The sequence below is a fragment of the Durio zibethinus genome, chromosome 7 (genome assembly GCF_047325235.1).
Source record: "Durio zibethinus cultivar Kanyao isolate XHJ-2024 chromosome 7, ASM4732523v1, whole genome shotgun sequence".
NCBI lineage: Eukaryota > Viridiplantae > Streptophyta > Magnoliopsida > Malvales > Malvaceae > Durio > Durio zibethinus.
The window spans coordinates 12,804,635-12,876,723 of NC_143168.1; the positions used below are offsets into that span (position 1 = coordinate 12,804,635).

Consider the following 72,089-nt stretch of genomic DNA (forward strand, 5'->3'; position numbering starts at 1 on the left):
AAAAAATTTTATTTCGTTAAATTTTTTATACGATTCCTTAACCTGAAATAATAATAAGATTAAACAAAAGAGTAAAAAAATCACTAAAAATAGGATTTTAAATACAAATAATTGCATCTAAACTCTACCTAAATAATGGGGAGTCAAGGTGGTCTCTTTATACTTAAAGACTTGATGTCAAATTGCATTTCATCATCATGCATAGCTTTCATTGGCATACAAGCATCTATTTATTATTGTTTGCACTCGTTTCGCATGTTTATGCCTTGAACTATTGTTTGCTAGCTAACAGTACCATCATTGGTTTTTTTGCATAAAATGGTTTTAAAAAATGTGGGATTTTAAAATAAAACTAAAATAATATTATGAGAGAAATAATTTTTAGTACTATGCTTAGATGTTGGAAAGACAACAACAATTATCATCTGTAAGAAAATGATATTTTCATTTTCAATGAATGTCGTGATGAATCTTTTATAAAAAAGAGTAATATTTAAAATTCTGCCTAGATATTGAAGAATTTTAAGGTAAATTTTTAACTTAAATATTTTCATAATATTCCTAAACAAATACTTTTGACAAAATTGATCTTCTTTTTCAAAAAAATATAAATGAAAAGAATTATCATTAAATTTTAAATTAAAATTGTTTTTATCCAATTCCAAGAGATGACAGATTATTAATTGATGTCATTTTTAAACAGGCACTATGGGGTGCTAATCCTTTATCACACATAACTATACTTTCGAACATAACTTTATTTTTGTAAATAAAAAATTATCTTTTTAATAAAATTTAAACTCATTTTTATTGTTTTATTAAAAAGATAAATTTTTTAGATGGCCATTCATACCTGATAAAAAGATTAGTGATGAGCCCCTCATTTTTCCTGATTTTAAAATTTTTTCATATAATGGTCCCAAAACCATTATGATAACCATCTTTAATAATATAAAGATTGATCCAATAAGGAGAAACTGTAAATTAGGAGGTATGTTTGTGGTGGATGCACAGGGTACAAGCGGAGGTTTAGCTATGTTATGGAAAGAGGGCGTGACAATGAATTTATAGAGTTATTTGAAATATCATATTTGGGAATGAAAGACACAAATGGGAGAACATGGAGGATAACGGGGTTCTATGGTGAACTAGCAACTAGAGAAAAGAAAGCAATATGGGATATGCTATGGCGTTTAGAAAAAATTAGTCAGCAAGCATGGCTTTGTCTTGGGGACTTTAATGAAATATTATGGGAGTGTGAAAATGAGAGAGGTGGTATGAGATCGGGGTGCTAGATAGAAGATTTTCAAACAACATTAGAAGATTTAGAACTTCGTGATCTGGTTTTGTAGAACCCAAATTTACGTAGGGGAGAGGAAGAACAATGGCAACCAGAATTCATGAAAGATTGGATAAAGCTGCCGCCAATAAAGCGTGGATGGATGAGTTCCCAAACTATTTTGTTCAGCATTCAACATGTTTTGTCTCGGACAATAACCCAATTGTGGTCAATATGGAAGGAAGTCAAAGAAGATTCTGTGGCTTATTGAAGAAGAGAAAAAAGAGATTTGAAGCTATGTGGGTTGTTAAAAATGTAAGCAATAATATAATGACAGATTACTCGAAGGGAAGCATGAATAAGGACATGAAAGGGAAGTTGCATGCAAGACATGAAAAACTTAGGGAATAGGGTAGGAAGAAATTTATGGGATTAAATGGTGAGATAGAAAGGCAAAAGATGATCTTCGGGTAATGCAACAAATGGCAAATAGTGAAAAGGGGTTAGTAAAAGAAATGGAACACAAATTGAGGTTGAACATGTTACTGGAGCAAGAAAAAAATGTTTTGGCAACAAAGGGCTCGAGTGAGTTAGGTAAAGAATAGGGATAGCAACAATCGTTCCTTTCATGTGTAGGTATGCCAAAAGAGACGAGTTAATAGGATACAGGGGGTGGAGGACGAAAATGGGATTTGGCAATAAGGGGAGCTGAAAGTAGCCGAACAAGCAATTAATTATTTTACTAGCCTATTTAAATCTCAAAAATCATCCGACCTAGCTCAAATTTAGACACAATAACCCCTTACATCACAAACAAGATAATTAATTCACTTCTAACAGAGTTCACACTAGAGGAGATCTATACAGCAGTCAAACAAATACATTTTGATAAAGCTTCTAGATCAAACGGTATGTCTGCATTTTTGTATCAGAAATATTGGCAAACTATGCTAGATGATATTCTTGATTTTTATCTGTAAGTGCTTAATGGAAATTGTAGACTAGATGGTATAAATGAAACACATATTGTTCTTATCCCCAAAATTAGTAATCCTAGGAGAATGACACATTTTAGACCCATTAGTCTGCATAATGTTCTTTACAAGATAATTGCCAAAACACTTGCCAATAGATTGAAACAATTACTGCCTGCATTTAATGTTGAAAATCAAAGTGTTTTCATCCCAGGTCGCTTAATTTCCGATAATGTCATTATTGCATATGATTTGTTACATAGTATGAATCGGAAAATAAGAGGTAAAAAGGGATGTGTAACTCTTAAGTTAAACATGAGCAAAGCTTATGATAAAGTAAAATGGAACTGTATCAATGCTATCATAGTGAAACTAGGTTTCAATGACCAATGGGTCTCACTTTTGATGAAATGTATCACTTTCTTATAAGGTGGTCATTAATGGACATGTGACTAAAATGATTATGCCAGAAAGAGGTCTTTGCCAAGGAGACCCTTTTTCACCTTCCTTGTTTTTGATGTGCACAGAGGGACTATCGGTACTATTATCTAAGCATCAAATGGAGGGCATGTTACAAGGTGTGCGTGAAAGTAATAAAGGCCAAAAATCACTCACCTGTTTTTTGCAAATGACAGTTTGTTTTTCTTCAAAGCAAACCAAAAGAAATACAAGTATATGAGGGACCTATTAAAGCTTTATAAAGAAGGCTGGGGGCAGCAGATTTTCTACGATAAGTTAGGGCTATTTTTAGCAAGAATACAAGGGTTAATATTGTAGAAGCAACAAAAGCCACCTTTGGAATACAAACCACGTCTAGTCCAGAAAAATACCTGGGTTTGCCAATGTTCACAGGCAAGGGGAAGAAAAGGGCCTTCAAAGATATGGTGGAGAAGATAGACAGGAGAATTAAATAGTGGAGTAACCGATGGTTTTCACAATGAGGGCAAAAGGTATTTATAAAATCGATACTACAGTCCATTTCATCTTATGCTATGTTGTACTTTATGTTTCCCAAAAGCTTATGTCATGAGATAGATATGACCATAAGCAAATTTTGATGGCGACAATTGATGGAGAAGAAAGGGGATTCGGTGATTGGCATGGAAGAGAATGTGTCAAACAAATAGGGATGACGGGATAGGTTTTCGTGATATGGAGCTATTCCACAAAGCCTTGATGGTGAAGCAAGTGTGAAGACTCATACAAAATACCAACTCTCTTGTGTATAAAGTTCTTAGTGCCAAATACTTCCCCAATAATAATTTTTTAATGGATAACTTAGGGAAGGCACTATCCTACATCCGGAGGAGCATCTGGTTGGGTCAAGAGGTGCTTGATCAAGGTCTTGGGAGGCAAGTTGGTAATGATGAACAAATAAGGGTATGGCAGGACAATTGGGTAGCAGGGGGCAATAGTTTCACTCCATCTCCAAAGACAAATTTTCACTTGGAGAAGAAAGAGTCAGTGAGCTCATTGATTGGGACAGCATACACTGGAATGAGGATAAAATCAATGTGATATTTTCGGATGAGTGAACTATAGAGATAAGATCTATACCGATATGTAGACGCAGACAAAGGGATGTACTGGTGTGGCACTATACAAAAGATGGAGAATATAGTATAAGGAGTGGGTATCATTTAATGGTTTCAAGAGAGAGTGGTGAAACATAGGGAATTGGCGCCTCTGGATCCAGAGCCAACAGTGATACCATTATATGGAATCAAATATGGAAGCTCCCATTACTAAGGAAAGTGAGTGTTTTTGCATGGAGATTATGTCACGATTTTTTACCAGCATATGATATACTGAGGCAAAGAAGAATCAAAGAACAGACAATGTGTCCAAAATGCAACATGCAAAACGAAACAATCATCCATGCAATCAGGGACTGCTCATATGTGAAGGAGGTCTACGACCTTGTACAGCAACTAGAGAGTGGCAGAATATGCATACACCAAACACAAAAGAGTGGTTGGCTAGTATGGCAAATAGTATGAACGTGGAGAGTTTTGGGAAGATGGTCCTCACTTGCTAGGCAATCTGGGGAAATAGGAATAAGGCAGTTAAGAACAATGTGAATAGGACAGGACATGCACTATAGAGTTTGTCAACTATTATCTGAGAGAGTGCCAACAAGCGCAGGAAAGACAAACAGTTGACAGAACGAGGAGAACGTTGAAATGGCAGGCACCTGAGGGAGCAGTGGTAAAGATAAATTTTGATGGGGCTATGACAAGAAAAGGAAAGTAGCTGGTATAGGGATCATTGCCAGAGATAGCAGAGGAGAGGTCCCGGGATCAATGTGTCATTTTATAAAAAGCTTATATGACCCATAGATGATAGAAGGAACGGTTGCAGCAGGAGAAGTGGACTATACAAGAATGATGGGTTTTCACAGAGTTATAATGGAAGGGGATGCTCTCCAGGTGGTGAAACAAATCACCACTCATAATGAAAGAAACTTGTTTGCTATTGGAAATCTGGTGGAGGAAAGAAGGACGGACTTAATATAGATTGCAGAATTGAAAGCATCTCATGTTCATAGAGAAGCTAACGTTGCAGCACATAAATTAGCAAGACTAGCTGTTGAACGCATGAGTTCATGTTCTTGGATAGGTGGATACCCAAATGAAATCAATGATTTTGTAATGCAAGAAAAACTGGCTTTTAATTACTGAAAGTAGTGATTTCATTTAAAAAAAAAAAAAACTTGTCACTTTATATATCTTCATATAGAAAAAATATTGTATCTAAACATATAAACTTATGTAAACAATTACTTTAATGAATCTTCATAAAAAGAAAGAAGATAATTTATCTCATCACTCAAATCCTCAATATAGTTTCCTTTTGAACCTAAGTTACAATCATAGAAAAAAGACATTACGAAGAAAAGTACTTGATGAATGGGAAATGAAAGAAATAGAAAATTGAAAGTACAAAAATCAATTCAAGACAATATAAGGTTGGAAGACCGGATTACCTGAGACAAATTAGGGTGGATTAATTACTGCACTCATGAAAAAGTTTAAGAAGTCACCTGTTTTTGGCAAATATTAGATTTAAATTGCAAGCCTTTCCACATGATTTACTGAGAAAATATACATTAAAAAAAAGTGAATGGTAATATTATAAATCACATATAATTAATGAAGGAAAATAGTTAAAGATCACAATTTTGATTTTGTTAACAGGTGTTATATAGCATCCATGATTAAAAACATCATAAAAATCCACCAATCTAATATGCAAAATCTTTTTCAAAACCCCCTTACGCCTCAAAGGAAATGTAAAAGGAATCGACAATGAAAAATGATTAAATTAATATGAAAAAAAAAAAAAAGGAATAGATCTTAAAACCATAAAATTCATATGTTTTAAAGAACAAAAAAGAAGAAAAGCAATCAAAGTATGCCATTAAGTTAAAAGTTCACCAACCAGTATAAAATCACAGTGGCTATAAGAAGTTATACATAAATAATTAATTAATCAATTAAATTACAAAAAAAAATCACCAAATAATATTAATATAAATATATCCTCACATTTATAACTACTAAAGATACGTCTAACATAATTTGCTATGTTAATTTATCATAAGAAAATTTATGAATGTATGAATATTTGCGTTGAGATCTTTAAATTTAAATAGAGATAATATCAACTTCGCTAATCAAATCTAAATAAAAATAAATAAACTCTTTAGATTTCAAATTTGTATTAGTATTTAATTTGTAATAGCTAATTGGGGCAAGAAAAGAACATTAACTTCTGAACTAAAAAATAAATTATTTTTATATATTATTTAGACATTTAAAAAATATTAAGATAATTTTTGGATGACAATTAAATTGTATAAATAATTTTTTAATTGAATTTAAAAAATAATAATAAGTGATAAGGGAGAAATTAAATTTCTTGTAAATGCGGTATATATTTGAAGTATGAATTTGATAATTTAGATAAAACGGTTGAAAAATTGAATTAATTTTTAAAATTAAATAATAAATTAAAGAAGATTATTTGATAAAATTAAAATTAAATCATTATTTTATGTGTTAAAAATATAAATTATCCATATAAGCTTTCACATAATATATCTTATTAAGTATAGATATATATTATAATATAATATATATCATGCGGAATTAGTCCAACTCAAGTTAAGTTTTGAATAGATTTTTTTAATTTTAGTCCCAACCTATTTTGATCTGGTACATTATTTTTATTAATAAAATTTTTTATTTAGTTTAACTTTAAAATATACTTAAAATTATTAAAATGTTATATTTTTTAATATTTTAATATTATTTTTAATATAAACAGCCTAAATGGGCAAGTGGGCTCTGAGTTTAGCTTTTAAAGATGCCAACTAAGCTGAGTTTGACTTAACTCAATCCCTTTTAACTCATAAACACTTTATCTTTTACTAATATGTTAATCTTTAAAAATTAAAATATATTATTTATTAAAAAAATTTTAATTAATCGGATCAGACAAGGCTTGAACCTAAAAATCTATACCCTAGATTGGCTTGATTTGGGTTGAACCCGCTAGCCTCGGCCGAGTAGCTCAGTGTTTAGATACCTAGTTTTCCTTTTTTTTCCTCCATTAATTCTTCATTCTTATTCTCACCTGTTACTTGTTTTACATTACTATAAATAAAATTATTACAACTAATTTTTTAATATAAAAGGCATTAATAATTTGTAATTTTCATTTGCGATTTTTAAAATTAAATTTTTGGATTCATGGCTTTTTTAAAATCACTTATTCCATTAAGCATCCTTAAAAAATCAACTAAATATACCACTTCAACCCCATAAAAATGCCCACTTTTTTTAGCAATGTAAACATTTAAGTCTCCGTATTCAACTAACTTTTATCACATGAACATCCAAATAAATATTCATATCATGTCAAGGTGATGCAAGTCCCACCCCATGCTAATGATGATTGATAAAAAGTTGAGACAGACGGGAAAAAAAAAAAGAAAGAGAAATTTGTCAAAATATATATCTTTTAATTAAAATTTGTCATTCTTTCTCATATAATGGAAGGTTACATCTTAAAGTTAATTATTACAAACCCAAATCGTTGATAATTCAACAATAGTTTAAATGTAAATTATTTAAGCTTAATTATTCAATGTCTTATGAAAACGATAGACCATCTTCACATCTCTAACTCGTAGTCGTAAAAGATTGGAACATCTATCAGATCACGTTCATCAAATCCGATAGCATCTGGTTTTGTGGTTTGGCAAACTTCCATCTTTTCCTTTGGTGCAACCCCTGATGAATGAAAAATCGAAAATAAATCAAAATTATAATTAAGGAAACATGAGTGAATATGCTTAAAAAGCGAATAATAGAAAAGAAAAAAATTTTAAATGAAATTTTTTAAGTAAAATTCATAAAGTTTTTTAACATAAATGATTCAATTAAAATTTTAATCCAATAGATTGATTAAGATTAGTAATATGATCAATAATATATAAAAAATTATTAAAAATATTTTTTATAATTAAAATTTGATTAACACTTAGTCAATAATAAAAATTTTATCAAAATTTTTATTAAAAATGACTATCTAAGAAAAATCAAAATTTAGTATTTTTAATCTACATAACAAAATCTTTTAACCTATTAATCTTGTTTTTAATAAAAATTTTCACTATTCATCTAAATATTTTTCGATAGAAAATACCTGGAACAATTTTTGGAGATTTGTTGCTATCAACATTTTCAAAGTTCTCTAAATTTGTTTTCTCGTTCATTGGAGCTTGTTCTATGTAGTATTGATTAGTTTCTTTAGAAGTCGATGACTGCAAAATTTGAAACACCATTATAATCAGGAAAAGGCAACAAACTTTCATTTCACAAAATCAACATAAATAAACATAAAAATAGCACTTACTTCCGAGCATAATGCAGGTAAGCCTTCTTGCACTTTGTTTTCCTTTGGTTTCCTTGCACGTGAGGGGCGAAGCCCATACAGTTCATAATTTCTTACCTCAACAAGTGATCGACACATGAAACACAACTTTTTATGGCAGTAGAACTGCAATAATCAGATAATATCGATAACTGATTAGTGTTACTATGTTTCCAATGGATTCTAAGGGTGGTAAAAGTCATTTAAGGATCATTACCTTATCAAGCCTTCCGTTTATGCGTCGCCTTTCAACAATAAACCAATTTTTAATGTATTCAGGCTGGGGCTTTGACTGATACGAACCACCCAAGAACACCGTGAAATTAGCACAAATGAGAGAAAAACAAACATATTGGCAGTAACTAGCTAGAGTTATTAGTTTCTCTAGTCCGGTCAGTGATAGGTCCAAGAATTTTTTATTTTAGAGTATCAACTTAATATATATATATATATATATATCAACTACCGGCGGATTAATCAAATTTATGAACAAAAAAATCTCTAAAAGCAAATTTTGTGGGCATTTAGTGAAAAAAAAATTTCAATTTTTTTTTTGTTTTTCAATATTCGAGTTGTCCAAGAACATCTAACCTAACAACATAGATCCATCTCTTCATATGGTTACTCTTGAAATTAGGGTTCGAGAATAAAGAAAAATGCAAAATAATTTGTTCTAAGGGGAAAGAACTCAATGAAAAGTTCCAATTGATGGTATTTGATGACATGCATTTATATCTTAATAACACTTCATTATTGTTATGAATCCATGGCTACCTATGAACCTTTATCTCTTACCCGCCTGTGTCTTTTCCTGGGAGTAATGCCTTCACTTCCAGGAAGCTTGACGGAGATAGGAGTTGCATCAATTACACAAATAGCTCTTTCTGTGGTTCTTTCTTCCACCTTTGAAGGATTTGGCATATTCTGTCAGAAATAGAAACATCATTTTATTCTATTCAATAAATAGTAAAATAATGCTACCTACTAACAACATTAGACCTTTGGAAATGTAAGAACTAAGTTCTACTAGCATATAAGCATTTGGCCCTATACTTGTAATTGCAAGATTCTCTTGCTTAAAAGTTCAAAAAATCTTAATCGAATTATTTTTTCGCACCATTAAAGCAAAAATCCTACAAAAATTATATGCATATCTATCCTTTACTTTCAAAAGAATTAAAAAAAAAAAAAAATAATGTGCAAAGTTGGAACTTTCATTTTGGTCAACATTAATGGCATGCAAAATAGATGTCTAAACATTTAACATACCTTATCTTCCACGGTCATGATTGCACTGGTTACATAGATTGTTTCCTCTGTAAAATAATAATAATAATAATTTAGTTGGTTGAAGATTATGTTATATATATGCAAAAACAAATAAATATTGTTATTGTTGGAAAATATAGTATAGAGAAATAATGATACAATGAAACCTCTTGTGAAAAACTAGAAATGGTTCTCTTTATAATTAGACTAATTGAAAGAGAAAAGTCCTTAATTTATATACTTGGTTTTCACATGTCTTCTCGTAAACAACACTATGTGAACAAGTGTACCTTTTTACCAACACACAAACAATTTTTTTGTTTTCTCCCAATTTTTCACTAACGTAATTTTCCACCAATAAACGAATTAACTTTTTACTCGGTGACAATTCTCAACTTTTTGTTTAGTGAACAAATATAACTTAAATTTTTTAATTAAAAATCAAGTTATTTTGATTATGAAAACTAAAATTATTTCTCACCATTATCATCAAATTAATCATGTATGTACTTTATAGTGATAGACGCCACAAATCAAGTCCTTGATCCAATAAGACATATATACTTCAAAAGTGTATTTGAATGAAAATTTAAAAAAAAAAAAAAAAAAAAACGTGGAACAAATATTCTAAAAACTCTTCTAGCATTCTAAATTACCAACTGTTAGGAAATAATTTAATTAAATAATTTTCATTCTATAAAATAACATGACAAATAATACATTATATAAGTTAAAATACTAAATAAACCCTTAATTATTTTAATATTTTCAAAAAATTCCTCTTTTTCATCGTACTAAATATGTTTCTGTTTTATATTTTATTCGTACTAAATATCTGATCTCTGTTAGGCTTATGGCGAGCTATCATCCTGCAACACTAATCATAAATGATGTGACCTTTTTAACATAACAATATTAATTGATTGAAATGACAATATCTTGAGCGAAAAACTATATTCTTCTCAACTTATTGTGTCACATCAAAAGAGTTATGTTAGTGTTCATATATGCAAAATATGATAGTTGATTCTAGCCTAACCATGCAGGATCATTTAGATGACATAACACACGTGACATTTTCTCATTCACCCATTTGAATACAATCATGAGATTTTGGAATAAAAAATTTAAAAAAAATAGAGACTTATTAAGGAAATGTGAAAAAATTCATGAGCTTATAAATACTTAGCCTAGATTTTAACATAAATATGAAATCATAGTTTTCAAAATAAAATTTTTACCATTCGCTAAAAGAAATTAGTCTTATAAGCCCTAAAGTGTTATTTTCAAGCATATAGTGATATCTTTCTTTTGGTACAAGGTATTAAGTCATAGTCATTAACACACAAAACTAAAAAGGTTGGCAATGACCTTATATTGAAATTATTAAAAACAATTCTTAAAAGGTGACCACAAACTTTTGACTAGAAATAAATATCAAATTCTATAAAAAAAAATGAAAGAGAAAAAAAGTATATAAATTGTTATATTGAAGTATTGAAACCATCATATCTTTTTAATATCTAATTATAGGCTATATTAGGCTCTATATATTGGAATTTTCTAATTATATATTATATTACATTGGATTATATTGGGAGTTTATTCTAGTAAATACCATTAAGTAGTGTTAGATAATGTCATTACATTTCTATAAATGCTACTATCTAACTCCACTTAATGGCATTTATTTTAGCAAACATTATTAAGTAGTATTGGATAGCCACGTTTGAATGGCTTATTAAGACATCATGAAACGTTATTAAATACAATGGTGTTTCTCTAGAAACGTTATTAAATTTACTAACATTTCAATAATCAAAATTTTCTATAATGAGAAAATTCTTTATTTTGTAATAAACTATTAAGGAAGACCCATGTAATGGAAGGGTCTTACTCGTAAAGAGTCATGCAACATGTCATGCAACCATTCACTTAATCACAATACAAAGAGCCATGCAACCATCCACTTAGTCACAAGGCAAAAAGTCATGCAAATCAAGTCAACTCACTTTGCATTGTGCATAGCATTCATTGCACGGTTGCATGATGCTATTGTGTGACTCCTTAATACTTACTCCATTCAAGGTTGAGAGTTCTTGTTAGCTTGCTTTGAAAGCAAAATTTACTATCAGTGATGAGACATATATGAGAAATTGCTTACTTAATGTGAAGAATGTGTGCTTTTGGTGTAAGTAAGAAAATTATGAATCAGTCAGTCATGTAATAGGAAAAAATCTTGAATCAATCTCATCTATGAATCAATTTTGTAAATATTTACTTTAGGAGTTAATATTTTTTTTCCTTTTAAAAGCCTCTTACCTTTTCATAAATGTGTATGCTTTTTATCAATATAATTAGCCCTTTTTTTTTCATACAGCTTTATTACTGCTTTATGATATAAGAGCCATCATTAGCTCTCATGAGTTTTTCATTCATGATCCTTAGCCTATTCTTTCTTATTCAATTTTTTCTTCTTATTACAATTCAATCACGATTGAAGAAAACATAGCTACTTTATCCCCTTATTCTTTCTTAGTTAATTTTTTTCTTCTTATTACAATTCAATCATAGTTGAAGAAAACATAACTTCTTCCTCTTCAGTTAAACCATCACTAATATTGAAAAATTAAGTCCTTCAAAATACTACCACTGGAAAACCCAATTTGATACTCTTCTATTTTGGTATGATATACTTCATTTTATTGATGGAACCAAATCTTGTCCTCTTACAAAAATTATAGTTGATGATAAGAATATCTCAAACCCAGAATTTACACTATGAATGAGACAAATAAGAATTTTCATTTTGGAATTATAGGACCATTAACCGTAAAGGTAATTCTGGTGGTTCAATCTTGTAAAACGTCTGCTATGGCTTGGAATCGTGTCATAAAACTTTATGCAAAACTTAACCTCATTGGTTGAGGGGCACAACTTGTCGTTGATTATCTTGCAACGATTCGTGATATTATAGATGAATTGGCTCATGTTGGAGAACCAATTCCAAATCAGTATCTTATTACTTATACCATTAACGGCTTAAGGTTAGAGTTCAAAGAACTTTTTGCTATTGTTCAAGCTCAAGACAAAATAATTAGTTTTCATGAGTTTTATGATAAACTGGTAGAATATAAAGCTTTTCTCAAAGGCGAGGAACTTTTATTACAAATGATGTTTGGTTTTCTAAGAATGAAAACCAAGACAATAATGGTAAAAAAAATTTTTAGAACTATAAAAGATTTTAAGGACATCCACCAAATGCCAACAACCGTCAAATAAACAATTACAACTCTACCTATTTTAGAAACAACAAATTGAACAAGATTTCTATTGTGGTTTGTCAATTTTGTGAGAAAAAAAGTTACATTGCCAGACAATGCTACTCTATAAAAAAATCTATATTTTTTTCGAAGGCATAAACTATTGTAAATTCAACCGTAACAACTAACAATGCTTCCTTAACTTGGCTTTTGGATTCTAGCACCTTCAATATGTTACCTTAGATTTAAAAAAGGTATCACTTCATTAGTCTTATACATGTTTGCATATAACATATATAAGCAACTTTATTATTTCAACTCCCTCTCATTTTTTTTCTCTCAAATGTATTGCATGTTCCTTCTTTTTGTGTGAAAAATCTCTTTATGAGGGCACATCTTGCTCAGGGACAAAGCAAGAATAACGTCTAAAAGGTTGAATATGGGAGTTCCTAAAATTTTGAAGTGTGCTTTTATGATATTTGGTATTATAACTTCTTACTCTACATTATCAAGCTTCCTTACCTCTTGTTTTTTGGCCTTTTGCATTCAAAGTGGCAGTTTTTCTCATTAATAGGCTCCCTACACATGTCATTGATAAAAAAAAAATCACCATTTGAATAACTTTTTCACACTAAACCTAATTATTCTAAACTTTAAAATTTGGGGTGTTTGTGTTATTTTGGTTATGTTCCTATACAAAACATAAATTAAAAAAAAAAAAAAAAAAAAACACTTAAAGGCGTGCCTTTTACTTGGATATTCTAATGTTCGCAATTCATATATTTGCTTTGAGCCCAACGATCACAAGTTTTATGTTTCTCGATACGTCGAATTTGTTGAAATTGGCATTTCCATCTTTGTTTACATTTAATGAATAGACAAAATTAATTCTCACACTTTAAACACATGGTAAGCTTGCTCTTCCTTTCTTAAAATTCTCAATTTCCAATCAAATTCCTCGACAAACACATGGCTAGAAAAATCAGAACCTTCCATATCAACCAAATGATATTTTCCTTCCAAATCTAGCTCTATCACAAAAATCAACCTAGTTTCTATAGCATTCAATTTCTTTTATTAATTCTCAATCACCTTCCTTCATTCTTGGTCCAATTTCCACAAATTTTCCATCCAAAGTGGAACTTTTTTATTTTGAGTAAATTACTTCCCAAATCCCTAAATTTTAAAGTGAATATCATTTTAGTCCATAAACTTTTAAAAAATAACAGATCGGTCCCTATGTTTTGATGATTGTAACGAAATGGTTCTTCCTCAGCAAAACTATTAATTGAGTGTTATAAAAAAGAAAATTACAAAGTAAGATAATAGATTAATAATATTATAATTTTAAAATTAAAAGATAAAAAAATGATTATAAAGAAAATAAAAGTTTTATAAATTTTATTTTCTTAATTTATTTTTTAGGGATATTAATTCTTGTATATTTTTATTATTATTTTTGTAATGCTAATTTTTAAATCAATTAATATTTTTTATTTTTCAAGATAAGATTTGTTAAGTTGTCATTTTCTATTAATAAGTGATGGTGTGAAATTTATAATATTTCATTGAAAATTTTATACTAGTATTTTATAACTAAGAAAATTTGGCTTTTGAAGAAATATTTTATAAATATGAAATATTATAAATAAATGATAAATACACGACAAAGTATATGATAATATATAGTCTAATTGTATATTTAAGCAAAGAAAAAACAAATTTTAAGAAAAATAGGTAATTTTCATTTTCAAGATATTGACTTCTTTTTGCTATCCTAGAACTGAACCCAAAAAGTATTTACTAACAGAATTTAAGGTAAAAAAGTAATTTTATTTTTTATATAATTATCAAAATTATTTTATTTTATTTTTAGTAAATATTTATTATTATAACTATAATAAGTAAAAAAGTTTTGTCATTATCCTCATTTGTAATTCGATCTTTGAAATTGTTTTAACGGCAGCATTATCAGATTCTTTCTAACGAAAGGACTATTTTGTTATGATCATAAAAATATAAGAACCACTATATTATTTTTTAAAGTTTGAAACCTCAAAATTTAAAAACTGTGAAAGTAATTTACTCTTCTATTTCAAACTTCACCCAAAAGATATTACCTGGCTCTTCTTCCGGCAACATGCCTACTTTTGGTGGCTTTTCGTCAGTCGACATTACCTCTCTCTCTCTCTCTCTCTCTCTCTCTCTCTCTCTCTCTCTCTCTCTTTGCTAGCTATTGATTAAATATGTGATTTTAGTAAAATAAGGGTTGGCTGGTAGGTGGTATAAGGCTAATTGGTTTTAATGGTCTACAAGTTGTTTCTTACATAAATGATTTTCTTTCCAATATTGCCGAAATTTCTTTTGCCAAAAATTAATTATTAAAAATGCTTTCCTCAAAAAAAAAAAAAAAAGAGGTGTTAATTAAGCCTTGTCAACAGTACCTATTGATTGAGTCGCTAAATGGAAGAGATGTGGTATATTGTAAGGATTGGGTTCGAGTACAAAAAATACCAACCCTCAACCCCAACATAAAAAAATGTATTAAGATTTCATTCTTCTTCTATTTTCAAGGAATGTTGTTGGAAAAACGAGTGTAATCAAGTTGAGTTAGTTAAAACAGTGAGAAATTTGAACTCAAATTTAATTTGAAATTTTTTGTTTGAAATTCAGCTCCAATTTGATGAAATTTTAATTTTTAAATATGAACTCAACTCAAAATAAAAATTGAATTATTCGAGTTTGTTTGATTAAATTTATTTAATAAAATGAATTTGATTTTCATACTTGATTTCAAACTTGAATTGATATTTATATATATATATATATATAAGGTTAAAATAATAATTTTGAATTAAAATAATTAAAATATATTAAAATTAAAAAATTTGATTAGGCTAAAAGTTACACGAGTCAAACATTAAGATGATTGAATTCAACTCATTTGATAAGTTGAATTATTTAAATTCAAATTTAACTTAATAATGATCGAATTAAATTCAAATTTTATTTGAGTCAAATTTAAATAATTTGTAAGTATTGATGTGTTATTTATATTCTTAGACGAAGATTCTAATCTTGATGAACTATTAAGCTACTAGCCATCAAGTAGTTCTCTATCGTTTTATTTATTTGTTTGTTTATTTACGGGACTAACAGAGTTGACTCATTGAGTTTTTTTGGTATTTAAGTCTATAGAAATTTAAATTTGATTATCAAAACTAATAATTCAACATTCCACCGATAAATCACACGTGGCATTCAAAGCTTTCTATTTCTTGATTCTTAAGTTATTCTTCCAAGAAGAGAAATATGCTAATATTTTTAATAATATTTGTAACATTTTGAGCGTGTTCATCAACAGGCATGTCGAGTCATCTCAGGATTCTCTTGCTAAATAAAGGTATAATGATACTAAATTTAAAAAGGCGTAAAGATTTTCTTGCTAATCAAAAGGCATGTCTCCTTCACGCATTGGCCATGAGCCAAGAAGGAAATTTTCACCCAAAATAGGAAAAGAAAAAGGAAGGAATTCATAACAATTAATAAAGCTTCCCACCTACATTTTCCTAATGTTAAAATAATAAGGGTAGGAAATTTATATTATTATTGATTTTTATTATTGATTTTATTTTTTCATTCTATATGTATAATTAATTGATTATGCTCTCCTAAATATTATTATTAATTAAAATAGAAATGTAGTTCAAATATATATTTATATATATATATATGCAGTGTTGAGAGACTCTTCAATCTTCATTAATATATGTATAAATTTTGTTGAAAATTGTTAACAACCGTATGACCTATTGATAAAGTATTAGATTTTTAATTTTAATGATTATGATTAAATTCTGACAGTCTCAAATACTAAGAACAAAAAATTTGTTGACAATACATTTAACCCTTTCTTATCAACCTATCAAACAGACTCTAGTACAAACTTAAAAAATTCACTTGAAAACTTCTCAACTATCATAAAATGGAAGATTTTGTGTAGAGATATAATAATAATAATAATAATAATAATAATAATAAAGAAATTAAAACCAAATAAATGAATTGAAATTGAAGGCTAAAATGTGGGGGGGGGGGGGGAGGGGAAAGAAAGGAATAAGCAAGGAATTTTATCCAAATAGTTTCCCCTTCCCCTTCTGTGACACATCTACGAGATAAAAATTAATGGTTTTAGCACAATCCATATTTCTTTGGCTCCATATCCAAAATTGTTCTATGCTTTCACTTTCACTAGCAATTCCATTTTGAAATTCGATTGAGAAAGAAACATAGATAAATACCAAGAAAATGATATACATGCATCTTGAATCAATATATTTAATCTAGGGTTTGGACAATCTAATTAAATGCTAAATTTTACAAAATATAAAAGATTTAAAGAAAAAAAAAATTCAAGATAGAGATAAAGAATCACCTGAATCACTGTGATTTTCCACACATGCAGAGAGGGTCAAACTCGAATCCATTTGCATGTCATGTTCCATCTTATCACTTACCACAAGTAAATTTGACCAGGAGATTTTCCAGAATATCAAAATAGAAAAGAGCAAAAGATGTAAAAAAAAAAAAAAAATTCAAATAGCTTTTCTTTAAATTAATATATTTGTCATTTATTCATTATATCCATTTTAGGTAAGTGAAAGTTGACTAATTATTACTCTATTTGCATTGTTGAAATATTAATATCTGAGTTGTCATAAAAGAGTCAGAAAATCCGAAATGGTAAGTAAATTCAATTTAATTTTTGAGAAAAGATGGTAAGTATCTAACTATACATAGTATAAAATTTAATGCTTTTTTATCTTATTTGGAAGTTTTACATAAGCTTTTTTGGCTAGAATTGGAAGGTAATTGCTGGTATCTATTGGAGATTTTCTTACTTATTTCAATGGATATTTCCTTTACTTTTTTTTTTTTCAAAATATATGAACAAGAACTTTTACTTTAGGCGCTACCTCTTTGATAAACTAAAATGAAAAATCAACAATAAAAAAATAAAAGGTTGAATTGTAAATACCGAATATATATTACAAAGTTTGATAAATACTTTGTTCAAAATTAAACATTAAATAATGCTCTTTCGCTTTCATATTTTTTTATTAATTTTTAAAAGTTTTTGTATCGTATTTAAAATTTTTAAATATAATATATTGCAAAATATATGTTTATAATTTTATGAAGTTTTACGTAATAAAGCATAAAATATTACATAGGTATATCTTATGGTTAAACATAGGGATGACGAGTCAAATGATACAAAATTTTAATAAAACGTTATTACATATGAGAATTTAGTTAAAAATATCTAACACATTTTTAGTAAAATTATTCAATTGAGCTTATTCCAAAATGAGCAATATCAAACGGATTAAAAAAAAAGTAGAGTTTAAATTATATAGAATGACTAAATTTTAAAGCATTGTTAGGGACAACCATTTCCATGATCTAACTAGCTAAATGAGATGCCGTGCATCGCAAAGGAGTGTTTTTTTTTTTTTTTAAATCAAAATCATGCTCGAACAAGATAAATGATTAATGAGTTTGAACGGAGATTCAAGTCAAGCCTAAGAAGCAGGAGCAAAAAAATTGAAAATCGATTTGAAATTTTAATATTCGGCTTGGATCAGATTAATTTTTTTTATTCGTTTCAGATTAAGTTTAAGTATTGAATATATATATATATATATATATATATTAGATTTGAAATGAATTTCGGATCGAAAAGTGAAAAACCTAAAAAAAAATGAATCAAATCAAATTATATATTGTTGTTAGCTTTTATATATTTTTTAAATTTTTATAAAATAAAATTAATTATTTTATACCTAAATCTATATAAATATATTAAAAATCATATTAAAATAATATATAAAAACAAAAAAGTTAAAATCTAAAAAATGATAAATCAAATTGAATTAAACTGATAGAATTCGATTCAGATCAAATCGAATGAAAATTCAACTCAGATTCAGATTAAATTTGAAATTTTCATAATTATATATATTATTTAAAAAAATTAAATTAAATATGATCTAATTCAAACTGTTATCACTCCTACTACGAAGATGGTTAAAACCATCTCGAAACTATTATATCTCCAAAAGCGGTCCTAATTCTTTTATTAAAAAAAATCTAGCCAAAATGAAAAAAAAAAAAAAAAAGCTAATATATCTCCAAATGGAAGAAGTTTCGTTGAAGAGAAATGAAAACCTAATGTTGATAAACAAAAGGAATTATTAAACATTATACCTACAATTGAGATGACAAGTCAAGCTGTGAACAATAAATTTTTCATTGGATGGTAATTGACAAAAATGTTATAGACTTGGCACAAGGGTTTTCTTATAGAAGCGATTAAGTAACATCAACTGGATAATAAAGCCAAGCTAAACATTTTTTTCCTTTTTAGTCTGATTTTAAAATTCTTTGTCTTATTGACTGCTTATAAAGTTTGGTATTTTACAAGTACGTTAAAAGGTTAATTTTATGAACAACCCTTAAATTATAATAAAATATTTAATTTAATATATTAATTTAAAAAATTTATAATATAATATTTAAATTATAAATTTGATAATTAATATGATATTCATATTTAGCATGGTCAATTTCAAATAATGATATTTAACAAACAATCAATTTTTAAGTATTACAATAATTAATAAATTTATAATTTAGATATCATATAAAAAATTTTAAAATACAAATTTCATATTAATATTTTATTATAATTCAAAATCATTTATGATGTTATCTCTATAATAAATTAGGTTATCAAGTGTTGCACCTGAAGCAATAATCACAACAATACAGAAGCAATAGATAACAATCAATAATCAAAGATACAAGAAAAATAAAGCACACCAAGATTTACGTGAAAAACCCTCTAGTGTAGAGGAAAAAAATCACAGACCACTAAAAAAATTTTCACTATCAAATAATAGGTATACAAAGTACTTCTCTAGCTAAAACTAGAGCTAAACAACAACTAGAGAAAACAATTGGAGAAATCTCACCAAATAAGTGACTCAATAAATACACCATGGATTTGTTCCTAGAGAGCTTCAAACCTGATCGTCACCGTTCAGAATGTAGAACTCTGAACCATAAACCTTTTGACAAGGTTTCAACTCAATCGGATCACAGATCGACTTCCGTTCAACCAACTCTCTCTTTTTTTTTTCTCTCTGCTTTTTCTGGCTTTTCTTCTTTTCTCTACTTGGTTTTTGACACACACTTAAAACAACCCCACCTCTTTTTTATTAAATAGCTAGGGCTCTGTGTAAAATGAAAGATCAAGGCCCATGGCCTTTACTTGGTCCAAAACCACTTACATGGGGCTGGACCCCATTTTCCTAATAATATCCCCTTTCAACCCCATTAGGGGGAGATTTATCACCATAATAGTTTCATTTGGAACTTACCTTGGCCAGGGAACTCATTCCGGCCAAGTTACTGCAAAGCTCAAGCGTTTCCCTGAGAAGTATCTTAGTCAACATATCTGCTACATTCTTATCAGTATGGACTTTCTTTAATAATATTTGATGTTCTTCAATCACTGAACGTAACCAATGATATCTAACATCAATGTGCTTTGTTCTAGCATGGTACATGGTATTCTTACTCAAATTTAAAGCACTTTGGCTATCACAAAATACCACATACTCTTTCTAATTCAACCCCAATTCAAAAAAAAAAACATTTCATCCAAAGCATTTCTTTACATGCTTCAGTTGCTGCAATATATTCAACCTCTTTAGTTGACAAAGCAACACACTTCTGCAACTTAGATTGCCAAGATACAGCTTCTTCTACAAAAGTGAACAAATACCCTGAAGTAGATTTTCTACCATCAAGATCGCCTGCCATGTCAGCATTCGTAAACCCTTCTAGAACTAGTTGTGAAACTCCATAAGTCAAGCACATTTTTTAGGTACCTCTCAAATATCTAAAAATTCATTTCACTGTTTCCCAGTGAACCTTTTCCGGATTAGAAAGAAATCTGCTCACTACACCAACTGCATGAGCAATATCAGGCTTTGTACAAACCATAAGATACATTAAATAATCGACTACAGAAGAATAAAGAATACTAGACATAGCTAGTTGCTCTTCCTTAGACATTGGACAAGATTTCTTACTTAGATGAAAATGGTTGGCAAGTGAACTGCTAACTGATTTAGCATGTTACATGTTGAATCTACCAAGCACTTATTTAACATACTTTTCCTGTAACAACCACAGTTTTTCAGCTCTTTTATCTCGGATAATGTTCATACCAAGAATCTGCTTTACTGGACCTAAATCTTTCATATCAAAGAACTTAGACAATTATTCTTTCAACCTGTAAACCATACTAGCATCTTGTCCTACAATCAACATATCATCAACATATAATAATAGGATAATGAAGTTACCATTAGAGAATTGTTTAACATACACACAAGAATCCGTTACTGTTCTTTTATAGCTATGACTCACCGTAAAAGAATCAAACTTCTTGTATCACCGTCGCGGAGCTTGTTTCAAGCCATACAAGCTTTTCTTCAATTTGCAAACTAAGTGCTATTTCTCTTTCACTTCAAAACCCTCAGGCTGATTCATATAAATGTCTTCCTGTAAATCACCATGCAAAAATGTAATTTTAACATCAAGTTGCTTAAGCTCAAGATTCAAACTAGCTGCTAATCCCAGTACCACTCGAATAGAACTCATCTTTACAACTAGAGTAAAGATCTCATCAAAATTGATGCCTGGTTTCTGAGAAAAACCTTTTACAATCAATCGAGCTTTGTACCTCACTAGTTTGTCACTATCTTTTTTCAACTTGAACACATATTTATTCTTTAATGGCCTCTTCTTTGTTGAAAGTTTAACAAGATCATAAGTATCATTCTTTCGTAATGACTCCATCTCTTCTTTCATTACTTTTAACCAATGCTCTCTATTCGAAGTAGCCTGCATATCTTGAAAGTATTCTGACTCCCCTTCACTGGTAACTAAAATAAAATCTGAACTTGGATACCCGGTAGATGGCTTGCATTTTCTAGTAGATCTCTTGGGTTGAGACTCTACATCACTTGATGTAGAAGGTAGCTCTCCTTGCTCAACACTCTCAGGTAGAGAGAATTGCTTTTTCTGTTCAAAACTAATAGCATCTGGCTCATCACCAACTGTACTGGCTCATTCATATCCTCAAGTTCTGTTTTTTGCTCATTTTCACCATCTGTGGCTCTTTCCTGTGAAATCTCTGTCGGTGTTGAAACATCACAATAGTAACCCGTGTAGTCTTTTCATTTTTCTCAAAGTCTGCTATGGTTTCTTTTTCATGAAAGACCACATCCCTGCTTCTGACTGTCTTTCTCTTTACTTGATCTTATACCCTGTAGTCAAATTTTTCATCACCATATCCTACAAACACATATTGTGTAGCTTTACTATCAAGCTTTGATCTCTGCTCTTTTGACGCATGCATGAATGCTTTACACCCAAAAACTTTCAAGTGAGAGTATGAAGTATCTTTCCCTGTCCACACTCTTTCTGGAATGTCAAAGCCTAAAGTAACTGATGGTGACCTATTAAGTAAATAACAAGCTATGTTGACTGCTTCACCCCAAAATGACTTTGGTAATTTTGTCATCCTCAACATACATCTAACTTTTTTTACAATGGTACGATTCGTTCTTTCAACTATACCATTATGCTACGGTGTTTCAGGTTCTGTCATCTCATGCCTGATCTCATGCTTTGAGCAATACTCTTCAAAGCCTTTAGATGTGTATTCCTCATCATTATCAGTTCGAATACACTTCAAGGGTAACCCTATCATCCTTTCAACCATGGCATAAAATTTTTAAAAATACTGTAGTACCTGACTTTTGTATTTCAACATATACACCCAAGTCTTACATGAAGCATCATCAATAAAAGTAACAAAATATCTGTTACCATCTAATGACTCAACCTCAATGGGACCACATACGTCAAAATAAATTAAGTCCAATCTATTTTCTTTTCTCTGAGAACTTTTACAAAAAGAAAGTCTATGATGCTTACCAAACAAACAATAATCACATGAATCGAGAGACATACATTTGGTCAACGAAATGAGAGACTGTCTTGGTAAAACCTGTAACTTTTTTTCACTCATGTGTGTCAGCCTTCTGTGCTACAAGTTTGCTGAAGCATCATTTTCAACGATATTTATCTGGTTACCGTTCAATTGCATTCATGTCTTATACATTGTGTAGCATAGTTTTCCCATTGCAACTACCATAGATCCTTTGAGAAGCTTTCATTGTCCATTTTTTTATCAGCTTTCATATCCCTCCTTATCAAATACATTAATAGCAAGCAAGTTCATTCTCATATCTGAAATGTATCTAACATCCCTCAAAGTCAACATGCAACATGTACTAGTTTGTATAATAATATCACTAATCCCAACAATCTACGACACATTCTTGTTTTTCATCTTGGTACAACCAAAGTCTCTTGCTTTGTAAGTTGTAAATAACTCTCTCTTAGGAACACAATGATATGCTGCTCATGTGTCAACTATCCACTCAATGCCAGGATCACTAACATGATTACAATCATCATGTGTACAAATCAAAGTAACTGAATCACTATCTGAATTTACTGTTGCAATATTGCCATCATCTGAACTTTTACCTTTCTTATCTTTTCGCTCTTGCTTCAAGATTTTACAGTTTCATTTTCTATGACCCGCCTTACCACAATAGAAACACTTCACTTTACCTCTAGACTTGGATCTATGTTTAGACTTACCACGACCTTTTGAGTCCTAACCTCTGTCGATGTTTCTACCCCTGTTCTCTGTGACCAGAGCTTGATTCTTAGAGTCTATATCTTTTCGCCTTGCTTTTTCATTAAGCATACTGTCCTTTACCATCTCCAATATCACCTTATAATCAGGAGCTGAATTAAGAACAGTCACAACTAGAGTATTCCAGCTATCTGGCAATGAACCCAAAAAAAATAACGCCTTCATTTCATCATCCGTCTTAAGCTCCATAGTAGTCATCCAATTAAATATATCTTAAAAATCACTCAAGTGCTCTGTAACAGATCGTCCATCCCTGTACTGTAAAGTTGTAAGCTTTTTAACAAGCATAACTTTATTCATACATGTTTTTCTCTCATACAATGCTATTAATTTTTCTCAAACAATGTGAGCATCTGATTCCTGCATTACATGATGGAACATGCTGATATCAACTCATTTTTTAATTATAGTCAGCGTCTTTTTACCTAGCTTCTTCTAGCTTTTATCTTTCATATATGTTGATTTAGCTGAATCACCAAATACTGACCCATACAAATCTTTACAGTATAGATGATCCTCCATCATAGGCTTTCAAATTGAATAATTCGATGCTGTCAATTTTATCATGAAACTTGTATCACCCTCCATGATCTTAAATAGAATTTACTTTTATCTTGGGTTGCTTCTGTTTTGATGTCTCAAAATAACCCTCGCTCTGATATCACTTGTTGCGCCTGAAACAATAATCACAACAATACAGAAGCAATAGACAACAATCAATAATCAAAGATGCAGAAAAAATAAAGCACACCAAGATTTACGTGAAAAATCTTTCAGTGTAGAGGGAAAAAATCACGGACCACCAGAAAAATCTTCACTATCAAATAATAGGTATACAAAGTTCTTCTCTAGCTAAAACTAGAGCTAAACAACAACTAGAGAAAACAATTGGAGAAATCTCACCAAATAAGTGACTCAACAAATACACCCTGGATTTGTTCCTAGATAGCTTCAAACCTGATCGTCACCGTTCAGAATATAGAACTCTGAACCATAAACCTTCTGACAAGGTTTCAACTCAATCGGACCACAGATCGACTTCCGTTTAACCAACTCTTCCTTCTCTTTTTTCTCTTTGCTTTTTCTGGCTTTTCTTTTTTTCTCTACTTGGTTTTTGACACACACTTAAAACAACCCCACCTCTTTTTTATTAAGTAGCTAGGGCTCTGTGTAAAATAAAATATCAAGGCCCATAACCTTTACTTGGTCCAAAACCACTTACATGGGGCTGGACCCCATTTTTCTAACATCAATAACAATATATAAAAGTAGTCCCTTATTTCTAAATTTAATGCCAAATCATTTTTGTCTTAAAAAAAAATTTAAGGATAATTTTAGAATTAAAAAAATTGATGAAAAATAAAGAAAGCCTAGACTACAGTGAAAATGAAATAGAAGAAAAGTGAGAGAACAGGAGATCAAACAGGAAAAAGAAAGAATTTCTTCAATTGTTTGTTGATGGCATTAAAGGGTTTTTGTAGCCTTGATATTCAGCGTCAAGTTCTTCTCAAAGACCACAAAATCTCTTGAAAATTCAACCAATGCCAATGTCTCTCTAATCTTTCTCTATCATAGTTAGGATTTTTTCTCCTTTTTCCAAGTTCTCCTTTTTAACCTTAATTTTTCCTGTCCCGAAATTGTCTACTCAATAACCCACTTTGTCACCTTCCCCAAGATAAATGATTAATGAGCTTGAACGTAGATTCAAGTTAAGCCTTACGGGTGAGAAAAAAATTGAAAAAACAAAAAATTAATTAAAAATTGTAGTGTTTAATTTGGTTTAATTTTTTTTTTAATTTAATGTGAATTAAATTTGGATAATGAATATATATTATACTATAAGAATAAAGTCTTTTAGTGAGAGATAACTCTTACTAAAATTCATATAATTCTCATTCATTCTTTTAGTGAGAATCAATATGATTTTTATAGATTCTCGTTGTAAGTATTTTCATTAATTATATATGATGTGAGGTAAAATACGACTTTCACTATATTTATCATTTAGTGAAGGTTAAAAAACCCTCACTAAATATAAATAATTAGTGAATGTTAATTTGAGTTATCACTAAATATAAAACTTATAGTGAATATCAATTTTGACTCTCATTATATTTTTTGTATTTAATGAAGACTTTTATTGATTTTCGCTCGTAGTTTTTACTTTTAATAAAGTTTTGTATTGATTCTCATTTAAAATTACTTTTATTGAAAATTATAATTTTCATTATGATACTTTATATCATTTAGTAAAAAGATTTAAGATTTTCACAAAAATACTTTTTTATGTTTTTTTATTTAATTTGTTAATGGATATATATTTTTTTATAGGATTTATATTTGATGCACGATTAGTATATAGATTTTATATACTATTAATGAATAAGATAATCTTATCTCATTAATGAAGTGAATCAAATGATGCCATCTCATTAATGAGTAAGTTTTTTTTTTTAAAAAATAATTTTTGTATATTTATTTTATGGCTAATATTTACTTATTAATTAAGTAATATTATCTAATTTATTGATAATATATAGAATTTATATACTAATAGTGTATCAAATATAAATTTTTTTTTTATATTTATAATTCTTCCTCCAAACAAAACATAAATAAATAATATTTGTCTAAAAAATTATTGCATTAAACCAAATAAGCATCCAAATATACAAATTTCGAACAATATATAAATATCTCTCGAACATATCAATTCTTTTTAAGTATTCTACAGTTTGTTATTCAAAAATTTTAGATAGATTAACAAGACAACAAGCAATAAACAACCAAAACCAACGGGAATCCCTTTCTCATATCGTTTTCGTCTATAACCATTTCTCAACTTACACTCAACTCATTTGAAGCCATTGTTAGGTATTAAGCAAGATTCTAATAAGGTTCACCTGCTGGCAGTGCTTTCTTGTATGAAATCCTGCAATTGCAAATAACTAGCCAGGAATAAACCAACTTTTATTTACAAAATTTAAAAAAGTTCCGAGCATCATCATTTAATACTCTAACTGCAATTGCAAATAACTTAGCTTTCAAGTTTAAGTATGGTTTCAGAGGAAGCCGGAAAAGATTGGGTTTGTCTATCATCAAGAGATTTCTCTTCATCAGGACCACCCTTTGATTCGGCATCAAATTACTTTCTAAGGCATGGGATTCCCGATATATTTGCAACACATCTGCTATTCCAGTTAAAGGAATTGTAGAGAACATTGCCTTCTGATCAATAAGGAAAGAAGTTTCAAGGAATAAATGATATGCCATGACAACAGCACACTGAGCAACACACTTAATCTTTCTTAGTTCTTCGGGATGACTTCCTTTTAGCAAAATCTGCAATATTATGATATTGAGTTAATGAGGAAGTACATACACAGGAATATGCCATAGATATCTGGCCAGAAAAGAAATAAGGAAGGAGGGAACTTGTTATCAGGCAGAAAGCATCAAGTCAAACATCTTAAGTCCAGATATTAAACATGAATTATTTTTGAGAAACAAGAGGAAACAAAATGAATGATGCAAAAGAAACTCAAGCAGAATCACAGACAACCTCTAAAGTTTAAACAGCCTCAACAGAAGAAAAGACTACCCCAGAACAACACTCTCCATAAACAACTACAAATTGGTAAAATGTGAATTAACTAATGGCTTAAAAGAAGAAGAGCAGTATTTTGCTTAATACAGGAAGACCATATGCAATTAAAAGTAGAGTATTTCTAGGGAAAGGAATAAAGACTATAGCAAGCTGCTTTTTCTGGTCATTGCAACACAAGAAGCTCATGTTTTAATATATTATTGCATTTCAAACTTACAACACAAAAAAAAAAAAAAAAAAAAAAAAACTTAGCCAAAAGAGCCTAAGAAATAATAAACGTAATTAGTTAATTTAATATATCTTATACTTGAATATTTTAATAGCTTTGGTTCACGAGGTTTGAAGTTCAAGGTGTTGTCGAACTTTATTAATCTCAGAGCAACTGGAAAAAATAAAGGCAGAACAAAGTTTTGTTGCGTTCCTATCAAGAAGTTTTAGAACAAGAATTACGGGTTAAGCTGTCAAAGGAATGAATTTTTTTATTAAAACTGCTTATTTATATTTTTTCGAATGTCCGCTACTCAGACCATATTACCAGTGCCCACATCCAACATCTAACTTTATCTTGCTTCCCATGCACAAGTACATGTGTTGCATGTACTCGAGAACATGCCAGTGCTTCTTGACTACTAGGAAAAAACAATTAACTAAAGAAAGAATAAGTCATCAACTTGCAGTGCAACCAAAACGTTTAGGACAGCCCTCAAGGAACATCAATGTTTTACTTGGCAGTTTTCCCCCCTTCACCAAAGCAAGCATGTTCCTCAACAAACTTTTCTATATGAAAGGAATCACACTGCTTAAAGGATTCATTTTCTTAAACGTTAGATTCATCAAAGTATCAGATGGTATGATTGGCGAGCCAGTATAACGTGCAAATCTCTCTAGACGATGTAGCTTCATGTCAAACACCAGTGTGATTCCTTTGGCGAGGATACACTCTTGAACATCGCGGGAAACAGTTTTCTCCACCGAAATCACATTGGGATGGCACATATCTGTCATCTCAATTAGAGATTTCAGAAGACCTTTTTCCTGTTTATGGGTCAACGATCAGAAAAATACAGTTGCATACTTCCGTATTACAAAAGCAGAGTTCAGTTTTGCCAAGTACCTCATCTAGTGAACTGAATGAAGACAACCCACTAGAGGACTGACCAAGTACTCCCTGAATTAATAACAGCCTTTGATTCTTGTACTTAGTTTGCATGTGCTTATGAGCATGTCCTTGATTAATTGGCTGCAGACAAACATTAATTTACTGGGTTGAAGAGACAAAAATCCTATAATAGCAATAGCTTTGCTAACCTAAAAAAATGTGTTTTCAAATAAAGCATGCTAAATGTTGACTTTCATGTGTGCTCTAATATGTTCATTCAACAAAACTATATGTATATTTTTTTGATACGAAAAATTAGATAATTTTTTTTAATTTTTAAATCAAGATAAGATATGTATAATAATTTAAAACAGATTATTATAAATCATATATCTGATATAATCCAAATAATTGATTATCGTATAACTTCAGCTCAAAATTTTTTTTAAAAAAATTTTAATTAATTGAGTCAACACAAATTTAAGAAGTTGACGGATAATAGCTTTGAACTTCCCATTCGTCACCTCTTCCATTGCCCTTTGTTTTTCCTCTTTAAACCTGTAGCTTCCATTGCTTTCATCTTTAATAGGACTAAGGAATTTGGCTTTCCCCATTTTGGGCCATCTCCACATTCTTCATCATCATCATCATCATCATCATCATCATCAGCCACAGCACCCTCCAAGTCGTCCTCTCGATCGTCAGATTCTGGAGCTTCCCAAATTTGAGTATCGATTTCACCATTAATAAACTGACAAGCTCCACATTCATTGTCAAAGGATCTAGGAGAATTTTCAATAGTTTTTTTTTTTTTTTTTGCATCTTGATCATTACTAGCTTCTGTTATCTCAGTATCTTTCACTATGTCCATATCATTCCTATTTTTCTTATCCCTCAAGTTGTTTTCTGTCATCGTATTTGACCTATCAATTCTCTTCTTAGGGCCTTCTGATCTCAGGTGCTGCAATTGGCCATTTGGCAGACAATTGAGCTTCCCATGACTATTTTTTGAACCATTTGCCCTATCAATTCTCTTCTTAGGGCCTTCTGATCTCAGGTGCTGCAATTGGCCATTTGGCAGACAATTGAGCTCCCCATGACTATTTTTTTAACCAACCTCTTGGTCATACTCACCCCTGAAAAATATAAAATATAAATAAATACACAAATATATGTATATACTCACACATATATAATAACAAGACTCCAGTTCATAATGATTAGTAATATAACAACACCACAATTGAAAAGAATGACACTTAACGATCATATGAGTTTATATCAACCAAAAAATCACCTGATGGAACAGAATACAAAAATGTAAAACACTTAGCTTGATATGAAATGGAAACAAATTAAGTAATAAAAAAGAGATAGATACATACTGCAGCTAGAATATGGGTCATCACTGCTAGACAATGAAGTAGTTGGGCTGATCATTGATGTTGCATACATATTAATACTATTCTGTTTTACAAATTCTCTTCCTTGCCTCTCCGAGCATAATTTACAAGACCAAATATCATTTGTGTTGCATACATATTAATCCTGTTTCCTCTTGTCCTCATTGGACTTTGTAAGTTCGGCACCACAATAATGACAAATGCTACATTTATGATGCATTAATAATTAGGTTTGGATTGGATTTTGTATTAGGAAGTGAAAAATTAAAAAGAAAAATCGAATCGAATTATATATTTTTATTAGTTTTTATATATATTTAAATTTTTATAAAATAAAAATAATTATTTTATACCTAATTTTATTTAAATATATTAAAAATTATATAAAAATAATATATAAAAAAAATTAATTTTAAAAATTGATGAATCCAACTAAAATAGTAAAATTTGATTCGGATTAGATCAAATGAAAATTCGGTTTGGATTAGATCAAATTTTAAAAATTTATAATTATATACATTATAAAAAAAAATCAAATCGAATTCAATCTAATCCAAACCGTTATCACTCTTATTATGAAAACAGTTAAAATTGTCTCTAAATTATTACTCCCTCTATCCCATTTTCCTTGTCCATCTCTTTTTTTTGGGGTGGGGGGGATATTTCAAAATTATATCCTATTTCTTTTTTTGAACATAAAAAATGCTTATTTTTTATATTTTAAAATTATTTTTTATGATTTTTTTTTATTTTTTGACATTAAAAATCATGAAACTTTAATTTGATGAAAAAATTTTTAAATTTAATATTAAATACATTAAAGTCAAAACTTTTTTCTTAATCCTCATGAAAATTAATGCATGACAAATATTTTGAGATGAAAGGATTATATCTCCAACAAAGTCCTAAATCTTAATGAACAAAAAGGAAAAAGAAAAACTAGCCAAAATGAAAGAAAATAAAAAAACACAAATGGAAGAAATTTTGTTGAAGAGAAACATAAACAAAAGAAATATTGAACATTATACCTATAATTGAGATGACAAGTCAAGATTTTATTGAACAGTAAATTTTACATTGGATTGTTATTGACTAAAATGTTATAGACTTAACAGAATGGTTTTCTTATAAAAACGATTTAGTAATATTGGCGGGATAATAAAGCCAAGCTAAGCATTTTTTTTTTCCTTTATGGTCTGATTGTAAAATACTTTTTCTTATTGACTGCTTATAAAGTTTGGTATTATACAAGAATGTTAAAAGGTTAATATTATTAATAATTGTTAAATTATAATGAAATATTTAATTTGATATATTAATTTTAAAAATCTTTAATATAATACTTAAATTATAAATTTGATAATTAATATGATATTTATTTCTATCGTGATTAATTTCAAATGATGATACCTAACAAACAATTAATCTTTCAATTATTAGAGTAATTAAAAAATTAATAATCTATATATCATATAAAAATATTTAAAATAAAAATATTATATTAAATATTTTATTAGAATTTAAGATCATTTATAATATTATCTTCATATTATATTATGTCATAGAAAATAAAAACAAAAGGTCGGGAAGAATAAAATCATCATTTAATTGACTACGATTCTCTTTGATTTTGACATATCAAAGGGATCTTAAGAAATATTGAATTACAAGGACAAATATTTTGTTTTTTTGAATGGAAAATAATGAAAACGAATGGAAACCATCACACACACACATGTAGATATTCAATTCTTTTTTCTTTATTTGATATCAATTTTTTTTTTAAAATTTTTTTCTTCTATAATCTATATGTTTTAGATAAGCTTAAAGTTTCTTTTTTTTTTTTCTCAAAAGTTGACATTTTATTTTTCTTTTCTTTACTTTTTATCTTTTTTTTCCCTTTTGCTTATTTTTCTCTTTTTTTCTTCTTTGTTAGTACTAAGAATGCAATCAAGCAGAGTAGTATTAAACTAATATGTAAGAAGTTCGAGTTTATTGTTGGAAATTTCATTCGATCTCAATAGAGTGTAAATTTTTAAGTTTGAATTTGATTCAAAATAAAAATCTAACAATTTGATTTCAAAAAATTAATTTTGTTTATCAAAGAAAAAATAAGCTCAAGTATCATGTTTAACTTTAAATTCGATTATTTTTATTTGAATTCGAGCTTAAATTAAAATATTTAAAGATAAAATAATAAATTTTTAATTAAAATAAAAATATATATATTAAAATATAAAAATCTAATTATTCTTATTAATTATTCAAATTAGATATTAAATATTTAAATTCTATTCACTCAATAAATCAAACTATTTAAATTTAAATTTTACTTACTAATAATCGAACTAAATTAAAATTTTATTCCAATCATACTCAAATATTTTCGGATGCACAATTTACAAGCATGATTTAATCATGCGGGTGGTAGGCCAAGCCGTGGATGAGGCTAGATTTGACACCCCAGTGAAAACTCTTACTAGGATAGATCTGGCCCAATATGCGAGCACGACAATTGCCAAGTAAGGACTTAGCCTTGCAGCTTATGTCAAGAATATGAACCGAACACATGAGGCTAGTGTTTGAGCTGGATCTAGCCGTGAAGATCTAGATATTGGATTAGACTGTAGTTGTACAGTGTCGTGGTAGGCAAGATAGAGCCTTGGGATTGCACCAGAATACTTGGGCTGTGACGATAGAAAAGCCCAGCTAGGTCTTTGTCTTCTTTTCGGTTTTGGAACGAAGTCAGGCAAAAAGCCAAATTTGTAACGAAAAGAAATCTATTTGCCGGAGAAACCTGGTTTGGTTTTTCCTATTCCAGCCCCTGAAGTGGAGAGAAACGAACGGGGGAAATGGAAGACATAGAGGATTTGGTAGTTGGCAGCGGTGGAGCTCCTCCTGGGTTCAGGTTACCTTTGAATGCAGTTGGAGTAAAACCCAGGAAGAAGAATAAAACCAAACCCAGCAAGTTTTCTCAAATGAATGACCCTCTCACTCCTTTATTCACTCCCAAAATCCCTGGCACTCAGGTCCCTTTTTACTTCCCAATATGATTATGTTTATTTATGCATTAGTAAATTATTTTTTATTCTTTGTTGCAGACTATTTATATCAAGACTTTTGGCTGCTCACATAACCAGGCAAGTTTTTTTTTTCTTTAGTTTAATAATTAGCTCAATGGGTAGTTTTGAGGTTCTCAATGAACTTCGTTCTAGCTCTTTCTTTTTTTTTTTGTTCCCTCAAGTACTTTTATTTGTCAAGAGTTTGTGTCTTACATGCTTATTCAGAATATTTGATTGAAATTTATGGATAATAAACTTAAAATAGTTGTAACCCTGCCTTGAGCTCCTATGTCTTATGAAATTGCTTTTATTTTTTATTTTTTGGTTTTTGTTTTACTAATCATTGCTGGAACTACATTCTAGCTATCATTTTAATTTTGAAGCTTTTGAATTCTCATGTGATTGCTTTGAGATTCAGATTACTTTGTGGTTGGTTTCGGGTGTGAATTTTCATTGAGGGAATCAGTAGAATATAAGTCACTAATGTTGTCATGTTGAGGAGGTCCAAACTTGAAAGTCATTGAAGATGAGGAGAAAACCTATTATTTAGCCAACAAAAGTTTTTTGTGATATATCATGTTATTTAATGAATTTAAACCCTGATGTTATATGCAAGCTTCAACATTTATTTGTGAAACAAAAATAAGGATGCAATCCTTCTCATTCATTTTCATCCATGGTTCTAAGTGTAATATTCAATTTGATTTTTGAGATTAGTTTTTCTGATATTTGGACCACTTGTCAGAGTGACAGTGAATATATGGTGGGTCAACTTTCAGCATTTGGCTATGCAATATCAGACAATCCTGAGGAGGGAGACCTTTGGCTAATAAATACGTAAGGCTTCCACCCTTGAATTAATTTAATTTGATATTATCTTTCTCTAGATTGCCTTCACCCTTATTCTCTTAATATTCTTTTAGTACCAGTGCTAAGTGCATATATAGCATGGTTTTAACAATTATGAAATCATCAAAATATCAGGTTCTCACGACCTCAATTTCATAAGGATTTGAACGCTTGTATCCCTATATTAAATGAAACAAGTCAATATAATATTTTAACTGAAGCATAATAAATTCATCATATTATGATATATCCCAAATTGATGACATTTGGAGGATATATCAACAATGTTGATGCAGGTACAATTTTGAACTTTTGAAAACTTTCTAATAAATTCCCAGTTAACTACTGATGATTTAAATAGTTGAACTTGCTCCTTTTATCTCACTTCTTTTTTTATTATTATTATTACTTATTTTACATCTCTCCATAAACCCCAAGGATATGAGCAGTATCAAGATCCAAACTTTTATGGGTTATCCATTATAATTTTCTAACTCTTACTATGAATTTCCATAACGTTTTCAGATCAATAGAGAGATTCTTACAAATCTAGTGTTCGGATATTTTGTGTGCTTGTGTGCGTGTGTGCGTGTATTTTTATTAAGAAAAGATGTATAAGTGGCTCTTTTAATGGTAAGCGAAATAATTTCTTTTTTGGGGGAGCATATTTCACTCTGTATACAAAATAACAATGATGCTACATTGAAACCCTAAGGCTGATAAGCTTTTAAGGCTTGAGAGCAGAGACACCTTATTTAACAATGCTGGAGTTTAGGATTGTTTCCAATGGTCACTCTCAGCATATCCAGGATTATGTGACCTTATTTTATCTAAAATCTTAATTTTGAAAAATTCTTCAGCTTGCTTGGGTCGTTTGTGGTGGAGGGAAAGACTGGTGGAGGGAAAGACTGATAAAATCTGATCACCATTTGTTATAGATAATAAAAACAGTTGCTTTTGATATCTTACTATAAATTATTGGAATATCAGAATTATAGAAATAGATGTCTTGGAGAATTTTCTGGTTTAAATTGAGTGCTTTTTCTTAAAGAGTATAATCCAATCTATTGTGAAGATGTGTTTCTTGGAGAGTTAAAAAAGAAAGCTTATTGTGTACTTTCACTTGTGATTGGTGCCTGAACTAGTCTGACATCATACAGATAGTAGGCATTATCAAATGAGAAACATCTATTTAATCCAGTATAAGCTTTTGAACCTTTTTCATATCCTAGGATATCTGCTTCCCTTTTGTTATGAATTGAGGCATAGATATTTGCAATATATTTCATCCTCTACCTGTTTCATTCCGCATGTGGTTGCTGATAAGTAATGATTCATTGAGTTATATTGCTTATTTTGGAGTGTGTTCATATGTCTATTTTCCTCAGAGGCATTAAATGGCTAAGGAATGACTGAGATTTGTAAAAACTACTCATTTGTCTTCAAATCTTTAATATGTGCAGATCGTTTTGGTGCAATAATAATCTAAGACTACTTGCAGCAACAATCATATAATGCAATTTTTCTTTATCGGATTTATTAAAAAAAAAAAGTCAGAATCATGCAATCATCATTGATGTAAAACAAGAAGGGCAAATACTCCTTTGCATCATACATCAATCAATGTATTAATTGGATGGATATGTAGCAATCTAAATACTGAAGTAAAAATGCTATTAATTTAAAGAATGAAAGAGAAAAGGAAAGTTGCTGCAAATTAGCATTTCTTTCTTCATCCAGGAAACACTCTCAGACAAAACAAATTTGATCAATTAGCATGAACATGAGTCTTGTGGTTTGTCCCATAAACAAATGGCATTGAGAGTGCAACTTTCAAAATTTAGAACAACAAGACATGGCTATGTGACATTTGATTTAAATCTTTTAAGGATCGAGTTTATGTATCCTTGCCCTAGATTTACTGCATATAGTGAACGAACTATGGAAATGATAAACATTTGCATATATTTATATATATATATATATATATATACACACAAGAATTGTGTGACAGCAAACTGATATGTAAGTTGTTTAGGCAAAAATAAGCTGAAACCGTTTGTCAGTGTCCATGCAAGATTTAAAAATGTTGGACAAGATTGTAACATCCTTGTGTGTCTAAAACACACCAATATTTGTAAGGAGATGTGGCCACATGTTACAGCCAAGATTGTAACATCCTTGTGTGTCTAAAACACACCAATATTTGTAAGGAGAGGTGGCTACATGTTACAGCCAATTCACTATCAGCAGAATGCATATATCTTCAAAGACAGATATTTAACTAAATTATATTAAGGGCATACAAATCTGTTGATGTGGGAATCAATTGTAACAGCACACACAAGATGGAAAAGAGAATAAATGAAGGATGGGTGGAGGGTGGGAAAATTTTTTGAATGCTTTGGATATAACAGTTTGAATGAACCCTAGGAGACTTATTTTCGAAGTGAATATGTATATGATGGTGTCTAAAGCTTTGTGCTTCTTAATAATCCTTGTTAGGTATGCTGTTTCTTTGCTGCATCCCTAGAATTTTATCTCTCCTATGTTTGACATTTATGCTTATATCTTTTTCCTTCTAATGAGCAACTTTCCACCCATTTAGCCTGCTTTATTACAAGCATATGCCACTGAATGGCTGTCCTTTTATATTGGTTAGAAGAAAATCTTGTATGGTTAGTTTATCTCTATTAGTAATTGATGCATCAATTTAGGTAGACAATGTCAGTGGACAACTTTGGCTATCAGGGACACACTCTTCATTAACAGATGGCTGGTTGACCTTCCTTGCCACGAATAGGTTCCCAACCAAGATAAATACCCAAGTTACAATTACTTGGGTCTCCAACTTACAAATGACCAAAATGTCTAACGGATCTCCAGTTTCATACGCATTGTGCCTGCTGCTAAAGCTGTTAGTATTAGAGGAGACTTAACTGAATCTTGCACTCGTGTATTTGGTATCTTAGCATTAGGAAGTTTTGCTTCCTCTAGCTAGCCATTGTGAGATGTACAAAGAAAAAGAAAAGGAAAATAATGGAGTAGAAAACAGGGGGGTGGGTAGATGGGGAGAAAACAAAGTCCCTGCCACTTAGGCTGCATGTTGCCTCTGTGTGTCTGCATTAACTAAAGTTTTATAAATTCTGAATATTTGACATAATCTTAGTTTCACCATTTATTGAAGAAACCTCATGGGTGTTTTCAAAACTAAGTAAAATTTTCCATAATATGCCAGAAATGACCTTGAAATTCGATATTAAGACAATATAGTATTATAATATTTAAAAGTTGTTAGAGCATTTTACACTAAAATAATTTTTTAAAAAAATTCTGGTAACTTCAAACAACTATCTCACATCTTTTTCCATTCCACTATATTCTCTTTCTTTTAACAGTTGTGTAAACTTACTTCTTTACACTTCTTCTTTGACACACTTTTCCCATTTATTTCCTTCAAACACTTTCCTTATGTTACCAATGCTTATGTATTTTTAATAATTAAAATGGTGTTTTTGGTCTGTTTTGCAGATGCACAGTGAAATCTCCAAGTCAGTCAGCTATGAACACGTTAATAACAAGGTGTAAAAGTGCAAATAAGCCATTGGTGGTTGCTGGGTGTGTTCCTCAAGGAAGTCGAGATCTGAAAGAGCTAGAAGGGGTCAGTATAGTTGGAGTCCAGCAAATTGACCGTGTGGTTGAAGTTGTAGAAGAGACCCTGAAAGGGCATGAGGTGCGGCTTTTGAACCGCAAGACCTTGCCTGCACTGGACCTTCCTAAGGTATAAAATGTGGATTATTGTAGTTCCAATTGCTTTCCTATAATTTTTGTATTGGTTATGTTTCTTTAATTACCGACTAGAGTCTAATACCACCTACCTACATAGATGAAACACATAGATAAATGTGTAGATTGATTTATTAGAAAAATACAATTACAGCAATTGCTTATTGGGGAGAGATTGCTAGAGAAGGGGAGAGAAAATTCAGTAGAATAGGTGATAGTGAAAGAAGCAATTGAAATAAGATACAATTGAAATAAAGAAGCATTGTGTTCTTTAGCTTTGACAGTGTCTGAATGCAAATAGTGTTTAATGGCTAATAATTGGTTTTCTTATTCTTAAGATAAATTTAACTCAAAGTTATTTATTGTATATCAGGTCAGAAAGAACAAGTTTGTCGAGATTCTTCCAATTAATGTTGGTTGTTTAGGTGCTTGCACTTATTGCAAGACAAAGCATGCTCGTGGTCACTTAGGGAGCTACACTGTTGACAGTCTTGTAAGTTACGAAGCTGGATGACTACATTTTTTACTGTTTGGTTCAATTTTATTAACATCATCTCAATGTAGGTTGGGCGTGTGAAATCTGTTATAGCTGATGGGGTCAAGGAGATATGGTTGAGCAGTGAAGATACTGGAGCATATGGTATCTTAGTATTATGCCTGGCTGCCCGTGATGCCAAAGAAACTTTAGATATAGGAGTCCTGTTCTCCCAGTGTCTAAAGTGGAAAACATTAAATACACACTTACGTGCATAAGGATTAACAGTTGCTTACATATATATGGACACATATACGGAGATTGTGCTTATAGGTTACAAAATTTTGTAGGTCGTGACATTGGGGTTAACCTACCAATTTTGTTGAATGCCATTGTTGTGGAACTTCCTCCTGATGGGAGCACAATGCTACGAATTGGGATGACCAATCCTCCTTTTATCTTGGAGCACCTGAAAGAGATAGCAGATGTTTTACGTCATCCTTGTGTATATTCCTTTCTTCACGTACCAGTTCAATCAGGGAGTGATGCTATCTTGACCGTAAGTCTAAAATTGATCACATTCCCGTTGCTTAATTTTGGCTAATGACAATAAGTTGTTATTTATTAACTAAAATAAATCAATAAAATTTGTACTTAATGTAGTTAAATGCCTGAAATTTCTCCTGAATGATAATTGTCTTACTGTATATTGTTCGATTGTTTCAGGAAATGAATCGGGAATATACTGTGAGCGAGTTTAGGACTGTGGTAGATACCTTGACTGAACTTGTGCCAGGCATGCAGGTTGCAACTGATATAATATGTGGGTTTCCTGGTTAGTATGCTTATTTTGTTGTCTCCTTTTCTCTTTCTTCCTTGATGCTATGCATGTGTGTGTGTGTATGTCTCTCTCTCTCTCTCTCTCTCTCTCTCTCTCTCGCTATATATATTTATATATATATATATATATATGCTGAAAAACTAAAAGATTATTTAGGGCCTTTTGTGATGCTAAATTCTTTTCATGTCTTCTGCAAACAAGATTTGAGTTTGTCTAGGCAATAGGCACCTCTACTTTTGGAAAATATTTTCCATTTTCTATGTCCAGTTTTACTCTAACTATGATCAATCAAATAAGGCAAATAACTAAATATTGATTGAACAATAAAATAAATTAAAATTAGGTGTCTTGTTTTCTAGAAAATTAGAAAAGCAAGGGTTTTCTACTGGAGTATTTTACCTTATTTCATTGCCTGCATCTATAGTAAAAATGGAGATGGAGAATATAAAATAATTTTCAAAAGTAAATAGGCTCTTAGTATCTCTCATCATTTCAGAACTAATTGGAATTTTCTACTAATGGAAATTCTTTAGGATACTGCCTTGTCTTTGGGCCTGTGTGGCTGCCCAGTTCTGCAAGCCTGGCCTGCTTTGGGCAGGGCTGAGCAAGGATTTTTAGCCCAAGCCCAGAATCAAGCCAGTACAAGTTATTATTTCCTTGAATAAATAATGTTATTTAATTAGATTTAATTTTAAAATAAAAATGATAATATTAATAAAAAATAATTTATTTTAATATAAGAACTTCAGGCTAGAGTTTGCCGCCCATCGACCATACTTCATTTTGGCACAAACATTAGAGAGCTAGTCTTGGCCCACCCATGAACATGAAGTTTTATTATTAAAACAGTACATGTAGTTTTATATTAATAGTTGATGTTTTAATAAATTTAAATGAAAATACATTGTCTATTTAATAAAATAATGAATTCAGCTTTGTTAGGGTCTTAAAATCTTAGCTGAAAGAGGTTGGAGCTTGCAGCATGGGTAGGCAGCCAACCCATGCACTGGTGGTCTATTCCAGGTCTATGGGCTTGGTAAAGCTCTTTAAGGCCAGGGCCGAAATTTGGCTACAAAGCCCTCCCAAATCAGGCCCATGGACACCTCTTATAGGCAGGAAATACCACATCACAAATATTTTGAGGATCTTATAAGAACGTTTACTCTTGTAAGCTGTTTAAAGATTTAGTTTATGGTTTTTAATTGAATGATGCTCATTTTTGGGTCATTTCAGGTGAGACTGATGAAGATTTTGCTCAAACAGTTAACCTTGTTAAGGAATACAAGTTCCCACAAGTTCATATATCTCAGTTCTATCCTAGACCTGGTATGTTTGTTTTTTATTGCTGCAGCTTCTTTGTTACAATTTTTTACATGTTTTTTCTATTGTCAACTTTATCTCAATAAAAACTTAATCTTTCTTTTGTTTACGAATTATTTTCTTCTAAGGCCACTTGCAAGGCATATGCTGTTATATTTCTATTGGAGCTCGTTAATTTCTTGATATTCATACATCATTGCTTAAGCATCCATTTAAGCACTTCTGTTTTTGTGGCAATCATTCAGCTATATTTCGGTGTCCTAGGCAGCTTCTTCTGTTTACTGGAAAACTTAAGAGATTGACAAATCCTTGATGAGTAATTTAAAAGTGGAAAATTTTTATTCCAAAGGCTTTTATTCCTTGGACGGCTGCAAGGATAAAAGGTGAAAATGCAGATTGTTAGGGCTTATTTAGCTTTCAATACATTTTCCAATCTCCATGTCAGTTATCTTAATATCTTAATTTCTTTTCCACTACCATCATCAATTTTTGTTTTGCTTTAAGTTCTGTGGACATTGCAACAGGAAAACCTTAAGTCAAGGAGGCAGGGTTCTTTAGTAACAAAAATACAACAGAGGGAACTACCTTGGTTAATTTTGTAAAAAAATTGTTCTAGAAACCACCCTGAGCAAAGCCAATGTAAGCACCTGATGTTGAAGGGGCAGGACATTTAGATTTAGCATTGTTATAAACAAGTAATTAATTTTGGAACTAATTGCAGAATTTGTCTTCTGTGAGATATAGATGATAAATCATCCAGATGTTAGTAATAAAAATTCTGTAATACAAACTGACTTAAGGATAAATGAAGCTCCAACTACCAAATTAGCCTCAACAACATAGATAGTTGACCTATTGGATGTGTAAATAATTGTAAGTGAAAGATGATTTCTATAGTTTAGAGCAGGACAAACAATTTAGCCCTTATCGAACTCAAAGTATAAAATAAATCTGATTGATATTGACCCACGGTTATGTCCATGAGATTTGGTCTGAACTCAAGTTTTGCTAAGTAAAAAACAGGAAAAAATATGCACTTTATATCAACAGGATTTAGCACCATCAATCCCTCCCCCCAAAACCCAATAACTCTCCCCCTCACCGAAAAAGAAACTTGATCACAAAACACTTAAAACCCCTTAGAAAATGATCTAATGATAGAGAAGCAAGGGAAAGGAGCACTCATAATTCTAAGACAATAACTTCTCTACAGTATCAGTGAGGAAGATTTCAAAACAACGAGCTAAGGCTCATAATCTATCTATCGTGGACTCAGGATCCAGATGACAGGAGTTTGTATCAAACACGGATGTCATGCATTTAGCAAATTTTTGCACCAAATTTGATGATTTCAATGTCGTATATGTATAAACTTAATGCATCCAGGAAGTGTCGAATGTGCCTGTGATCTAGTAAAGTGAAGAGTCATTGCAGTTGAAGGATTCTTGTAATAAGCTTTTGAGGGTTTATAATTTTTGTTGGCGGAAGATGGTTCAGAAATCATCTTTAATATTCCTCCTTAAGCTTAGAGCAATGAGCTGACTGTATAATTAGTATCCTATTGGCAATGACTAGTCCAGATAGAGAAGCCCGATAGAACTTATTAAATGAGACTGTTGTGGGTAGATATTCAAATGTTTGACTCTTGGACGCAAACTTGATGAAGTTTAAGCTCAAATTTCTAGGCGCTAACAGGAATTATGGTGTGGAAGGACTCAATCAGGTGCATCCCTTTGAAGAAAAACTTTTGGCTTTGTTTGATTAAGGAAAACTAGTTTCTTAGATATTTTTCCCAAAATGCTAAATAAGGAGATTAGTAAGATTTTCTAATTCCATTTTCTTGAACATCTAACTTATGAGCATGTCTTGTGATTTTTCTTTATTCAGATTTACCAAATTTGCATCTTTTTTTACTGTTGTCATGGAAAACTTGCTTTTCTAGTCTCAACAACTAAATGCATAGTATTTTTTTTTTTTTTTGTATTTGAACTTAGGGCTCCCATGGCGTTAGCTTGTCCTTTTTTTGTTGGAGTGAAGTCACCTTGGCAATTTTTTAGTAGTTCTTATGCAAAACAAAACTACAAATGATGTAATGTTGAAATTCTCTCTGTCAGTGTGATGGAATCTGTTTAAAATTTCATGGAGTATTTGCTCGTTTCTAATCTTGGTTTTTTTAGTTGGGATTTCTTAATGTCTCTTCAAAATTCTTTGTAGATCATGTTTCATTTTAAATTTTTTAAAGATCATGGATTTGTGCTAATACATTTAGAATATTTTGCATCTAGCTTTCCAAGTTTTGTTACACCAAGAAGTAGCAAGTTTATATAAATAAGGTGTTTGTTCCAGTATTTAGCTGCATTTGATTCTGATAAATCCATTTTAGAAATGGTACACAGATTCTAGATTTGTGGATGTAAATTTAAATCTCAATGTATCACTCCAAAAAATTGTGATATCAAGACATAGCTTAACTTTATGATTCTAAACCTCTTTGTTAAACAAACTATTGGCAGCTTGCTTTGCCAATGTAAATACTAGTTGTTTATGTGCTCCTAGCTGTAGTCAGTTAAGTTCATGCGTGTGATCTTTCTAAAACTAGGGACACCTGCTGCAAGGATGAAAAAGGTCCCAAGTACTATAGTGAAGAATCGGAGCCGTGAATTAACTTCTATTTTTGAAGCTTTTGCACCATACAATGGAATGGAAGGAAGAGTTGAAAGAATATGGATTACTGAAATTGCAACTGATGGAATTCACTTGGTACGAATATTTGCAATTGATAAAATTAACTTTTGCACTTCTGTATGCTTCCTTTTCATCCTATGTTGTGGCACTAGTTTAAGCAACTAGATTTCAGTGTAAACTAGATTTATTGTCCGATGGTTGTGGGTCACAACTCATTTGTTAAGTTGCATTGGGATGGCATATTAATGCATTTGTAGTCCCGGTGTCTTGCTCTCTGGTGAACTTGATTGCTTCAATTTTTGGTTAGAAATAAACTGCTCCTTGGAAGCCAGTTCAGTGTTAGTTGATTTACTCTGGATCCATTTTGCTTTCCCTTTTTTGTTGGATTTGATGGAATGCAAGGTGTGAAAATTTCTTTTTCCTTTTTATTTTGAAAGTCATGTTAAAACATTTTGGCAAGTATTGTTAGTCGTCTCTGTTTCACTCTCTTAAACAATTGCTGAAGCTAGTTGTATAATTTCTCTGTTCAAAACCAGTTCATGGTCTACTGATTTACTGGATATTTTAAACTATTACTTGGCATTTTATGTGCTAAGAGTTTATCTAAATGCATTTTTCAGTGCATGCTAATATCTAGCTTGTTTGCACATGAAGCCAGTTGTGAAAATCCGATTCATACTTCAACTTTTTACTGAATATTCCAATTACAACTTTTCACTTTATCTAAAGGCTTTGTCTAGTGTGCTAATATCTAGCTCGTATTCACTTCATTATCCAAGGTTGGCCATACGAAGGGATATGTGCAGGTTCTTGTAATTGCTCCAGAAAGTATGTTGGGTACTTCAGCTATTGTGAAGATAACATCCGTGGGAAGATGGTCGGTGTTTGGAGAAGTGATTGAGACTCTCACCCAAGCAAATGTGAAAATGTCTCCAGAGAAAGTGTCTATTCAGGAGATACGTTCTCCTTGCTCCAATCAGTATGAGAGTTGTGCATGTTCAAAGAAGCCAGGACCTTGCTCCTGTGGACCAGACAGCTGTAGAGGACAGGATAGATTGGAAGAGTGCACGGTTTCCAGGAATGATAGTTGGATGGAAGATCGAAACAGAAAAAATCTGATTAGCTGGTTACTGAGGCAGCGAAGGAACCATGAGAACAAACAGGTTGAGAACAGCATTACCTTGGGGCTAAAGAATAAGCAGGACTGGGCCCTGGGCGGCTGGGGTATTGTTGATATGGCTCTGCTCGTTGGAATCCTTGTCAGCTTTTTGGTGATTGTAGCTGTAATAATGCATCTAGAATTTAGGACTTTGTTGTCAAAATGAATTTTGTCCTAGAAACCATTATATTCTGTTTTTGGATTTGGAGGATTCCCATGTCAGAATTGCCTAAACAGAATTTTTTTTTTGTACCAATGCAACTTTTTGACACAAGTGCCAATGAGATTTGAAAGATTTTGCTGCGTACAATGTTCTTCAATTAGAGAACTCTCGTATAACATTTATGGTTTATTATAACCGAACTTGCAAAACTTGCAGACAGAGGCCTACAATTCCTCTACCGTTTTTACTACTTTTCAGCTATATCTTGCAAATTAAAACATAAAAAGTGACACGATTAAAAAATAATATAAAAAAATAAAAGTGACGTGTTAAAATTTTAACAAAAATTATAAATTTTGATATGTAATTTTTATATAAAAATAATATGAATATACGAATTACGAGTATTTAACCAGTGATAGGGGGACATTTGCTTACATTCATTAAGTACACAGATTATAGCTCATCAAAATCTTGAGTAGTAGCTAAAAATAATGGTGGGTTCCATAGATGAATCTGAAGAAAGCTGAGAAGTGCATATCCAGCCAAAGCAGGAAAAGTGAGATTCTAATATGAGGTAGTGGAGCAAGCGAGAAAGCGCGTAGCTGCTTTTCTCTCCCTATCTTATGCTATGATCCTGTGAAGTTGTTTACTGAATCGTCTTATTCACAAACTGATTAAACGAATGATAAACTAATGATAGAAGCTTCCTTCCTCATAGTAGCATGTCTGACTTGGATGGTAATCTTTTGAAGAAGTTGACAGGCACCGAAGGCATCTTGCTCCTGAAGCGAGGATGGCGGAGCCAGTAGAGCCCAAATAGAACGGCCACCACTTGGAATGGGGTAACATAAATGAACACAGCCCAGATCAAGGAAAAGATGATGAAGATTGCAGTTGCTCTTGGATCACGCCAGCTTAGTATTGCCTGAGCCCTTTCCCCTTGGCTTGCCAAATCTCCAACTACCGTCTGCACCCTGCCTGCGATGTTTCTGAGCCTGTCGTATCTCATTCTTACAATATCTGATGGTCTGCTTGTTGGAAATGAGTCAAACTCCTCATCCAGCTCGTCTGGATGTGCATTGTCTGCTTGTGAAAGCCGGGCATCCATGTGAGGGGGATGTCTTGGTCTGAACCGGTAGTTCCATATCCCAATCACAAATAGGTAGAGGAAAATTGTAGGCAATATTAGTTCTGGGTAGCAAACAAGTATCAAGAACAAAACATGGACCAGACATGTTGTGATTGGGTTTCTCCAATAGCATATATCATTAAACCACTTGCAAACAGCAGTAACCCCCGAAAGAAGTGACATTATGCGGTGGAAATTCGCTTTGCTTCTTCTGAGACTCCACATATGGTAATCCACATCCAACATGTACTCAACCACCTCCCGCCGCAGTGGTGGCTCTGCTCTTTGCAGTCTTGCTGCCACAATCAGCATTGCTTGGTGGCGCAGCCAGTCCATGTGCCTAGGTGGTATAGGAAAGACATAGTGCATCTTGGGAAGCAATGGCCTACCATATTGAGTCACCATGTTAACCCAAGCTGTGCATGTGAACCTCAACGCCAATTGAAGTTCACCATGCTTCCTTAAACCAGAAGGTGTAAGAACCAACAATGGATAGTAATGAGTATAAACACGATCAGTTTCAAGTGTTGATAGCCGAATTCTCACCTTCCCAATCTTTTGATCCCTTGCATCATCTTTGCTTCCATTGATATGGGAATTGTCAAACACACCAATGGTAATTACAGTACAAGGGTCATAAACTTCCCAAGTATACTGCTCGTTCCATCTAGGAGACAGAGTATCAAGAAGAGTTCTAGTCCTAATCCATTTGTTCCCATACTTAGCCACACAATATGCATCTGTCATCTTACCATCTTTGATCTTCATAGGAAGCAAATTCTTTGCACTCAAAATCCCAAGTTCAAGAATTCCAATGCGTTGCTTCCTAAGGTGCGTTGATGATGGCTGGAGATCACTGCTAAAATGTGTGGATTCATCAAGAACATGGTACCCTGCCTCTAGAAAAACACGTAGGAGGATCTTGCTTGAGAATTTTTCTTTCCTCTTTTCACCCTCCCCTTCTGCCACTGATGGCTTGAGCAGACTAAGCCAGCGGGGATCTGGAGGCTTAGTAGTTTCTAATCTTTGAGGCACATCTCTAATTGGAATCATCGCCCTCCCTAAAACCTCATCTTTTCCAGCTCCAACCCTATCCTCAACAGAAATAATTATGTAATCCTCAAAAGGCTCAGACACAACAAACATAAGCTGATCATCCCAAACTGGATTTATGGTTCGCTCTAGTAGCTTTGTAGGTCTAATCTGATTACCAACTATTACCTTCACATATGGAGACGGTAGTCGGCCTTTTTCATGTGGGACTAGGTCTTGAGCTTCCATGACATGAATTCTAAGGTAATACAGCTTGGGAGAGAAATAAACCTTTGATCGTGTATTAGCGAGGTTAGAGGGGCTAATGTTGTGTGCATCAGAATGCCATGCCTCTGGAAATGATTCATCAGCTTGTGTTCCCATCCAAACTCCCAGCATAATTTCACCTTTAACCTTGTCCCCTTTCTTGTCTGCCAATCTGTACCATTGAGGAGCCAATGGACTATCTGGTGGAACTCGAAGAGGTATTTCTAAAACATCAAAAACAACTTTGCCAACAAAATCATCCTTGCCAAAATCCTTATCTTTCACAATTACTTCAAGCAAATTTGATTGCAGCCTTTCCCTTGAGAAAGCAAAGATTTGGTGCCATACCGGGTTTTGATTCTTCTCCAAGTGTTTGGTCTGGCCTTTGTAGTTCCCAAGCTTCACTTCAACATAAGGATCAAGGCTTCCTGAAATATCCATTACAGGAAGATCCTTTGCCTTAACCACATTTACGAACAAGTAATGCATCTGCTCCACCAAATCATAAGTGCTTGAAGTCTTGTCACCTCCTCTGTATCGCAAACGAGCTGCCACAGGTGGACTAGTTTCGACCAACAGGAACTCTTGCCTTGGCATCTGCATATGCATTACGCCCGGCGGTGCTGCTTTAGCGAAATCTGCTCTGGTCTCCACCACTGGTGCCTTTTCCATCATTGCTGTGAATCCCGTCCCAGTAGACGTTGGAGGCGGAGCAGCTGGCGGAGGACCCCCAGTTCCAGTCCCTATAGAGTGAAAAGTCCTCACTTCTTGTTCTTTCTTTTTCTTGTTCTTCTTTTCTTCTACCTTGATCTCATCATCGAAATTGTTAGTGTTGATTTCCTGAAATGGAGTTTCTGGGAATTGGGGTTCTTGAAAAGGGGACGTTTCTTCAGTTCCAGGAATACTAGTAGGAGTAGCATGTACCGGCTCTCCGTTGTGAGAAGCTCCATCATGCACGGCATAAATTTTCAATGCAATATCACCTTTGATATGAGAAAAAAGGCCACGTTTATCAAGGGGATAGTGTTGGACACTGGAATCAGACTCAGACAACGGGACAGAAACGCCTGAAATCCTGACTCGACCAAGAAAATTATTATGGTGACCATGGTTGCCTTCTCTATCATTGTACACAGTCACATGAATGGTCTTGTTTGCTACATCCCCGAGGTTGTTTACATTGAAAACAAGCTTTTCATTCCAAGAAGGGTTAAGATCTTTGTGCTTGGTTTGAGTCCTTTTACGTTGCTCATCAAATTCTACTTCCACAAACGGACTCGCAGAACCCTGACCATCTTTGGGCATGAGATCATAGGCTTCAAGCACTTCCACAACAAGCTTACTCATGGTAAGAAGGTAGTAGTTTCAAGAGCTCAATTGCCTTGGATTTGATTTAATTAAAGTGAAGAAGGGAAGAGAAAGAGTAGAAGTAAAGAAGAAGACAGAAATGGTGATAGGAAAGGGAGAGAAAGAGAGGTGAAGAGAAAAGCACTAGTCGGTGGAGATGAGATGTTCATTTTGGAGTATGAAGACAGAAACATATGTTTAAGGGAGAGAGAGAAATGGCATTTGGTGGAGAGTGAGGTGGCCCCTTTCAAAGTCGTATATCATTGTAGATCCCGTAATTTGTTTAAAAAATTTATATATGATATATTGTCTTACATTATTTATAAATAAAATAATAATAATTTATTAATAAATAAATATTAATTTTTAAAATAAATATATATAAATTAAAAAATTTATTATTAATGAGGTATTAATAAAGTATTATAATATATTTTATTTTATTATATATTATTTTTATATTATTTTTATGTTATATTACTGTATCATATTTTTATTATGAATTTATTATGAATAGAGGGATATTCTAGTTATGGTGGGCACGGCTGTTTGGTAATGTGTACGTGAGAGCGATGGAGAGATATTTGGGCATATGGATGCAGTTTTCTTCAGCAATTACATTGTTGATTTTGATAGAGATAATGTTTAGGTAGTAGGGAAAGAAAGCTGATTTTTTTTATTTTTTTGGCAGGGTATTGAAAGAGTGAAAGTGATCACTTCATTCATGAAGCCTAAAAAAGTTTTTTCACGAAAGCAATTCTCACTTTTAGTAGGATCTCTCCTTCTTCAAGGAAATAAGCAGATCCACTAGCAATGCCATTACCATTGTGGAGATTGTCAAGTCGTTGGCCTAAAAGGTCAGCAATTTGATAATTCTGCTTTTGCGTAATAAAATAGATTTTGATTTTTTTTTTTTATATTTAGATCTCAAAATTTTAAACAAAACATAATAATATGATAAAAATTAAAATTATATTTTATATGTATATAATAAAAATAAAAAATATATTATGTTTAATGAAATATAATATGATAATTTTTATATTTTTATATAAAAATATGAAATAAATAATATAAATACATAAATTAATATATCTAATTAAATGAATTAATTCACTTTTTAAGTTTATCATGTATCTATTAGCATTGAAGATCACAATCCACACCATAAGGCTGCCTTCTTTCCAACAAAAAAAAAAAAATTAATGAAAAAAAAAGGAAAATATAAAGTTAATTGAGACCATTTATGAGTTATTCAGGTGGCATTTAGTTCTTACATGTGAATCTGAGAAGTCGATGGGAAATTAGAAAGAAGCTATTTTCGATAATTTTAGCCTATAAATTAATTGTGGGCCATGCGATTTCCCTACCTAAAAATTTCCTAAGAAAATTCCAAGCCCCTACCAAAGGGTTAAAAATCAACATTCATGACCAAGCATCCTCAATTTCAATCATTTCTTTCAACCAAGAAGTTTTGGTAATTCACGTCATACTTTTCTTTTTATATTTTATATTCCTTTATTATAAATACACATTAAACATTTTTAAACTCACCTCAATTTCAATAATTTCTTTCAACCAAGAAATTTTGATGGGACACACTAATAAATGAAATGAAATTTTAAGCATAATATTAAATATTTTAAAATATAAGTATTATATTAATTTTTTTATATAATAACAAAAATATGGCATTATCTCATTTAAATATAATTATTTTTATTTAGGATTAAGAATGGATTTTTTTTTTTTTGTTTCTTTTACCATTTTACTTGTTAATTTGTTGTTAGGTAAATTAATAATAGGTTTGGCATGATGAAACAAGATTTGGAAAAAGAATGGGAATTGAATTGAGCTACCTTAGAGGCTAAGTATTAATATGCAAGGCACCTTAGCAATATAGCACCATTTTTTCTTTCTCTCTTCCTTTTTATTTTATTTATTTATTTATTTCTTTTATGTTTTGTTTGTTTGCATTATTTTAAACATAGATTAAATGTGTCCAATGGGACCCCTAACTTTTTCAAAATTGCCTATCCAGTAATATCACAATCTATGAATCAAGTTGATACCATGGTTGGTACTATAGCCCAAAATATGGAGCATCTTTGCTTAAATTTAACGGTGAATTGGCCAATCTTATATCTCTATCATGCAGACAATTTTATTACCTAAAGATATAATTTTAAAACTATGTAATTTTCTTCTTAACAATGAAAACATGTAATCATACCATTGTTTGAAATATTTGTCATATCAATAAAAAAGTTCATAGTTCCTATCATCATTTTGTGTCATATAATATACACTATTATTTTTTGTATTATTTTAATTATATCATACAATTATTTTTTAAAATGATATTTAAAAAATTTGAAACTCAAGTTTTTAATCTGAAAATTTTTTTTTTTAAAAAGTTTTTCTAACCATAAGTCTTTTTTTTTAAGTTGACTTTAAATTTTTTAAGAAAACAGTTGAAATTAATAGGACATTCATAATGACAGGCCATATGTAGAAAGAGTAAATTTCAAGGATATTTCCATTTTTTATTCCAACTACTTTTAAATTTATTAAATTTCCATCTCGTTTTTATGCTGAGAGTATATCATTTATAATATTTATAATATAATTAATCATTAGAATTTAAAATTTTATGGGGTCTACTGAAATTTTATATAAAATCTATATTTATAAATAATGGTCTCTTACATAAATTTTTATTTTAATTAAATAATTATAATATTACAATAAAAAAATTATTTTTGATATACTTACATTTTATCTTTTAAAAGTTTCCAATTACCTTCTAAAAGTTTCAACTTATCTAAAGTTTCAACTTATCTATCTGTCAATAAATATGTCAAAAACCTAGCGTTGGACATATACATTTCTAACAGATTAAACTGCTTGTAGGACATAGTTTCACATGATCAATAATGAAAAAGATAGATATGACTTTGCACAGTCATATGATATGATTGTACTGATATTATTGGAATGAGATTTTTTTTAAAGTTACAATCATAATGTTATATCTAATTATTATATCATTATTAAATTGTAATTATTAAATAAGTAATTAATAAATTATAAAATAATCAAACATTTATACCCACACAAAATAAAATTTGAATTTAAAATATCAAAATTTTAAGATCTCTACCCTTAATCAAAATCTCATTGACAGATTATTGGATAGAGTTGAAAATCAAAGTATCAGAATGAAGAAATGTGAAAGGCTTAGGGTAACTTTTTCTAGCATATATAGGATACGAGGGTTTTTTTTTTTTTTTGATAATTCGGAAAACATAACACGCAACGCATCGTCCAGGAAAAGGTGGACAGCATGGATGTCAATGTCAAAGGGCACTCATAAAATATTCTAGGTTTTTTCGGCTCTCCACGGGTGCTGTGGCTGCTGGCTATACCTAACCATTGATGAATTGATAATTTTAGCAATCGGCAACCTCTCTCGAAGCAAATTCACCCACGTTCTCTTCATCCCTCCTGTCTTTCCAGGGACATCCCCTAAGAATTAGAAATTACGGCAATAGAAGCAAAGAAAAGAGAGCTTGCTTTTTATTTAGTCAATTAATTAGTTCATTTAGTATATAAAATATGAAATTTTATATATTATCAATTAATATTATGATACTATATTATTAATGAATAAATATAAATTTTTTAAATAAATACATAAAAATTTAATTTTTTAAAAAAATATATTTTTATTAATAAAATAATATCGTATAATTCACTAGCAATATATATAAATTATACATTAATAACACATTAAATATAAATTTATGATTCGAGTTAAAATATTTTCATGTTGTAAAAATTTATTTGTCAAGGTATGTTTCTTCTTTAATCCGAATTTCAATATAGTTTTCAGTTTGTGCCAATTTTCCAACGGTGAAGCCCAGGGGCAGTAAGTAGTCTTAGATCTCAAACAAAAAGGTTCCTCAATGGAATATATAATCTAATTTATTAAGATATTTATTTTGTTGATGTTTTTGTTTTTTATTTTTTATTTTTTATCTTCTCTTTAAAGAATTATAAATAGTAAAAATATAAATCAAAGAGGGCCTAAAGATTTTGAAGTTCCGTACCCCTTAAATTACCACTTTATTAATGGTATGATATAAGCCTCTACCTCTTTCTTCCTTTCAAAATAAGTCAAAAAAAAAAAAAAATTGATAAGCTTACTGTAGCTATTCATGGGATTTAACGTTTACTCGAGTTTGATTTGAGTTCAACAAAAAAATTTTATATAATATTCAAACTCAATTGGTTTGTGTATTAAGGTATTCAAGATTAATTTAAAATCAATTATTTAAATTAAATGAATTTATTTATGTACATTAAATGAATATACACGTTTATAAATAATCACACACATATTTATAAATAATAATTAAATAAATTTAAATGTAAAAAAAAATTTATAAATTTATAACAAACAAACAATTTCAGAGTTACATAAGAAAATATGAAAATTATAAGGTTATTTGCTAATCTTTTCATTATTAATAATTAAGTGGGTAATATTAGGTTAAAATATAAGTGAGTGAGTGAGAATGTGAAGTCACTTAGGCTTAGGGTTATGTTAGGGTAAATGGGTAATATTATTATTATTTAGTTATTATCAAACAATAAAATAAACTTTAAATTATATGTAGACAAATAAATTTTAAATAACTTTTAAATGAATTTATTCATAAATATAAATAAATTAAATATACCTTTATTTGAGATTAGTTTATTTAATAAATAAAATTATGAAATATTATTTATAATTATTTATTAAACTTAATAAATAAACATAAATAAATAAAAACTAAATTTATTCATAAATTATTTATCAAATATTCTGTAAGTTCTTTTAAAAGGCAAGTTTGATCTTGATTTGTTAGTTTAACTATTTGATTATTATAAAATAATAAATATATTATTAAAATATTAATAATAAAATATTAAAGAACTAACTTATCTATAAAAAATTCCAATGGCTGATGAATCCAATTTTGCCATTTGTCAATCTTAGGCCGGCTAGCAAATTTCATGTCACCCTTCTCGCTAAGTCATTCTCACGACCGTCTTATTTCCGCTGCGTGTTAATCATCTATTGATCAGTTTTGATACGAATATAGCTGGTAAAGTAGCTCGAATTCGCTCGAGTATATTTCAGACCGAACTAAGATAAAGATTGAAATTAAAAAAAATTCAGATCTAAAAAATTCAAAATCAAGAGAACTCACCTGTAATGACTTAATTTATAATTATTTGAAATTGAGATCGATGTAATTTGAAATTCATAAGTTCAAATTATAATTCGAAAAAATTTAAATTATAATTATGTGATTTTTTTTAAATAAATGAATAAATTATAAATATTTTTAATTAAAAATTTAAAAAGGTTATTATTGATAATATTAAATAATTATATCAATAATGTATTGTCAACAAAATTAATGTTAAAATTTTAAATTAGATATGAAATAAAATTAATTTAAAACACACTAAATATGACTATTAAATGATTTTTAATATTATCATTATTATATTTAAAACAATTATTAATAAAAAAATAAAAAAAAATAGTGTTAATTTAACATTTAATTTTATTATAAAATAATCATATTCAATATATTATTGATTTATTGTTTACTACTCAGAATTAAATTGGATGAATATAATTATATCTAATGTTAATTAATGTGAAAATAGTCAAATATTAAAATTAGATTAATTACATATCATGGTTTTTTAAAATTTCTAAGAATTAATTATTAGGGTTAAAATAATTAATTTATTTTTTTAATGTCTACTATTCAACATTCCAATAGAACATTTAATCAACCAATGTATACAACTAGATGTAATGGAATTATGCTGGTATTTAATTTATGTCCAAACAAAAAAAATAAATGTAAGAAAATTCTTAAAATTTTAAAGTATGTGTTAAAAATTATGAAAGGCTAATAAAAAAAAATTTTGGATTAATGATCCAATGGATTATTGGATTAAGACATAAGAATAAAAATCCATTTATATAAATCTTTAATGGACATTATTTATAACTTGTTGAGTTTTTAAATGATTTTTTTATGTAGCCTAATGATTTTGGACTTTTGCTTATATATATTGGATTTATTTATTTGCTTAACTTTTATTTGAACTTATAAGATAGACTAAAAAAGTAATGAATAATATTCGAATTACAAAATTATTATTTAATGTATATTTGTATAAATATTTATTAATTTTTAAAATTTAAGTTTTAGTATTTTTATCATATTTTTATTTAACTATGTAAAAACTTAAAGTAATTATTACATTTAAAATTACAAAAATATTAAGTAATTATTACTAAAAAAATTTTAAAATTATTCAAAGACGTTTAAGTTCGTCCAACTCAAATCAAATCAAATTTTAAAAAATTTAAACCTGAAATAGTCAGAATTCAAGATAGTGGATCTTAAAATTATCTAAATCCAAAAATATCTAAACCTAAGATAAACCGAATTTAAAATGAATCTTAACAAAAATGACTCAAATCTAAAAATAATCCGATTCAAACTCACCCAAATTCACTTGTCTTCCACCTTTTATGTGTAAGCAGTGATACAAGCAAAAAGAAATAATATAGAACTATGTACCAATATAGTCACAAGAATTAGCAAAGAGAGTAGTTCCTTTCTTTTTAATTAATTAAAGTTTGATTTCGTGAGCAATAATCTGAAAATAAAATATTAAATACATCAAATTCATGTGGAGGATGTACATTTAGATAATCTTAAAAAAAAAAAAAAAAAGATCTAAAAAAAAGCTAGAAGCACTCTTGATTGTGTTTAAAAAAAAATAAATACTACCAACAATTTAGTTAAGGTTCAATTTCATTAGATTTTTCTTTTTTTTACGTAAGAAATCATAATTTGAGAATAGATGAAAAGATCACAAGTGTTAAGATTTAAATAAATTTTGTAATTTATGTATTTAAATTGTATATTCGTATCATATAAAATATTAAAATCATTGTACTTATATCATATTTTATACAAAAATTACATGTTATAATTTATATAGACATGAAAATATAATATTTTTTTTTATTTTTTAAATTTATATATAATTATTATTAAAATTTTAAATCGTATTATTTACGTATTTTTTTTATATCATATTTATATTATATTAAAATATTATATTTTAAATTATTAAATCTAAATTCAAACTCTAAAATTCTACTGAATGCCATTTCATATTCAAACAAATCAAATAAATTATTGAAACAATACAAGATACTGGTTACTGATTTGGTTGATTGGCTGTGCAACTTTTAAATAATGGACGGTGGTAAAGTCTTAAATTAGGTTTTTTTTTAAAAGAGAATTCAAACATGCCGACATCATTAAAATTTTATGTGGATATTAAGAATTGTTATCTATATTATATTTAAAATTTTATCTAAATTAAAAATATTAATGAGTAGAGCATTTTTCATTTTCATTATTGATTTTTTATATTATATCATTTCATATGATAAGTATTTTAAATCCATTATCATCCTCATTTTTATGCTCACAATAACTTAATGGATACAAGTAATGTTTAATTTCCTTGGCTTTTTTAAAAAAATAAAAATAAAATTTATTTTTTAGCTTTTTTGTTTTTATTTTAAAAAATTATTTAATTTTTATAAATATATATTAATATATATATATTTTAAATAGAAACATATTAGTTTTAATTAATCTAAAATAAAATTTTATATTATTAAATAAAAAATCTATTTATTAAATATGTAGAATAGGTGCAAAAAAAATTTTAAATCATACCCAATCTGATCTCATTTCAAAAATTAATATATATCCCTATTTTCATATGATAAAGAGTCTAATTCTCCATCAATTTGGATGAATTTAAAATCCCTATACTAAGTTGATGGTGCGAGTTAATCATATCTCAATTCAATAAGTGGATTGACAAAAAAATGAATTACGAAATAACAAAATATATATATTATATGAATAAAATTACAATGATAATTTATTTTTCTTAAAAGAAAGAGAATTTAATTTTAAAATTCATTTCTTTCTAGTTTTTATTATAAAATTTATACTAATTTTGATAAAAAAAATAAAAGAGTTTTCACATTTCTCTCTTTGACGGTTTAAGATAACTATACAATTTTTTTTTTTTTTAATTGTGATCTAAATAATCAAATTCTAATTTCTTCCATATAGTTTTGCATAAGGCTACTTTGAATAAAATTATTCCAAAACTGCTATTTTTCGATGTCACATCCATCCATATAAAACATGTGTCAAGACACAAAAGCTTAATTGAACCGAGCGTTGGGGTTTTTTTTTTTTTTTTTAAAGTAAAAGTGTTGTTTTGAATAAAGTTGTTTCGAAAATACCGTAAAGAGAAATTTCGATAGAATTTAACAAACTTTGACGAAACATTGAACGTGTAGAAGGAGAAAATGTTCAACTAATTACAAAATGTCACGTGTCCTTTGAATATTATTTTAATGTTTATTTAGTGAGTAATTAAATTTTTGTGTTTTGCTAAAATAAATTAAGTGAAGGTTTTCAAGTCACTTAATAAATAAAGATAAAACATGTGAATCAATTAATCAAAATTTAAAGATTCATAATTCAACTAATCAAAATTAATCTATGAATCATTATTTTTATCTTAGATAAACTAAACTAACTTTAAAATAAAATCAAATTTTAATGATTTGTGAATCATTCAATCAAATTTCATATATAAATCTTCTTTTTTTTATCTCTAATTAAATTAAAATAATTTAAATATAAAAAATAAACAGATTAAGTTCTTTAAATATTGTCTCATTCATAAACCTATCCATGGATGAAGGTGCATGCTCGACTTGTGGACTTGGCCCGCTCGAACTTAATCCTTGACATTATTTAATTTAAACGAATTTGTTTTTAATTTAATTTTAATTTTAAAATAGATTTAAAAATATTAATATATTAATTTTTTTTAAAAAAATAAATTGGTGTAAAGTGTTTGGCCTATTTGGGTCGATTAGACCATGGATAAGGGATTTGAGGTGTCAATCTTGCTTGTCCGACTTGTGGAAACCTCTGCCGTATCTCATCTCATACTATAAATATAATCCTCCTTTGACACCCAATTGGGAAAAGAGAAAAATCATAGTCTTCAAAATTTTTAAAAATTCACAAAGAAACATCTGAAAAATAAAATCTCTAGAGTTCCAGCAAATCAAATCAAAAAAGGAAAATCCCAAGTTTTGAAAGATATGAAAAATAAAGTTTTCAAAATTTCAACAAACAAATAAAAAAAATGAAGATTCTAAAATTCTTAAATTTTGGGATTAAATTCAAAGAATTCCAAAAATCTCTTAATTCTGGCATCAAATTCCAAGGCGTCCAAAAATCCCTAAATTTTGGGATTAAATTTCAAGAAACCCAATAACATACACGACAAAAATGACTAGCACTAGCGACAAAAATTCTGTCGCTAATGCTTTTCGTTTCATCGGTAATAGTCATTATTGACTAATTTTCGTTGAAAAAATTGACGCCACTAAAAGTATTTTGTCGATACTTAGAATTTTTGTCTAAGTGTTTTAGCGACGGAAATTTTCATTTGTAATTATTACATTTTGTCGCTAATGGTAATTTTATTTCAATTTATAAAAAATATAATTATGAAATTTCGTCACATGTTTTCTTGTAGTGGTAATTTTTGGGTTCAAGTTTATTATGAAATATAATGATTCTTCAAGAAAATTTTTGCTTGAGAAAAGAATTAGATAATTTTCTTTTATTTAAGATTATATGATATGTTTTACTTAAAAGTCTCATAATTTTGTTTGCATAAGATACCTCATTGCATATATTTAAACCTATATATATATTTATGTGTATATATAGATAAAGGAGAGATTCACTTCTACCAGTATAAGTTTTACATTTTTTTTTTTTATTTTTGGATCAAAATTGCAAAGATTAAAAATATTATTTTGATTCAAATTAATTACGGATTTAATTTTGATATAAAGATAAAAAAAAAACAGTGTAAAACTTTTTAGTTTACATCTTTTTTGTTTCTAATCATTGTTTTCAATATATGAGTGAGATAAGTAAATAAAAAAATAATTTAATCTCATCTTTTGAATCTGTTAAAATTATATGAGAATGAATTAAGTTAGGCCAATGTAAAATTAAAAAATTTTACACTTTTTTTTAATCAGTAATTTTAATAAATCAAAAGAAGAAGAGAGACAAGTGAAAAAAAAAAAGAAATATAATTTAAACTCATCTCTTAAATCTATTAAAATTAATAATTAAAAAAATATAAAATTTTTTATATAAATTTATCTCTCCCACATATATATATATATATATTAGCGAATCCTCAAAAAATTTTAATATGGGTCCAACATATCACATGCAAATCTAAGATTACATCAAACATCAAACATTCAAATTTTAGATTTCACTTTTATAATATATCACTTAACTTTTACATCTTCTAAATAGTAATTGCTTTAATAGGCCAACTATTGAATCTTGCCCCTAATTTGTTTGTTGATATTATTTGTTTTAATTTAAAAATTTTATAATTTTATAAAAAAAAAAAATTCACCCACACATATACAAACATGAATTCAATCTCTAAGCTATATACTGTACTAGATCTTTATCAAATCTCAACAAGAGATTAGGGTGGTTTGACATCTAACTGGATACATATTTAAAAAAAAAAAAAAACACCATTTAAATACAAAAAGCTGAATTTCCAAAATTCCACTTCTTTCTTCATTATGTGTGCCGTCTATATGTGTTGCTTCGGAGAGAAATAAATGACGCAAAAGGGGTGGGGACAGCATTGTCCTGTTGTAAGAGTTGTCTCATCTATAAAGACTCAGCTGTGACAAGTCAAAGGCATTTAGTGTTATTTGATCGGACACCTCAACTACACAATTAAGCCAAACAGTCTATTCAGTGGTAGTTAACAACTATAGCGAAAAGATTATGCCAAGGCGTTATTTCATGCCAACGTAAGTTATTTTTATTTAAATCATGTCATATAATTATATTTTTAAAAAATTATTTATTTATTACATATTAAATATTATAATTAAATGATAAATATTTATTTAAATAAATTTATTAATGATTATTATAATAAATAATTAATATTTTAATAATACGATTACATTAAATAATTTAAATAAAAATTGACATATGCTGATATGATATGAAGTGTACCTTTCATATAATGCTTTCTCGTTAACTATATATGCCCTGTAAGTTGTAACTGAGCATGTAAGAGTAGAAACCCAACCGGTAATGAAGTGCTGTCCCTTTCTCTTTAGAGTTTAAATTAACAATACCATACATTGAATGACGAATCAGTACAAATTTTTTGTTGGATTATAAAATTTGTTCGAAACCAAATCCAGACAGTAAGCAAACATGCTCAATATGAATATCTATTCGTCATGTTAGTATGTTTAAAAATTATTAAGACTTTGTTCATATGCGGAATTCACGTTCTATTTTTATTTCATTATCATGGGAAATATTTGATTTTAATCAACTTCATTAGATTTTTCATCAAAATTGGTTAAAAATTAAAATAAAAACACGAAACTCAATTTATTATTTTGATTTAATTCGAATCGATTTTTTTATTAGATTTAAATTAAGTTCAGATATTAAATATATATATTAAATTTAAATTAAATTTTAAATTAAAAAGTGAAAAACCAAAAAAAAACCGAAACTAAATTTAATTATATATTTTTATTAACTTTTATGTATTTTTAAATTTTTATAAATAAAAATAATTATTTTATACAAAAATCTATTTAAATATATTAAAAATTTTATTAAAACAATATATAAAAATTAAGTTTAAAAAACCATCAAATCAAATTAATAAAATTTGATTCAGTTCAGTTCACATTGTATAAAAATTTAATTTGAATTTGAATCAAATTTTAAAAATTCATAATTTTATACAATATTCAAAAAAATCAAACTAAATTCGATTCTATCAAAATCATTATCACCCCCTTACATATATACTTGCTTAGTTTCAAATTTTGCTTTTTATGATTTCATAAAGTAATTGGGTTATAGTGGGTATCATATTGGCTATTGGCCAATGTAAATGGAGAAAACCACTTATACATATCATTTATTGATAAAATATTAAATTTTTATTTCAAATGATCATATTCAAATCTTTACATCTCCAACATCTAAAAATTGTAAATAGAGGAGAAAGGCATAAAGTCATATCATTATTGTTAAGTTGTTATCTAGTGCTCAAAATTTGATCTCTTGTTTCATTCGTAAATCTAAATTAATTAGCTCCATTTCCATCACATTATAATATTAAGTTTTAAATAAGAATGATTGTGTGAATGAAAATAACAAATAAAACTATAAAAAAAATTAAAAACACAAAGAGATACGCAATTTAACCATAATAACCTATATCCCTGAGAGAAAGATTCAAAAGGATACATTGTTAACAGTTTTTATTAATATGAAAGAATATATAAAACCTTTATTTATATAAATAATATAGATAATATATGAGAAATATAGACATCCAATTTGATTCAGACCTGGTTTAATTAGACAAAATAGACTCATTTATTATTATTATTATTATTATTATTATTATTATTATTATTATTATTTTATTTTTATTATCATTATTTTATTACTATTATTTTATTATTTATTATTTATTTTTATTATTTACTGTTATATTATTATTTATATTATTATTATTTTTTGATTGATTTTATCTTTTTTTGATTAATTAGGAGATAATGATTAGATTAATTAAAAATAATAAAAAAAAAGTGGTGGAAGTGAATTTGGATGTGAATTTGAGAGCTGACAGAGTTGGAATTTGATTCAAAATTTGAATCATAATCCCAAATGAAATTGGGATTGATCAGAAACTCTTTTGATCAATCTTTATAAATAGATGTTGAAACAAAACCCAAGTACAGAGAAAAACACAAAACAAAAGAAAACAGAAGCAAAAAAAGGGTTCTGAGAAGTAGAAATAGTTTTAGATTTTTTTTTGGAATTTTTTAAAATTTTTGGCAATTTTTTTTTCTAGAAAGTTTTTTGGAAAATTTCAAAATCCGATCAAATTTTTGACGAACTTTCCGGCCAAAATTGAATTTTTCGACCAAATTTTTCAATTTTCGATGTAATTTTTCAATTTTCGATTAAACATTCAACCGAAAATTGGGTCTATTAGAGAGACATGGAGAGAAAAAAGGAGGAAGAGGCATCTGTTGAAAAGAATCGATTTCGGCTTTATATACCATCCCTAAAACGACATCATTTTTTTGTTTAAAAAAACTCAGGATCCGCATGTTTTTCATTCAGGTAACCCGACCTGAATGCAACTTGAACCGCTGACCCGTGTCTCAGCCAGACCCTCTGCTGAGTCGAGGCGAGCCGATTCTACTTGAGCGGTGTTTTGAGCCGTCATTTATGCTTGTAGCCGAGCCGATTCCAACGCTGAGCTGAGCCGCGTTAAGATTTTTTTTTTTATTTTTTTTTCATTTATTATTATTATTATTATTATTATTATTATTATTATTATTGCTTATTGATTAAATTAGAATTATTTGGTATTCCTTAATTTATTATTTTTGTTTTTATTTTTTTTGTTAATGATTTTTCTAAAATAATTTTTTTAAAAAAATTATTTTTGAAATATTTTTGAAGAAAAGTTGGAAGTACCAATTTTCTTTAAAAATAAAAATTATCAAGAAAAGTATTTTGAGGAAAGTTGAAAGTATAAATTTTTCTTGAAATTAAAATTAAAAAAAATATATTTTGAGAAAAAGTTGAAAGTACCAATTTTTCTTAAAAATAAAAATTATCAAGAAAAGTATTTTGAGGAAAAGCTAAAAGTATCAATTTTTCTTGAAATTAAAATTTCAAAAAAAAAAACATTTTGAGAAAAAGTTGGAAGTATCAATTTTCCTTAAAAATAAAGATTATCAAGAAAAACATTTTAAGAAAAAGTTAAAAGTATGAATTTTTCTTAAAATAAAAACCTCCAAAATACTTTAAGGAAAAGTTAAAAGTATTAATTTTCTCTATACAAAAGCAATGAGTTTTTTTATAAAATGAAAAGAAAAGGATTTATATCAAAAGTTGAATCATTATTCCTCTTATTTATTTTATTTTATTTATTTCTTTTCTTTTCTTTTCTTAAAAAATTTTTTAATGTTAAATAATCCGACGATGGAGTCTCTGCAAGTGAAACAGTAATTTTCTTATATACTCTTGAGGTGAGGAGATTTTTTTTTAATTTTTTGCCAAAAGTATTAGAGTTAATTAAGAATAATTTTCAATCATTAATTACTTGGTAAAATTTTTTAAGGCTTATCGGATAACACAAAATTGAGTTGATACCATCTTTCGATAGGCGTTGTGAGGGTACTATAACTTTTCTCACACGTAACCATACTCGGACCTAGTTCTGGTTTCACAGACATTGAATTTACCTTTTAGATATACCTAAATCGAACTTAGGATTCATCTTTAAAAGAGATAGATTCAGTTAGGTGGCCAATTGCACCTTAAGAAAAAGATTAGTGGCGACTCTACAAGTCAATGTTTAGCGATAGATCCTCAGATCTAAACGTTATGACAATTTGGTGACTCCATTGGAGATATGCTGAGAGTCAAACCAGTAAATAAATTTGTGTTATCCAAAAGTATAATAAAATTAAACTTTTTTATATAGAGTTTTTATTCATTCATTCTATTTATTTACTTCATTAACTCTGTCATTCATATACATGTGCATAACATGAGCTCTATACCTGAGCTTCATCCTTCTAAGAGGGAGTAAAGTACCTATGCTTTCGTGAGATTTTAATGCCTCCGCAGTGGCTAGCGAAATACTCCCACTTAAATTGAACCTTTTTCGCTTGTAGCTTGTAATGGATGAGGATTTTGGTGCCTTACTAGTCTGTGATGGACAATGATGTAAGGAACAATTTGAGAACCTTTAGACTTTAACCTCGAACCACATATAGTAGATCTTAGAAAGGCCTAACCTATAGATACAACCATCTCTTTCCCTTTAAAATTGACCAAAAGCATAGGATTCATTCTTCTTATTATGTGTGAAGTTTTAATTTATTTAGTTATTTATCTATTTATTTCTCTTTATGTGATGTACTAACCTCTTCTCCTATTCATTGTTTGCATGGTTTATACTCATATCATAAAGTGCAAAAAAAATATTTGCTTGAAAGATGATCTTTAGCAAAGAGTTTTTCATGGACTCCATAGAACGACCGGTCTACTCTTTATCTGTATTAGCTCTTTGTGAGTCACCCAATGAAGTAAAGATCTAATAAAAAAAGATCCAACAAAAAGAGGAGGATTGTCTACTCGTTGGTCATGTTTCTACTTTGTCTCAAGAGACATTTATCCTCTTCAAACAAAATAATCTAGAGGATTTAATTGATAGTTCACGAGAGCAATGAATTACTTAAGAAAAATTCTTATTTGATCCAACCTCCATGACTTATACAAAGTTATACTAAGAGCTCTATAACAGCAATTTGATTGCCCCCAACTATGTGGAACCACTTAAGCTACCCTATCCCAAGTGGTATAATCCTACAGCCTACTATGACTATCACTATGGAATTGCTAACCATTCTACTGAAAATTACACTGCTTTGAAACATAAGGTGCAACGATTGATCAAGGATGAAATGCTAAGTTTTGATCAAAGATGAGCAACAACACCTAATGTTAGTGGCTATCTTTGCCTAATCACAATGTGAATGCTTTCAGTGAAAAACATAAGCGTCATTTGAAGAGAAAAGTGGCAGATATTAAGACACCTCTTAGTTAGCTGTTTGATGCATTGTAAAGAGCTGACATGATACAACAAGTGAGTTCGCACAATTATCATGAAGCATATATAGCAGACACTAGTTATAAATATCATAGTGGGGTAATTGATCACTTTGTTGAAGCTTGTAAGCAGTTTTACCAAGAGATACAAAAGCTCTTGAATTCATACCATATGAAAGTCTATGAAGAGGGAAAATACTCAAAAAGTGTGAAAGTATCCATGACTGACAAGCTTGCAAAGTTTTTTCCAAAGCCAGTGACGATTCACTGTGGTAACAAGCCAAAGTCAGTTATAGGCAAACTCATTCCCAGGCTAGTAACTTTTAAAATTTTGACTCCATTATCATATAAGGATGATAAGGTTGTACCTTAAAAATATAGCTGTGATATAGTAATTCAAGGGCATGAGAGGAATGCCTCTAAAACTGATGCCTCCAATATAACTAGTGTATGAGGTATTACCCGAAGTGAAAGATGCTACACTCTAAAAATATTGAAGAAGGCTAGAAGAGAGAAAGCCAGGGTGGGAGAAGAATGAAATAACCCTGCAGTGAAACTTGAGGAGGATCATCCTAAGCTAGTTTTAAAAAAAAAAGCTTGTGAATTTTTAAAGCTAGTAAAACATAATGAATATTTAGTTGTTGAACAGTTGAACAAAATGCCAACATAAATCTCATTATTATCATTGCTGTTAAACTCAGAACCACATCGAAATGCCTTGCTGAAAGTGTTAAACTAAACATATATGGCACATAATGTATCTGTTGAATATGTAAACCATCTGGCTAAAGATCTAATCATGCCAAATTATATTTCATTGAGTGATGATGAGATTCTCCCAGAGGAAAAGAAAGGTGCTAAAGCTCTGCATATCATGATCAAGTGTAAGAGTTATATCATAGCCAAAGTCCTTATTGATAATGGCTCCGCTATCAATGTTATATCTAAAACTTTGGCAAAGCTACCCATTGATTACTCTCATATGAAAAACAGTCAAATGATCATCCGAGCTTTTGATGGGATCGAAAGAAAAATATTGAAAGATATCGAGATGTCTTTACAAATTGGGCCATGAACTTTTAATGTAAAGTTTCAAGTAATAGATATCTTTTCATTTTATAGTTATCTGCTAGAAAGGCTATAAATTCACATGGCAGATGCTGTGCCCTCTACCCTGCACCAAAAGATCAAGTTTAATGTAGAAGATCAATTGATAGTGGTGTTTGAGAATGAAGGTATATTGGTGACTCAACCCTTAAATGCTCCATATATGGAAGCTACTGAAAAAATGGTGGAATGTTTCTATCAATCTTTTGAGTTGGTTAATTCTGTGGGTGAAAGACCTAAAAATCAACCACTTTTAAAGATAATGATGAGTTAAGTCATCAATAAGTGTTGGTATCCAGGGGTAGGGCTGGATAAGAACTTACAGGGAATAAGAGAACCTCCAACAGTAGTGGATAACAGTGAAAGGCTAGGCCTAGGTTATGAAATAGCAAAATGGGAGATCAAGAGAAGACCAAAGGGTAAAATAACAAAATTAATGATCATCCCACACTTATACAAGACTTTCAAACCTGAAAGATTCATGTACCCAAATGTAGAAGAAAGTATGGAAGAGGCATTCGCCTAGTTGACCATCCATGCTATTAAAGATGAACAGAGTTTGAACAAGAGGGTTGGGTATGCCCTTGTTCGTCAGATTATGAGCTGAACAACTAGAGTACCATTAAGATGCCCTATACCTTTGAGACTAATACAATGTAATTGTACATCCCAATAGCTATTGCTCAAGGCATTGGGGTGATTTTTCTTGTTTGAGCCATTTATCTTTTATTATTTTAATAAAGATTAGAAATGATGCATTTTCATTCATTTTTTCTTGTGCCTTCATTATTGCCATTTTTTTATTTTTTAAACATATCTTGCCAACATATCTCATTTCATTCAAATTCAGGTCTTTAAATGAATAAGAAGATAATTATGACAACGATTAAGATGTTAATTTTGAGAATTCAATTAACACTGATGAACTTGACAATGAAAATGATTCTGAAGAGTATGTTATACCTCCGAACCTAATGAGATTGATTGAGTAAGAAAGTAAGCTAATTGAACCTCATCAAGAGATAACTGACTTAGTGAATCTAAGAGAATAGGAGAATAAGAAAGAGGTCAAAATTGTTACTTCACTTTTATTAGAAGATAAGCAACATTTGAAATATCTACTTTTAGAATACATAGATATGTTTGCTTGATCTTACCAAGATATACCAGGATTAAAAATGGAGATAATAGAGTCGGGCTACCATTGAAGCTAGAATGTAAGCTAGTCTAATAGAAACTGAGGTGAATGAAGCCTGAAATGCTACTAAAAATTAAAGAAGAGGTGAAAAAGTAGTTTGATACAGATTTCTTGCAAGTGACTAAGTATCCAGATTGGGTGGCCAATATAGTACCAATACTTAAGAAAGATGAAAAGGTTAAGATGTGTGTAGACTATCGTGACTTGAATAAGGATAATTTTTTTTTGCCTCATATTGACACACTAGTAGATAACACAACTAAACATTCAATATTTTCTTTTATGGATGGATTCTCAGGGTATAATTAAATAAAAATGGCTGCAGATGACATGGAGAAGATTATTTTCATGACCTTGTGGGGAACATTTTACTATAAAGTCATACCTTTTGGATTAAAGAATGCTGGGGTAACGTACCAAAGAGCTATGGTGACACTCTTCTATGACATGATGCACAGAGAGATTGAGGTGTATGTGAACGATATGATTGTAAAATCTCATGAAAATAAATATCATGTCATCAACTTCAAAAAGTTATTTGAGAGGTTGAGAAAGTTCCAACTCAAGTTAAACTCAGCCAAGTGCACATTCAGGTTAAAGTCAGAGAATTTGCTAGGCTTTGTGGTAAGTGAAAAAGAGATTGAAGTCGATCCAAATAAAATACGGGCCATTCAAAATTTATCACCTTCGAGTACACCAAAAGAAGTTTGAGGTTTTCTGAGAAGATGAAACTACATTTTACAGTTCATATCTCAACTTGTTATAAATGTGATCTCATTTTTAAGCTTCTCTGTAAGAATAATCTTGAAGAATAGAACGAGGAATGCCAAGTGACTTTTGATAAAATTAAGCAATACTTGTCAAATCCTTCAGTGTTGGTTCCACCTGTTCCAAAAAATTCTTAATTTTATACCTGACAGTGTGCGAGAATTCAATGGGATGTATGCTAGGGCAACAAGATGAATATGGTCAAAAAAAGAGAGCTATTTACTATCTGAGTAAAAAATTTACCGAATATGAGTCCAAGTATTATTCTTTGAAAAAAATATGTTGTGCATTAGCTTGGACTACCAAAAGACTCAGACAATACATGCTCTATCACACCACTTGACTTATAGCAAAACTAAATCTAATTAAATACATCTTCGAAAAACCTTCTTTGTCTGGGAGAATTACTAGGTGATAAGTGATGTTCTCAAAATATGATATCATATCTGTAAGCCAAAAGATAATAAAAGAGAGTGCTATAGCTGAATTTCTTACAGATCATGCTGCTGATGAATACAAACCAATGAGATTGGAGTTTTTCGATGAAGATTTGATGACAGTTTCCTAATTAGAGAAAGGGGAGCATGAAGGAAAGTATTGGAAGATGTATTTCGATAGAGCTGCCAATGCCTTGAGACATGAAATTTGGGCAATTTTGATTTCTCCAGAAAAATAATAATACCATATAACAGCGAGGTTAAATTTTAATTGCACAAATAATTTCGCTGAATATGAGGTATGTGTCATAGGTTTACAAGTTACTATAGATAGAAAAGTTAAAGCATTAAAAGTGTTTAGGGACTCAACTCTAGTTATATATCAATTGAAAGGAGAATGGGAGACGAGAGATTCAAAACTCGTTCCATATCACAAGTATATTTTAGAGTTGATAAAATAGTTTAAAGATGTTCAGTTTGATCATTTACCTCGAGAGAAGAATCTGATAGATGATGCCTTGACTATTATGACTGTAATGATCTGAATTAGTGATAATACTAACATTCAGCCTATCAAGTTAGATGTCGAATATATGTCAAATATATGTCAGCCCACTGCTCTAATATAAAAGAGGAGAAAGATGAAAAGCTCTGGTATTATGATATCTTACAGTACATTAAGAACCAGTAATACCTAGTCCAAGCAACAGAAAATGATAAAGAGGTCATCCGAAAATCAACTATGAGCTTTTTTTTGGATGTGGATATTCTATACAAAAGAAACCATGATCAAGTATTGTTGAGATGCGTAAGTAAAGCTGAAGTAAAAAAATCATTGAAGAGGTGCATGATGGAATATGTGGAGCACATGTCAATGGACATATGATGGCAAGACAGATTATGAGAGTAGGGTACTATTGGTTGACAATAGAAAGTGATTGCATTGACTATGCTCGTAAATGTCATAAATGTTAGATCTATGATGATAAGATCCATGCTCCATCATCTGCTTTACATGTTTTGACACCACCTTGGTCATTCTCGATGTAGGGTATGAATGTCATTAGTCATATTATCCCAAAGGCTTCTAGTGGGCATAGATTTATTTTCGTGATGATAGATTACTTTACGAAATGAGTGAAGGTAGCATCATATGTAAATGTAACATAATATGTGGTTTACAAATTCATAAAAAGAGAAATTATTTATAGATATGAACTTTCAGAGAGAATCATTTCGGACAATGCTAAAAATTTGAATAGCAAGATGATGTAAAAAATATGTGCCCAATATAAGATCAAGTATCATAACTCGGTGCCATACCTTTCAAAAATGAATGGGGCAGTTGAGATAGCTAACAAAAATATAAAAAAATTCTTAAGAAGATGATCGAAACCTATAAAGATTGGCATGATAAGTTACCATTTGTACTGCATGCATATCAAACGTCAATGCGCACCTCTACTAGGGCAACTCTATTTTTTTTGGTTTATGGGATGGAAGTTGTATTGCCAATAGAGGTAGAGATCTCATCCTTGAGGGTTCTGAAGGAAGTTGAACTGAAAGAGGCTAAATGGGTTCGAGAGCACTATGAACAGTTGAATTTCATTGAGAAAAAAAGATTGACTACATCGTGCCATGATAAGCTATATCAAAAAAAGATGATGAGGCTCATGACAAAAAAGTTTGACCCCACTGCTTTCAAGAAAGAGAGTTGGTCTTAAAAAGAATTCTCTCAAATCAGCATAATAATAGAGAAAAATATACTCCGAATTGAGAAGGGTCATATGTGGTGAAACGGGCTTTATCGAGTGGAGCGTTGATACTGGCTGAGATGGATGGAAATCATTTACCTCATCCTATAAATTCTGATGCTGTAAAAAAAGTACTATGCTTAAAAAAAAGATTAAAAAATGAAAAAAAATGAGAAAAACAAAGAAAAAAAAAATTCAAGACGAAAACCCCAAAAAGGCGGTTTGAGTTTAGGGGGTTTATCTAAGTTAAAAATCTGAAAAAGATAATTTAGATAAAAAGAATACAGCATCAAATCTGAAAATTCATTAGCATGGAGGCTAGCAAATTTTGAGGAGCTCTAAATTGTTAAGTGCATCAGATGGTTGAGTTTTTCAGAAAAGACTTCGAGATGTGTTATCATGATTGTCCAATTCTTCATTTTTGGGCATTGTCTCCTTATACCTATTTTTGTAATTCTTTCTTGGTCAAAGTCTACTAGCATTTTTGCTAATAAAAGATATTCTATTTCATTCATTGTGTCTCTTCTATTGATTATTTTCTAATCGTTCTTATTCTTTTCTCCTCTATACCTTGTAATAGAAGAAATGTGTGAATGCATTCTTACTTTTTGAGATTGATAAATGAATAATAGCATGAAAATTTCTACATTACATTGGAAAGGTCGAGAGTGATAAGAGCAAATTTGAGATGTTCAGTTCTTGATAAGGACATTGAATTTGAAAAGGGATTTCTAGCAGAAAGAATGTGAGAATTAAATGAAAAAGATGATTGAGAGTTATACTGACTTGGTCTTTGAAGAATAAAGGGTTCGAGGCCCAAAAAGAGAGCTTGAAAAACTTGAGTACCTTAACTAAATGGGAATTAGTTAGCCAACATTTGAATAGCATGCATTGAATTTTGCATAGCATATATTGCATTTAGGAAAGCATAGTGCATAAATTTAAAAAGCAGAGGTATTTTCAGATCACATGTGGAGAAGACAAATATGAAGACTTTTTTATGTAAAAGTTTCAAATTCGAGAAAAAGCATGTGAGGTAAGATTCTAATCCTTGAAAAAAGATATCTCTCGATATTAGGATCGATTTGTAAGACCCTTGGGCATAATCTCCTGAAATTCCTTCAAACATGATCTTTGACTCCTCAAGCATGATTGTTAAGGGGCATTCATTTATTTTCAAAGTTGTGGTGCCTCTGTTTAGAGGAGCAATTTATTTTTCAAAGTCATGATTGCCTCTGTTTAGATGAACATTTATTTCTTTAAAAGTTGTGGAGCTTCTGTTTAGAGGAGCATTTATTTCTTCAAAAGTCATTGAGCCTTTGCTTAGAGGAGCTTTGTTTATTTCTTTAAAAATTATAAAGCCTCTGTTTAGAAGAGCTTTATTTATTTTACTCAAAAGTCATTGAGCCTCTGATTAGAGGAGCTTTGTTTATTTTTTCAAAGTCATTGAACCTCTGCTTAGGAGAGCTTTGATCAAAATCTTAACAAAAAAAAACCAAAAAAAAAAAAAAACAAAACAAAAAAAAGGCAAAAAAAAATGTCAAGTTGAGTCTTGAATAGGTGTCTACGTTTTTGCACAATTCCTGTTTCATAGAAAATGTGCAAAGAGAGGTAACTGTAGATACCCAATTTGGTCCAGCCTGGATCAATTGGGCCTGGTCCAAATAGGCAAGATGGGCCTATTATTATTATTTTATTTTTATTATCATTATTTTTTTATTATTGTTTTTTCTATTTATTATTTATTTTTATTATTTACTATTATATTATTACTTATGTTATTATTATTATTATTATTTTGATTGATTTTATCCTTTCTTGATTAATTAGGAGATAATGATTAGATTAATTAAAAATAATAAAAAAATGGTGAAAGTGGATTTGGACGTGAATTTGGGGGCTAGCAAAGTTAGGATTGGATTCAAAGTTTAAATCCTAATCCCATATGAAATTAGGATTGATCAGAAACTCTTCTTGTCAATCCTTATAAATAGATGCTGAAACAGAATCTAAGGACGAAGAAAAACACAAAACAAAAGAAAACAGAAGCAAAAAAAGGGTTCTGAAAAGTAGAAACAGTTTTAAATTTTTTTGGAATTTTTTCAAATTTTTGGCAATTATTTTTTTTGGGAATTTTTTGAAAAATTTTAGAATCCGATCAATTTTTCGGTGAACTTTCTGACTAAAGTTGAATTTTTTGGCTAGATTTTTCAGTTTTCAACGTAATTTTTTAGTTTTCAATTAAACATCCAACCGAAAACTGGGTTCTATTAGAGAGAAAGGGAGAGAAAAGAAGAGAAGAGAGATAAAGAGAAAGAGGCATCTGCTGAAAAGAACCGTTTCAGCCTTATATACCCTCCCTAAAATGACGTCATTTTTATGTTTAAAAGGACTCTGGATCCACGTGTTTTCCATTCGGGCAACCCGACCTGAGCACAACCCTTACCGCTGACCTGTGTCCCAGCCAGACCCTCTATTGAGCCGAGCCGAGTTGATTCTGCTTTAGTCGTATTTTGAGCCACCATTTGTGCTTGTAGTTGAGTCGATTCCAACACCGAGCCGAGCTGTGTTAAGGTTTTTTTTTCTATTTTTTTCATTTATTTATTTATTTATTTATTATTATTATTATTATTTCTACTTATTGATTAAATTAGAATTATTTGGTATTCCTTAATTTATTATTTTTATTTTTATTTTTATCTTTTTTTTGTTAATGATTTTTCTAAAATAATTTTTTTTAAAAAAAATATTTTTGAGAAAAAGTTAAAAGTATCAATTTTTCTTAAAAAAAATTTCTAAAAAATATTTTTGAGGAAAAGTTGGAAGTATTAATTTTTCTTAAAAATAAAAATTATCAAGACAAGTATTTTGAGGAAAAGTAGAACGTATCAATTTTTCTTGAAATTAAAATTTCAAAAAAAAAATTTGAGAAAAATTGAAAGTATCAATTTTTCTTAAAATTAAAATTTCAGAAAAAAATATTTTGAGGAGAAGTTGGAAGTTCCAATTTTTCTTAAAAATAAAGATTATCAAGAAAAATATTTTAAGAAAAAGTTGAAAGTATC

At 29.8% G+C, this 72,089-nt stretch overlaps 2 protein-coding genes across 3 annotated transcripts; one reads left to right on the forward strand and one right to left on the reverse strand.

Annotated features, from left to right (window-relative positions):
* Positions 1-32,217: 32,217 nt before the first annotated feature.
* LOC111276755 (Methylthiotransferase) lies at positions 32,218-44,191 on the forward strand. Of its 2 annotated transcripts, none has more exons than XM_022862537.2 (11): positions 32,218-32,733; positions 32,806-32,844; positions 33,512-33,603; positions 37,147-37,396; positions 37,775-37,894; positions 37,966-38,041; positions 38,227-38,435; positions 38,603-38,711; positions 39,951-40,043; positions 42,637-42,797; positions 43,502-44,191. In XM_022862537.2, the coding sequence occupies exons 1-11, from the start codon at positions 32,557-32,559 to the stop codon at positions 44,045-44,047; spliced, it is 1,872 nt and encodes a 623-aa protein (XP_022718272.2). In that variant the 5' UTR covers positions 32,218-32,556; the 3' UTR covers positions 44,048-44,191. The 2 variants fall into 2 exon arrangements, with proteins under 2 accessions (XP_022718272.2, XP_089619624.1); XM_089763498.1 differs by having other exon boundaries at positions 32,440-32,733; positions 38,603-38,699.
* A 335-nt stretch (positions 44,192-44,526) lies between these two features.
* Positions 44,527-48,090, reverse strand: LOC111276756 (C2 calcium/lipid-binding plant phosphoribosyltransferase family protein). The gene has a single exon (XM_022862539.2). It carries the CDS (start codon positions 47,820-47,822, stop codon positions 44,760-44,762), a length of 3,063 nt encoding a protein of 1,020 aa, XP_022718274.2. The 5' UTR covers positions 47,823-48,090; the 3' UTR covers positions 44,527-44,759.
* Positions 48,091-72,089: the final 23,999 nt, after the last annotated feature.

What these genes read in the sequence shown, in the direction of transcription:
- LOC111276756 (XM_022862539.2), bottom strand. Translation starts at nt 47,822, where the DNA reads ATGAGTAAGCTTGTTGTGGAAGTGCTTGAAGCCTATGATCTCATGCCC.
- LOC111276755 (XM_022862537.2), top strand. Translation starts at nt 32,557, where the DNA reads ATGGAAGACATAGAGGATTTGGTAGTTGGCAGCGGTGGAGCTCCTCCT. An exon ending in CCAAAATCCCTGGCACTCAG is followed by an intron (nt 32,734 to 32,805) that starts GTCCCTTTTTAC and finishes TCTTTGTTGCAG; the next exon opens with ACTATTTATATCAAGACTTT. An exon ending in GCTACACTGTTGACAGTCTT is followed by an intron (nt 37,895 to 37,965) that starts GTAAGTTACGAA and finishes ATCTCAATGTAG; the next exon opens with GTTGGGCGTGTGAAATCTGT.